Source organism: Glycine max, chromosome 11 (genome assembly GCF_000004515.6).
Source record: "Glycine max cultivar Williams 82 chromosome 11, Glycine_max_v4.0, whole genome shotgun sequence".
In the NCBI taxonomy this organism is placed as follows: domain Eukaryota; kingdom Viridiplantae; phylum Streptophyta; class Magnoliopsida; order Fabales; family Fabaceae; genus Glycine; species Glycine max.
Genome location: NC_038247.2, coordinates 33,545,583 through 33,610,705, shown reverse-complemented (window position 1 = coordinate 33,610,705; position 65,123 = coordinate 33,545,583). Strand labels below are relative to the sequence as shown.

The 65,123-nt window shown below is 33.7% G+C and overlaps 9 protein-coding genes across 16 annotated transcripts in view; 4 read left to right on the top strand and 5 right to left on the bottom strand.

Annotated features, from left to right (window-relative positions):
- The first annotated feature begins 5,071 nt into the window (after positions 1-5,071).
- On the top strand, positions 5,072-10,138 carry YSL1 (probable metal-nicotianamine transporter YSL7-like). Its single transcript, NM_001289202.2, has 6 exons — positions 5,072-5,497; positions 6,424-6,584; positions 7,252-7,349; positions 7,453-7,587; positions 8,190-8,379; positions 8,919-10,138. Exons 1-6 carry the CDS (start codon positions 5,134-5,136, stop codon positions 10,017-10,019), a joined length of 2,049 nt encoding a protein of 682 aa, NP_001276131.2. The 5' UTR covers positions 5,072-5,133; the 3' UTR covers positions 10,020-10,138.
- Positions 10,139-10,841: 703 nt separating this feature from the next.
- Positions 10,842-25,369, bottom strand: LOC100808936 (lysine-specific demethylase JMJ25). Of its 5 annotated transcripts, none has more exons than XM_003537334.4 (11): positions 24,709-25,369; positions 23,720-23,819; positions 23,492-23,633; positions 22,960-23,023; positions 22,129-22,861; positions 20,961-21,290; positions 12,708-13,721; positions 12,018-12,090; positions 11,848-11,933; positions 11,550-11,669; positions 10,842-10,986 (listed from the first exon to the last, which is right to left on the bottom strand). In XM_003537334.4, exons 1-11 carry the CDS (start codon positions 25,299-25,301, stop codon positions 10,921-10,923), a joined length of 3,321 nt encoding a protein of 1,106 aa, XP_003537382.1. In that variant the 5' UTR covers positions 25,302-25,369; the 3' UTR covers positions 10,842-10,920. The 5 variants fall into 5 exon arrangements, 4 of the variants coding, with proteins under 4 accessions (XP_003537382.1, XP_006591280.1, XP_014619662.1 ...); XM_006591217.3 differs by having other exon boundaries at positions 12,039-12,090; XM_014764176.2 differs by lacking the exon at positions 20,961-21,290.
- A 4,875-nt stretch (positions 25,370-30,244) lies between these two features.
- Positions 30,245-31,783, top strand: LOC102659448 (uncharacterized). Its single transcript, XM_006591216.4, has 2 exons — positions 30,245-30,709; positions 30,908-31,783. Exons 1-2 carry the CDS (start codon positions 30,529-30,531, stop codon positions 31,165-31,167), a joined length of 441 nt encoding a protein of 146 aa, XP_006591279.1. The 5' UTR covers positions 30,245-30,528; the 3' UTR covers positions 31,168-31,783.
- Positions 31,784-33,574: 1,791 nt separating this feature from the next.
- On the bottom strand, positions 33,575-35,313 carry LOC100808404 (protein ROOT PRIMORDIUM DEFECTIVE 1). The gene has a single exon (XM_003537333.5). It carries the CDS (start codon positions 35,090-35,092, stop codon positions 33,842-33,844), a length of 1,251 nt encoding a protein of 416 aa, XP_003537381.2. The 5' UTR covers positions 35,093-35,313; the 3' UTR covers positions 33,575-33,841.
- A 1,478-nt stretch (positions 35,314-36,791) lies between these two features.
- Positions 36,792-37,823, bottom strand: LOC100781699 (NDR1/HIN1-like protein 6). Its single transcript, XM_003538305.4, has one exon. The coding sequence runs from the start codon at positions 37,630-37,632 to the stop codon at positions 36,892-36,894; it is 741 nt and encodes a 246-aa protein (XP_003538353.1). The 5' UTR covers positions 37,633-37,823; the 3' UTR covers positions 36,792-36,891.
- A 3,291-nt stretch (positions 37,824-41,114) lies between these two features.
- LOC100807866 (WAT1-related protein At3g02690, chloroplastic) lies at positions 41,115-44,912 on the top strand. Its single transcript, XM_003537332.4, has 7 exons — positions 41,115-41,792; positions 41,898-41,945; positions 42,666-42,788; positions 43,049-43,198; positions 43,656-43,827; positions 44,092-44,152; positions 44,438-44,912. The coding sequence occupies exons 1-7, from the start codon at positions 41,211-41,213 to the stop codon at positions 44,538-44,540; spliced, it is 1,239 nt and encodes a 412-aa protein (XP_003537380.1). The 5' UTR covers positions 41,115-41,210; the 3' UTR covers positions 44,541-44,912.
- Positions 44,913-45,594: 682 nt separating this feature from the next.
- On the bottom strand, positions 45,595-48,273 carry LOC100807330 (uncharacterized protein At1g65710). 3 transcript variants are annotated; one of them, XM_026124469.2, is made up of 2 exons: positions 46,913-48,273; positions 45,595-46,685 (listed from the first exon to the last, which is right to left on the bottom strand). In XM_026124469.2, the coding sequence occupies exons 1-2, from the start codon at positions 48,158-48,160 to the stop codon at positions 45,717-45,719; spliced, it is 2,217 nt and encodes a 738-aa protein (XP_025980254.1). In that variant the 5' UTR covers positions 48,161-48,273; the 3' UTR covers positions 45,595-45,716. The 3 variants fall into 3 exon arrangements, with proteins under 3 accessions (XP_025980254.1, XP_006591278.1, XP_003537379.1); XM_006591215.4 differs by having other exon boundaries at positions 45,595-46,670; XM_003537331.5 differs by having other exon boundaries at positions 45,595-46,667; positions 46,913-48,272.
- A 1,733-nt stretch (positions 48,274-50,006) lies between these two features.
- On the bottom strand, positions 50,007-57,990 carry LOC100781154 (protein TIC 40, chloroplastic). 2 transcript variants are annotated; one of them, XM_014764175.3, is made up of 15 exons: positions 57,527-57,990; positions 56,548-56,659; positions 56,402-56,459; positions 56,290-56,307; positions 55,135-55,426; positions 54,659-54,762; positions 54,516-54,579; positions 53,710-53,782; positions 53,029-53,069; positions 52,618-52,663; positions 51,766-51,860; positions 50,922-51,025; positions 50,799-50,846; positions 50,621-50,656; positions 50,007-50,531 (listed from the first exon to the last, which is right to left on the bottom strand). In XM_014764175.3, the coding sequence occupies exons 1-14, from the start codon at positions 57,702-57,704 to the stop codon at positions 50,642-50,644; spliced, it is 1,248 nt and encodes a 415-aa protein (XP_014619661.1). In that variant the 5' UTR covers positions 57,705-57,990; the 3' UTR covers positions 50,007-50,531; positions 50,621-50,641. The 2 variants fall into 2 exon arrangements, with proteins under 2 accessions (XP_014619661.1, XP_003538352.1); XM_003538304.5 differs by lacking the exon at positions 50,621-50,656.
- A 5,057-nt stretch (positions 57,991-63,047) lies between these two features.
- Positions 63,048-65,123, top strand: part of LOC100806800 (probable 2-oxoglutarate-dependent dioxygenase ANS) — a 2,749-nt gene continuing 673 nt past the window's right edge. The window contains exon 1 of the mRNA XM_006591214.4: positions 63,048-63,969. Coding sequence (XP_006591277.1) covers positions 63,115-63,969 — 855 coding nt within the window. The 5' untranslated portion in view covers positions 63,048-63,114. The remainder of the gene's footprint in view (positions 63,970-65,123) is intronic.

Here is a 65,123-nt window from a genome sequence, read left to right as displayed (position 1 = left end):
TTTTTTCATCTTGACAGATTTTTAGGGCTACCTTTTGGACATAAGAAATTAATTGATCGTAACTTAGACTCTCATATGAAATGTCTCCATTAGCTGACTGGCTACGAATTTTATCTCTAACCTTATCTCCTAATGATCTTGGAAGATCGACTAGAAATTTTTCTTTCCAAAAAGGCTATTGACTATCTTCTTTAGTGTAAACTCTAGTTAAGAAGATAGTCCAATAAAATGTTGGGCTATTGTGAATATCAGTGTATTAACAACATCAGGAATTTCCTTATTGTCGTCATTAGTAATGACTTTTCCATTGAGATCCGTCTTAACTGCACTATAAATTTTTTATTTTTCCTCATTAGTTAGATAATTATCCCACCAACCTTTCAACTGCCCGGAAAATCTTGCTACTAGGATATCAATAATGGTTTCTTCCGGACATTCATGGGATGCTTGGTAGACTATGGCTACCATGGTCATATGTTGGAGTGTATTCATGATATTATACTCCGTTTGGGCATCTATATTCCACTCATAGATGTTATTTGCACTAAAACTTTTAAAATTACTTTCACCTATTTCTTCTAGTAGAAGGTCGGGGGCAGTTGGTCTTTGATAATATAATTTGGAGGGTGTTTTCCAGTGTTTGGAATTTATTGGATTTATGTATTTTTCGGATACTGAACCTATCTTAAATGTGTTTTCTAAGTTTTGATTACTATCTTCATTAAGAACATTAATTAATTTGGAGGTACTTCTTGTTACCCTTTTTTATGATGTTCCTTCGGAAGTTTGGGGAGTTTCAGGGATGACTCTAAGTAAACTATCAAGCTTGTTTAATAATTCACTATTGTTGTCACCTACTCCTTCCACAAGAGACTTGTTCTTTCTAAGTTCCCTAATTTTTTGTTTAGCTTTGTCGCTAATTTTAAAAGGTTTGAACAAAGGTTTTTCTATGGGAATTCCAGATGGAGCTTCCTCAGAAGTTTTATGTTTGATAACTATTTTAGTTTTAATGGATTCTCCTAAAACTTGTAAATATTTATTTGTGTAATTTGCATGTTCCATTAGGCTCTTGATGTGTTTGGAGGTTACTTCCTCATTGACATCTTTTGTCTTAAACGGACTGGCTATGACAGGTTTGTCATTGTTGTCTTTGACCTTTGGTAGTTGATATTGGGTTATGGGAGGTAATTCCGATTGGATTAACTCACCATCCTTAATTTGCCAATTTGTAATCACATTTTTTGTTGGATCACCTATGATGTCTTGCTTCCATGAGTAATCTATATCCTTTTTTATGGTATAAGCATGGAACCAATCAAAGAAAAGGACATTAATTTGGACTCTTTCGACAAATTCATAGAACTTGTTTTGGATTTGTTTTCTGTTTGAACCTTTAAAATGTTGAAAAAATCATCTCCTTTGAGGTTCATTTTCAAGAGAATAAAAGTCTTTCCTAAGGGTTTTCTTATCAATGCTAAAGTTGTCATATAACATCATAAGGTTCATGCATAGAGGAATATGTTGGAGATTGGATCGACTTTTGGTCGTCCTCTTGTTCTTGGTTGTATGTTGTTCTAGGTATACTAGAAGTTGTATCTAAACCTTGGAGATTTATAGTAGGGAACTGGTTATGTGACTCAGATCTAGGTAAATCTACTGGAATTGAACGGGTTCTTACCGAGAAAGACCTTCTTGCTGAATCATATTCAGACCTAAAAGCTTCTATCCTAAATGAAAAAGAATTTCTCCTATTGAAGGTTATTTCTACCTTGTCGGAGTTGTCTTGTCTAATTTGTTCTATGGTTGGAGCAGGTCGGGGGATAGACGGTGTGGCCTTATCCATGACCCATTTTTTGGGAAGAGTTATCTCATCCCATTTTATGGTTCTTGGGAGAGAAACATTGGCCTTTGTCATATCAGTGATAAACAAAGTTGTCTCTCCTCTTTGAGGTTTTAATAGGACTCTCGACGCACAAGTATTCATGACTTTGTACTGGATCCTATAGATTAAAGTTGCGGGGATTGATCCTTCTTTCATGTCAAGGCCATGAAAGTGGATGTTTAGGAACAGAGAGTCAAGAATGTTTCTGTCCATCAGACTCACTGTTTTGTTTGGATAACAATTGAAGTATACTGGACCTTGTCCTAGGCTTGTTTCTATGGTTTCTATTAAGGAGTCTTCAAATTTGTTATGCCTAATGTCTCTAAGGCACATTAAAACCATTGCATCTATCCCCATATCAATTAAGGGCTTGATGGCTACTTGTACACAACCTATGTGGAGATATTTGTATTTACGGTTGTGTTCATAAATTGAATTTATGGAAAGTAAATGAAATTCTTCCCCTATATCTTGTCCTAGAGAAATATTATTTTCAACTGTTTTGATTATGTAATCAAAATTATGTTTGTCTTTAATTGTCTCAGGAACATACAGAGTATCTTGAGGGATTTCTGAAATGTTCCAGTCATTCATGTTTTGGTTTATATCTTCGAATCGGACTTCCTCATCAAAGAGATTGTGTTTTGGGGCGACCTCGTGGGTCTGATTTTCTTATTCATTGAGTAAATTGATATTTCTTTGGGAATTATTTGAGGATGATGATGAAAACGAGTTAGATCTGAATGAAATACGAGAGATAGAACGTAAAAGACGAGACATATTTAAATTCATCCTCTAGTATCTTTGCCTTCATGTGGTTCCATAGAAATGTTTCTATAAGGTAATATGTTACTAAATTTTCTGGATCTGAAAAAAAAAATTAACTCTTTTTTTTAAAAAAAAGAAACAATATCGTTTGAACACTAATCCTATAGCAATCAGTATATTACGTCTTAATATTTTATTTGAACGGTACATCTTAGCCTTACTGTCCTTCACCACACGGGACTTACTGCTACAATGTTATTCAACTAAAATATCAGACTCTTGTGCTTCCAAGAATACTATTCAACTAAAATTTATTTTAAAAATTATAAAAATAATTATATATATATATATATAATTATTTTTATAAATTTTAAAATAAATTTTTTATTTTAATAGGTATATAAATAATATTATAATTACCATACTAATTAAATAACAAAGTTACAAATTATACATTGAAATAAAAATATGATTTAATTTTTAATTTTTTTTTACAGTATTGATTCTTTATTAAATTTTACAAAAATATTTTTGAATTAAAAATAACTAATAACATGTGATTTATTATATTATATAAAAAATAATTTTTTTTAAAAATGTGAGATGATTTTTTTGTGAGCTTTCCTGAACTTGATAAATGTGGACGGAGATGAGATTGGGTTTCATTCTTTTCCCCACCTTTAAACAAATAAACCCGACTCTCAGTCTTTTGCAAGGATGGAATGGAGACTCAAACTCACCATGACCCATCCTATTCTTATGCCTACCTATGACATTTGTTTTCAAAAGAAAGCTTAGAGCATTATTTGATGTTATTTTTTTTATTGAATATGAGTTCTTCCATTAAATAAATCATTTTTTCACATGAAGTGAATGTAATGGAGCCTTATATCCACTATGTCAATCTTATGAGTTTTAGTTAATACAATTTGTTCATTATATAATGAATTAAAAAAAATCATTTTTAGGTTCTAAGGCAATTATTCATTTCTTAAAATGGTTATTTATTAAACTTAGGCAACTATAATCAATTATAATCCGCTTCAAAACCTATTTGTTGCTAAGAATCTTATATAAACCTATTTTTAGGTACTAAAAACATATTTATAAAAATATATTTGACAGCTTCAAATAAAGAAATTATAATATATCAAAATTAACGTTTTATTCATTCAATAGACTAAATTCAGCTACTAGTAATAATTTCTATTCGTACTACTACTGAAACAAGAGTAGTATGGAGAAAATTAGAAAAATAATCTCAATATTAAAAAACCATGGTGATCGTTACGGAAACCACTATTGTATTGTACACATGTGTTGAGTATTTGTCCCATTGGGCTGGCTCTGGTCATTGCCTCTGTATGGGACCCGAACAAGACTTTGGACCTTTCATCAATATCACGACTCACATGCATGACCATATGGCACCCGAAAATAGTTGCTACTTGCTAGAGACTAAGGTTCTTACCACCTTTGCTTCGTTGGTTGCGTATACTTTTTATTTCTATCTTCTCTAGCGTGATGAAGTAGAGAAATTGTACTCTAACCTTATTTTATACAGAATATATTCAGATATATACAGAAATTATACGTATTTGGATATAATTGTATTAAAACATTTTTTTTAATAAGTTTGGAAGCAAGCAAGACCAACAAGGCAACACCTTTATTTGATTAGTTTTCGACCATATTTAAATATTTCTTTTATTTTTTTTCCAAACAGTTAAAACAATATTGACACTTTAATTAAAATAACATATCTTATGAGAGAAAATATAATTAGAAGATTAAATCTGGATGGTATTTCTATACATGAAGAATTCATATTTAATATAAAAAATCTCACATGATTTTTTGAAAAATTTATATAATTTTTTAAATGATCATATGACATTAAATTTTGATTATCTATGTTTGATTATACATTCAGATTTAATAATTTTACTCTCATGTAAAATACATTAATTTCTCTCATATGATATATCCTGCTTTAATTTAATTAATTACCTAAATTAAAATGCATGCCAAGAGGTAAAGGCGGGAAGAAGGATATATTATTGGTCACCATCGACTTAGTTAATGTAACATAATCCTTCACATACATTGGACCATATGGTAATTTATTTAAGTGAAAAAAACTTAAGAAATGGCCACTCAATGAAACTAGAAAACATAATTCCGTACTATTCCTTACTCAGTTACTCGACATTGGTATGGGAGTAAGTGTAGGAAGAAACGTGTCCCACGTTGTTTTGAAAGAAATTAAATTGCCCCTTGGAATGTGAATGAGCATGGTAGTTACTTAGTAAAAGTCAAGGGGTAAAATCTGTAATAGCGGAAACAGAGGCATTATGTGCGTGTGTCTGTATAAGTATATAAGAAAGAAAAAGTTAATTAATATTAGAATTAATTCGAAGGAAACAAAAGGTGGTGAAGGAGAGATAGTTAGTTAGTTAGTTAGTTGAGAGAATTAATCATCAATGGGTACTTCAGAAAGGATCGACTTGGAGCACGGCGGCGAGGAGGTGGCGGAAGCGGCGGCGTCGGTGGAGAAGGCGTTTGAGGGGAAGGAGGTGCCGCCATGGGAGAGGCAGGTGACGGTGAGGTCGATGGTGGTGAGTTTGGTGTTGGGGGTGATGTTTACGTTCATCGTCATGAAACTTAACCTAACGACGGGAATTATTCCGTCGCTAAACATATCGGCGGGGCTGCTAGGGTTTTTCTTCGTGAAGGCGTGGACGAAGCTGCTCGCCAAATCGGGGATGCTTATGCAACCGTATACTCGTCAGGAGAATACTGTTATTCAAACTTGCGTTGTTGCCTCTAGTGGCATTGCTTTCAGCGGTAATCTCTCTCTCTCTCTCTTCTTTTCACATCATCATCGAAATTAAATCTATCTTTGAAGGCTTTGCATCATGCAAATGGTTTGATTAATTTTATTTTGTTTGAATTTTAAACTGATGAATGATAAAGTGAATAGATTGCTCGTTTGTACACACTTTGTTTTCTTTGAATGAAATTCAAGCTGTGATCAGTACTCTCTAGTTAGGAAATCTTGAAAATGGGACCAATTAATAAATGAAAAATGGAACTCACATTCATATTCATGAAACCAACCTAGATTTCAAGAGAGATTGTATCGGAGCTTCTAAAATTGGAAAAACTTAGTACAAGTATTTTTGGCGTTGTGTTTTAATTAAAAATAGATTTATTTGACTAATTAATGCGAAACCTTGATGTTGGCCAGTATTTTGACGTGCGTGTTAAAATTTATTTATTTAAATTTGAATAAAGTTCACGTTTGGTTTATTATAGTAAGTTTTCTTTATGAAAACATTGGATGAAATTAACTATGATGGACTAGTCTTACTCATGTATATGAGGACTATTGTCTAATAAAACATGACCTGCTTTTACTCTAGTGCTCTTTCAATATTAATTTTGAAATGGCAATCACAAATGTGACCTCTCTTCATTGAGATGAATGGAATTTTTTATACTTTAATTCTGAATTGGAGAAATATTTTATGTATACATCATTATATTTATTGTCCATGTGAACATATCCAACATTTTAAAGTTTTATATATATGATGAAATTAGGGGTTTAGGTTTTCTTGCTAAATAACCAACCGAAGTAATGGTGTCAATAAAACGATATGTTTTGTAATTAACTTTAATATGGTCAATCCTCTAACAACTAATTATAATTCTAACGGAATGTATCTTCTTTGTTGTTAATGCTTGTTTGATTGGATTTGCTTGAGCAGGAGGTTTTGGTAGCTACTTGTTTGGAATGAGTTCAGATATTGCTAAACAATCTCCAGAAGCTACTGCACAGGATATTAAGGACCCAGGTTTAGGATGGATGATAGCATTTGCATTTGTTGTTAGCTTTCTTGGCCTCTTTTCATTGGTTCCACTACGAAAGGTACATTAATTAATCTAATGTCCTCAAATGAACAACGTATTCACGAAATATGCTCAAAGTAGTTAGCTTTGTCATCATTAATTAATTGTAGGGTTAATTGCATATTTTATTCTTAACTTTTTAATTTTTGGTAAATTTTATCACCAATAAATTAATTTTACGTATTTTATCTCATTTTTTAAAGAACTTGTAAATTTTAGCCTTATCATTTATCCATTAATAAACACAAAAGTTAAAAGGTAAAATTTAGAAATAAAATAAAATAAATAGGATAAAATTCAAAAAAAATAATAAAGTTGGATTCAAAATTTGTCAAAAAAAATAAAAAGTTGAAGATAAAAAATACAATTATATTAAAAGTAAATTGATAGAGAATAAAATTTATAAATTTCTTAAAAGTTGAATATAAAATGTGTAAAATTAATTTGTTAAGGGTAAAATTTGTCAAAAATTAAAAAATTAAAATAAAAAAATGTAATTAAGCCTTAATTATAACCCGCACCACTACAATATAGGGTAAGGTGCAAACTTTGGTTAATTTGAATATGATTTGAATGTCTAATTGTAAATTTGCTAGCATGAAATATATAACTTTTTATGCATGAATCTTCTTGTTGCTTAATGCATGTTGAATTGAGTATTTTTTTTCTTTAACGTTTGTTGTTAGATTATGATCGTAGACTTCAAATTGACATATCCCAGTGGTACTGCAACGGCCCATCTTATCAATAGTTTCCATACAACAGAGGGTGCCAAACTAGCTAAGTGAGGATTTAGGCCTTTAATATTGCAAAAGCTTTGTTATTCTTTATTATAAATACATCAACAAGATGCTCTTAATTTCCTTTTAACTCTTTTGCTTTTATAGGAAGCAAGTAAATTTGCTGGGAAAGTTCTTCTCTTTTAGCTTCTTTTGGGGCTTCTTCCAATGGTTTTACACTGCTAGTGATGGTTGTGGCTTTAGCAACTTCCCTACATTTGGTCTGGAAGCCTATAAAAACAAGTATGTGACTCACCCATATCTTATTAATGAAAATAAAATAGAAAAAAAAAAATTCTTAGTTGAATAAAAAATCTCTGTTATAGTGACTTGAACTCTTAAGATGTCACCTAAGCTCTAATGCATTGATTCTTTCGGTTATCTCAACTCTTTTGATATTCTCTTTAGTTGTCACTTACTCATTTTGCTTAAGTGTCACTTCTAGGTTCAATTTCTTATTTCTCAGTATTTTCCTTTTATATACATTATTGTGATTATATATGTGCGGATTACCAAATTATTTAAAAGATTCACTTGAATAAAAACATTTTATTATATATTTTAAATTTTTCTAAGAAATTAGGTACATGTACAACGTGCGAGTTTATATATAGTTATGTACAAAAATTGGCAGAAACCTATAATTTCTCAAATATATGCTGAGTGGATTATCCAATGATTTTATTTTAACCACCATATCCTTAGAAGGAGAAACAGAGGATTATGACATTTACTTCTTATTTTAATAATACACCAATCAAAAGTATTAAAAAATATTTATTGATTATATAGTTTTATATATGTATTTTGGTTACCTGTGTATCATTTATTTATCTACATAACAGGTTCTTCTTCGACTTTTCGACTACATATGTCGGGGTTGGGATGATATGCCCATATATAATCAATGTATCCCTTTTGGTTGGTGGAATTATCTCATGGGCTATCATGTGGCCTCTCATTGATAATAAAAAAGGAGACTGGTACTCTGCAAAGCTAGAGCAGAGCAGTTTGCATGGCCTTCAAGGTTACAAAGTAAGTTGTCTTCCCAGATTTAAACATAATTATTTCCAAACATGCTTATAGTTTGAATTAACAATGTTGTTGGAGTATAAATATAAAATGATGAAGTCTTACGTTTGATAGAAATAAAAAAGTTGAACAACATATAAATAAAGAAAAAACCCATAAACTAGAGTATTAAAATTTTAGATTTAAGTGTAATGTCAATTTCACTTGTATGGTTGCTCATAACCTATTGGTGTAAATCTCTCTAATGTTTAACTCTTAGTATCCACAATAAATCTGAAATTCATTTTGTTGAAGTTATGATTGATTATATCATATGGATTGAGAAGGTAACGAGACATTTGAAACACCCTAAAAAAATAATTTACCTAAAAAAATATCAATAATTTGGACATAATTGATAGATTTAGTATCAATATATGACACTGTACGCAACATGTGACACAATATTAATGTACTGTCGCATTGTTCTTTGAATGATATTGTAGCTAACTGAAGAATATATCCTAGTTGATCAGTTTTATTGATGTATTCTTTAATAACAGGTTTTCATAGCAATAGCAATGATTCTTGGTGACGGTCTATACAACTTCATCAAGGTTCTTGGCCGAACCCTTCTTGGTTTGTATAACCAATTCTACAGAAAAAGCTTGGGCACATCATCATCATCCAGTGATCCAAATTCACCTCCATTACTTTCATACGATGATGAACGCAGAATTGACATGTTCCTCAAGGACCAAATCCCCGTATGGTTTGCTGTCATTGGCTACGTTGTGATTGCAGTAGCCTCAATTGTGATTGTCCCCCACATTTTCCCACAGCTCAAGTGGTACTACATTGTTGTGATCTACATCATTGCACCAGCATTAGCATTTTGCAATGCATATGGGTGTGGACTCACAGATTGGTCCCTTGCATCAACCTATGGAAAATTGGCCATCTTCACTATTGGTGCATGGGCTGGTGCATCTCAGGGTGGTGTCATTGCTGGTTTGGCTGCATGTGGAGTCATGATGAACATTGTGTCCACAGCATCTGATCTAACGCAAGATTTCAAGACAGGTTACATGACATTAGCTTCACCAAGGTCCATGTTTTTGAGCCAAGTTTTAGGAACTGCCATGGGTTGTGTTATATCTCCTTGTGTTTTTTGGCTTTTTTACAAGGCTTTTGGCAACCTAGGGATTCCTGGCTCAGCATATCCTGCACCTTATGCTCTTGTTTATCGCAACATGGCGATACTTGGAGTAGATGGCTTCTCAGCTTTGCCACAATATTGTCTCACCCTTTGTTGTGTGTTCTTTGTGGCAGCAATAGGTATCAATCTTGTTAGAGATTTGGTTGGAGAAAAATGGGCCAAGTTTATTCCTGTTCCTATGGCTATGGCAATACCCTTTTATATTGGAAGTTACTTTGCTATTGATATGTGTGTTGGTAGTTTGATCTTGTTTATTTGGCAGAGGATTGATAAGGTTAATGCTGACACATTTGGATCAGCTGTGGCTTCTGGTTTGATTTGTGGGGATGGAATTTGGACACTTCCTAGCTCATTTTTGGCTCTAGCAGGAGTGAAACCACCTATCTGCATGAAATTTTTGTCCAGAGGGGTAAATACAAAGGTGGATGGATTCTTAGAATCTTGAGGTCACCAAATTGATTTTATAAATTCCTTCTTTTTTTAAATTCAAATGTACAATTTGTTTAAACATATACATTAATTTCGGTAACTTTTTACTAAATACTTTTACTTCATTCACCCCTCCATGAGTTTAGATTTCATTTAGAGTTATAAAACATACAAAATAGATAATTTCACAAAAACAACCAAGTAAGAAAATTTTCAAATTCACACTTCTAAGTTAGTTTCAAATTGACACGAAGGTATTATTAATTCATATGAATTGTCCTGCTCATCATCCCAATTAACTATTCCATATATATTAGTATTATTTCAGCCAAATAATTTGAGTTTAATTTTTTATATATAAATTATTAACTACTACTAAGTATGACTTTAGGGCATGATTAAAGAATTAATAAATTTAAATATTTGGAGAAAGAACTTCATTACTCATGATTATTTTAGTATCTTACTCAATTAAAGCATAACTATCTTGTGTAAGATACTATGATTTCTACTAAAATAATTAATAAATAAAAGGTCAAAATATGTTTTATGACCTGATAAATTAGTGAATTTTGTTTTAGGTTCTTAATAATCTTTTCTAAGAATTGAAGGACCTAATTGGAGTGTTCTAAAATTTGGGGACCAAAATGATGCATTTTAAATAATTTAGGAACCAACTTGCTAATTAAGTCTTTTTTTTTTCTTAAATTTGAGATCATCTAACCGGACGGTGTAAAAACCAGAAGGTGCAAAAGATACGCACGCAAGGAGAGAAAATAAACCATTTACTTAACATTCATTTCTTCGTGTTCGGAACCCCGACTTAACAAGTTCAAAGTTAAATAATCAAATTGCAAGTAGATATCGACCTGGTTATGTACATGTACTGCTGAATTACATGTTCATTGCTACTCTACTTATCCTTCAAGCTTCTCCAAATCGTCTGCAGCCTTGCGTAATGCATAGAGACACATTTTCTTCACCTATAGCATACAAAGAATTTAAAAGGAAGAGGCAATATAAGTTACCATTACTGTGACATGAGAGACCATACGCACAACAATGCAAATGAATCAAATTTCAACACCATTGAACGCCCAGATAATTAGGGTATGATTCATCAATGTGAGATAGATGCCCATGTCATTTTGTAATAATATGACAGGACCTATTGGTTGGTATTTTACTAACAGCTACAATCAAGAACTTAACTATATGACAAAAAAATAAATTACTACCCATGCCACATTAACTTGGTCCTAATGCAGTATGTACTATGTAGTAGAAACAGCTCCTAAACCATGTAGCTTTGTTATTTTACAGCATGTTCTATAAAATCTAGATATCCTTCTATCGAGGTGGACTCATGGTATCCACAAAGCCATACTTATTTGTACTACATTAAAATCATAGTTTAAGTAGCCAGATAGATGGCACAACATGAGGCAAAAAAAAAAGAAAAAGTTTAAAAAAAGAGAGTTCATACAAGAAAAATGTACCAAACAACACACAAGTCCAGAGTGATGCATGATAGAAGAATGCATACCCCAAGTTTGTCTTCCTTTGCTTTATGGTTTTTGGGAAGAGAACGAAATTCCTCAGTCAGACGAATACACTCTTGAATATTTTCAGGAGAGACAAAATCTAGAGCAACCTTAATGCACGACTGCCAAAAAACAACACAATATTAATGTCAATAATATAAAAACTAAAAAAATTAACATGAAAAAGGGGAGAAACGGTATAATTTGCTGTTGATAGGCATGATTTGAAAGACCCGCATTAATTGGCAGCAACACAAAATTGGATCACGACATAAATGCACATTATTTAGAATTAGATACCTTTAAGTTTCTAACTTGATGGGGACACCCGGCAGGTATAAAAACAGCCTCACCAAGGTTTTGTATAAAAGTCCAAGGTTCAACTCCTGTAAAAGGTTCCTCAAATGCATAAATACAAAGATGGTGAAATTCTATCAAGGCCACAAATTAAATATAGATAAAGTACTAACCAAATTCTTCCTTGAGCTTACTTTTATGATAAGAAGTCAGATAAAAAACTTGATCATGAATGGGGTGAAAAACCTATTCCATCAGATGAAGATATAACATAACCAAAATAGTTAAAAACTAGGATTAGATGAATTGCTAGAGTGACTAAAGCACTCAGCAGAGTTATATATATATATATATATATATATATATATATATATATATATATTACATTTAAAGAGAATTAAATATAAAATGCAATTTCCGAAGAAAACACCCAATATATGAATCTGAAATACATACATCCAAACATTTAATACATCTCTTCCCAATAGATGTGTTATGTGTAGTTTCCAACAAACACATTCATCATAGGTAATGAAAATATTCAAATAAAACTAATACTTCAATTGAATCTCAAAATTAAAACTCATATTTGATGACAATTCCCCCTCCCGAAGAAAATTGAATATATATTTTTTTTATTTAAACAAGGCATTAGTATATTGAGATATTGTCAATTATTAATAAAACAAATCAAGAGCAAAGTGGAATTGAAATTTATTTTCCTTTAGTTTATAGAAGAATATATTGATTCAAAAGGTATAACAAGAAAGAAGAAAAAGACTTATTTAATTGAAAAATAATCAAGAATAAAGTATTCAAAATCAAAACCTCACCAACATTATTTTCAAAACTTACGTAATTACCTTCTCCACTTGAGAACAATGGAGATGCCTGAATTCCCTACAATACTTCTTAAGGTATTCCTCAAGCCTGTGCACATCTTGCCTACGAAAAATATCCCAGACAGCACCTCCCTTGGCAAATTCTTGTCCACTATCCATATTTCCAGAGTCCACAGGTTGACTAATATATCCAGCATCCTGCTGTGGCGCCTCATTCATTGAAGTATGCACAACAGAGGAAACAGTGTTAGATTTTTTCACTTCCTCGACATTTTCCTCCTTCCAATCCTTTTTTCCAATTTGTAACTTGCTACTCAAGGCATTTAATTCTGACTTCAAATCTAAATCATGCGATGATTTGACAACAATTTCCCTCTCAATAATTGCATTCCTTTCTTCAGAGTTTATCATTTCACCATTTTCAATTTCAAATGAAATTCCTGATTTTGCTCCTATTTCATTAACAATGTCATCCTGCACTTCATCATTTCTTATTATACAAAGTGAAGAGATAAAATCTTCCTTACCATCTCCAACTTTAATATCCTTAGGGCTGCTCCATTTCTCCTTAGCTTCCACATCCACCATGTTAACATCACACTTACTAAGATCCATCTCATCTTCCTTCATAAGACTTTCCGCATGATTAGCAGTTAAAGCACTTGAAGAATTTAAGCTGATATTTTCATGCAACACTGGAGCATTAACACCTACTAGAACTTCAACTCCAGATGTAGAAGAATTTAATTCTCTATCAGAAGCCATAGCCTTGCCATTTTTCTCAAGAATGCTATCATTTGGTGGTTTAGCAGTAGCATGCTTTCTGCAGGGCCCAACATTTTCCATTTTTGACATTTGGATAAGGGAAGACCAATTAAGAACTGACAAATCATTAGCCTGCACTGAAATATTTTCTTCTAATGTTGATTTGCACTTCACTGCAGAATCAGCAACGTATTTTTGTTTCAACATCTCTATTTTGGTAAGATGTTGAGAACTGAAAGTCACCTCTTCAGTATGTGTCAAAATATTTACCTAGAAAATAATAAAATAAAAAAATCAGATATGTGCAAAAGCTGGAATTAATCTTCTAGTCACAAATGATAATTAAAATAAGTTATTTAAATAACTCACACTATAGATGTATATACTTCACAACAAAACCTACTATATGGCCTACTAAGTACTAACACCATGAATATTATTGGCAAAATGCAGCTAACATTCAGCAGTTCCTTGAACATTCTGCCCATCTTACAAGGTATTTTGGGTATCCTATAGTTGTTGTTGCTATTTGAAGCTTCCAAATGTTGTTTTACTTCATCTGGAGTGATTGGGACTTGTTATTGTATGGTTGCATCCCTGCTGATTTTTCCACATTCCATATTTCTGGTGCCAATTTTATATTATATTACTCTTTCCAGTGGCATCTTTCTGTTCCCATAAAGCATCTTTTTAGAAATGTCTTTCTTTGATGGCAACACAACATTTCAATTAACACATTGGGCTATACATCATTCCAAATTCCAATCACAAACTTGTTGTGTTATCCTTTTAGAAGTGCTCATGTTGCTATTTAGTATCTCCAGCAATGTTTTAGATGTACAGTTTGAAGAGTCCATTACAATTTTTTTTTTAGAGTTTTATAGAGTGAATCACCAATTTAGTACATTTTTCCCATTTCATTAAATTCATGAACCAATTTGACCAATCCCTTACAAAAATTAAGATATTTGAAAAATGATTTGACAAGGAATGCTGCAACATACTCTCTACTCTTTCCAACACACTCTTTACTATTGGATGAAAATCATGTGAAGCCTATTATATGATATGGATCCCGCCCCCTATTTAGTGGGTCCAACACAGATTCACCTGATAATGAAGTGAGTTGAAAAGAGTATATTGCAAGCATTTCTCTTTGGATAAAACTGAGGTGCAGTGGCTTATGCCTTAGGCACTGCAAAATAATTGTATTCATTCTCATCGCAAAAATAAAATGAATTGAAGTCCTATTTAGACTGAATATAACTGGATTTTCAGCCATGATCCTAGGACAAAATCCCATAAAATCAGTGATTTCTGCTTCTAATAAATCAGGAAAATCTGATCTTATTTATTAGGAAATAAACTAGATACAGAAATATCCTTAAATAGCATAATTATTTCTAAGTAATTGCAATAGGATTGGCTTCTTTTCTACAAGTATTTTTTTGTTCTCCAATTAGTATTGGAGTTTCACCTTGGTAATTTGTGACATAAATGTTTGCATTAAAGATCAACATAGGTTATCAAGGTGAAACTTCAATCATAACTGAAGAACAACACCAAAAGCACTGAAAGAACTGCATTTAAGTTTGTCCTTTCCCTTTTGCTCTGCCAAATAAATTAGGGAGCTAGCTAAATTGCCAATCAGACTTGGTGCTTCAAACAAAAAAATTAGGTGATAACTTGTGCCAGGCCTGCCTGATTTCAAGCTTAACTAAAATGGTAAGGATCTAATATAAAAACAGATTGAATTTTGCAATCCATTCCACACATTATGTTTTCTGGTTATTCAGACCTTGCCTCTTTTCATAACTGTACTAGGTAAAATTCAGCAAAAGGGGGGGGGGGGGGGGGGGGGGGGGGGGGGGGGCGGGGCGGGGGTGTTAGAATATTATAATTCCTATTGTTTCAACAATGTTATTACTTATTAGGCTGGGTTTAGCTATTTGTACACTAGTATATGACCTAGAATATTATTATAAATATATGAATTAGGTCAAAATTTAATGTTTATATCATGTATCTTGTCATCGTACTCATTATATCATTATGGAGGCATTTGGTAGGAGATAAGTTTTTAGTTTCCTGGGAATCTTAAATTGGGAATCTTGGTTTCCCATATTTGGTATCTATTTTAAAAAATAACATTCCTAGGAAAGAATGTCTCTCGGGAATGTTTTTTAACTATATTTCCCACAAAATTGTTCCCATGGGAGAGGTGGGAATCTAACTTTCCCAAGTTAAAAAAAAAAGTTTTATTGTGGTAAGAATATCATGTTACTCTTATTATATCATTTAATGTGGTAAATAATTAAAGTTTCTAGTAAAAATACCACGTTACTCTTTGATTGTCAGGAAACTTGTATAAATTTTTTTTTTTTATCAGCAAAGATAAATTATATATATATATATATATATTAAAGAAGTACCAGAGGTACTGATTACAGTGTTAGTCACCATAAATATGGTTCCTCAATCAGGCAGCATAAGTCTGATTGGGAACCAAAATATGGGAAGAAAAAATACAAATGATTTGGTCCCGATGCAACCCCTACTACTGCAAAAAATTATGTTTGAAATTACTGGACCATTGATTGAAATGTATAGTAAAATCCTTCTCCAAATTATGAAACCAAGTCCACATTAAGAAAGTGGCGTCTTCAACCAATTTGTTTCCATCGAAGGTCACTCCGGAGAACAAAATTCTGTTTCGAAGCTGCCAAGTGGACCAAGTGATAGCCAACCACCAATATTGCCACCTCCTATTCCTTCTACCTTCATCCTGCAAAAAGGAGTACTGCATGAACAAATGTTTTGTACTCAATGGCATAGCACCTTTGAAATTTATCCAGGACATTGATTCCCACCATAAAGGTTGGATCTCACTACAGTGGATAAAAAGGTGAGATGCATCCTCCTCCATCCTTCTACAAAAGGGACAATTCATATCCGAAATCTGCACTTGTCTAGCCCGCAAGTTTGATTTTGTGGGTAACCTGTCCCTAAGAAGCCTCCACGCAAAAACCGCTATCTTACTTGGAATCCTAATTTTCCATAACACCTGGAAACATTCCTCTATATTCTCCTCTGCAGCCCCTTCCCATAACACTTCATAAGCACTTTGAGTAGAATAAGTGCCCGACTGATCTGCTATCCATTCCCACCTATCAGCCCCATGATTGAGAATAACTTGACCATCAACTTCAGAGAGGAAAGTGATGGCCAAATCAACTTCACTATCAAACATCAGTCTTCTCCAAATAAAACGCCACTCCCATGTGGAGTTAATATGCTCCCCCACTTGTCCAATTAGCTGCTGCTGCTGGGAAGAAATCAGATATAGCCTAGGATACTTTTCAGCTAGAGATTGATCATGACAAATCCAACTATCCTCCCAAAATTTTACCTTGTCCCCAGCTTCTACCTTCCATTTGATTTGCTGTTGTAAACTTATACCATGGTGAGAGTGCTGAATGGCTCTTTTTAAGTCCCTCCACCAAATTGACTGCAGGTTGGCTCTTCCCTCTTCGAGTAAACCTCTCCAACCCCCATATTTAGCCTCCAAAACTGCAACCCATAGAGACCCTTGGTGTTGCATAAGGTTCCACATCCATTTACCGAGAAGGACCAAATTAAAAGTCTGAATATCTTTGATGCCTAGACCCCCTTTGTGTTTAGAAAGGCACACTTTCTCCCATGATATCCAAGCAATCTTCTTGCTGTCATGTCCCCCTCCCCAAAGAAATCTCCTTTGTAACTTGATTAATTTGTTGATAACTGTTTTTGGTACCCTGAAAAATGAAAAATAATAAATAGGAATAGAGGTAAGTACTGATTGGATAAGTGTCACTCTCCCCCCAAAAGAGATAAACCTCTGCTTCCACCTAGCTAGCCTTCTCTCACATTTTTGAATAATTGGTTCCCACACACGAGCTCGCCTCGGATTAGCCCCAATAGGTATGCCGAGATAGACAAAAGGAAGAACCAGCTGACTACAGTTCAGATAATTTGCTGCCCTTTGCTTCCATTGGTCATTCATTCCAAAAGCACCAAAGCTGCTCTTAGCAAAATTGATTTTTAAACCAGAAACCAATTCAAAAGTTCTTAGGATAGCTTTAATAGCTTTCAGATTATCCATAGAAGCCTCCCCAAAAAAGATAGTGTCATCCGTATATTGCAATAAGCTAATGGACACATCACTGCCTCCAATATTAAAACCTTTGTACAAATTATTCTCCACAGCTGTCCTCATCAAGCCATTCAATGCTTCAGCAACCACATTGAATAAAAATGGAGCTAGAGGGTCTCCTTGTCTAAGACCCCTTTGGGGTATGAATTCCGATGTGGGGCTGCCATTTATCAAGACCGATATTGAGGCAGATTTCAAACAGCCCTCCATCCAGCTTATCCATTTAGAGTTAAATCCTGATCTGTTCAACATATAAATCAAAAACTCCCATGATACCGAATCATAAGCCTTCTTGAAATCAACTTTAAAGATACAGCAAGGTTTGGTACTCCTTTTAGCTTCATCAATCACTTCATTAGCTATAAGAATATTTATGACCAACCAAAAAAGATTTTATTCATCCCTAGAAATCATAATTCCAGAGCATGGAAAAACTTTCCTTACACCAAACACACCTTATGAGTGTGTTGTGGCATGATAGATGGTCAATATTAGAATAATGGAACTCCTATTGTTTTATGAGTGTTCAGCTAGGCTTAAGCTAGTTGTACTACACTACTACATGACTGGTGATCCAAAATATAAATAGAATAAGTGTAGAAGATTGGAGTTATAAGGTTAGTCTAGTGGTGAAGGAAGAAGGGAGGGGTGAGAGGTCGCAGGTTTGACTCCCCCACTAACAAAAAAACTAACAATTAACAACTAACATTTGCCGATAAAAAGAAATTAAGTATAGAAGATTAATGAGTATATCATATATAACACATCATCACATTCATAATTCATAATATTAACAACATTCAGACTCTTGAGCCCTCCCCTCACATGTTCTATCTAAAATCCCATTGTTCTTTGTTATTTCTTTTGGTACATAAAAGTTTAAGGAGTCGGGAGGTTTCTCCATTCACATTTTCCATTTTCCATCCAATCCCTATAATTTCGATAAAAACATATTAAAACGGATGATGAAAGCCTTTTGATTCAAGACAACAAATTGTCCACCATCACGTAGCAATGCAGAATATATGATACTACTACCTTAAATTAATTTGACATCAAATTCTTTCAATATTACATGAGTAGCCTGCACCAGTACCACCTCTGCCTTCATATTTGCATAAGAAAGTAATTCATTTGCTTGCACACACAAGAAACACAGCAACAGATACATCAAAAGATGACCAAGATGCAATGATTGTTATTAGGCAGTGAAGTACAAAGAAGATTAATTCAAAGTACATGAATTGGAAATGGTTCTTGAATAGAGCAAGTAATTTGTTAAAGTACTCTTGATATTGTTATGCGAAAGATAAGTCTTCAACTTTTTCAAATCGGATCAGCTCGATTTGGCTTCGATTTTTTTTTTTTGCACACCCCTACTTGGGAAAATCACACCGCAAGCTAGCCATTGTAGTTGGAGAGCCCAAGGCCTAATAAACCCCACACTACAATCCCATACTTTCAATGTGGAACTCAAGTCTCATACCTTGCAAATTGCAATTGGATACCAAGTCCTAACATCCCACACTTCTCCACAGCCCCGCACCCACGTAGGCTGGTTGTGCACTGCACAACAGAAGTGTGGTGGAAAGCTTTGATATTAATTGATAAGAACCTTGGGAGAACCACACCATGAAAGCTAGGAGTAGTATTTGGAGAGCCTGAGACCTTATAAACTTCACACTAAAATCGCATGCTTCTAATGTGGGACTCAAGTCCCATACCATGCATTTGGATCCCAACAAATTTAAAGGCAACCTACTTTCTTTGTAAAAAGCTTTTTGGGACTTCTACAAGAAATGGGTGAGCCCCACTTTAGAGCAACTTGTGTTGGTTTGATTCAAGGTTTTGGCTAAAGCAAGGATGACAAAATTCTGGCAGTTGCAATATATGATATTCCTTGGTGCATTTAGATAGGGAATAATGCATGCATCTACAAGGGTGTCTCATTAGCCCTTGCATTTATATTTTCTTGGGGATTATTGGGAAAAAATCAAGTCCTACAAGAAATAAGGCCAAGATAGAGTATATAGGAGAGGGGGGGGGGGGGAGGCAACCCTCACCCCATAAGCTAGCTTTTGGAGTAGAGTTAGACTCAAAGTCACATTCTAAGATAGTACCAGAACCTATCCTAAATCCACTAACAAGCCACCCACCATATTATTCACGCACCAATTCCAAAAGTGTTGCACGTGAGGGGGTGTATTTGGAAAAACCCAAGTTCCACATTGGCAAGAGATAAGGCCAAGGTAGAGTATATAAGTGGGGGGCAACCCTCACTCTATGACTCAAACCCACACTCTAAGAGGGACCAGGCTATGTTCTGTTCTCTCTGGTGCTCAGCCCATGAGTTTTTAAAGGATGTTGTCATCTCCAATATGAAAAGGCAATGAACGGATGCAGTGTTCCCAGTCCTCCCCTACTTTCAAATTATCAGTAGTTCAAAATGGAGGTATAAAGTAGAAATGGATATAGATCACAAGAATTGTCAAACGACTTGCAACAAATTCGTGACTACATCAATAATTCTGATAACTAGCTCCCCCTTGGCACATTATATTATTGGCTTGGATGCAAAGCAGTTGTACCTCAACGTCTTCGAGTTTCAACAACACTAGCAGTTCTACTCTACCTAATATCCAGCAGCATGCCCAGAGTTCACAATGAAGCCTTTTGGTAGAAATACAACATAAAATCATTCAGTTCCTATTGCATGGTTACCATTAGGGATCAACTTATATATTTAAATAATTGATAGCCCTCAATACAAACAACTGTTGAGAGAAGGATTGTTATGTGTAGGCATCATGATTATCGCTATGGTTTTAAAAATAAAAATTGGCTTTAAAAGGACCAAATGACAAGTTAGACTCATTGCTACAATTGGAGCCTTGGAGGTGACAGGTGACCCTAAGAAAAAGACCTAACCACAAATTCCTACCATGCCATGCAATGAACTTAAGGCTACCAACCTATATACAAAAGCAACTATCTTTTCTAAAAAGAACAATAAAGTGAATAAACTTTATTAAAAGTGTGTATTCACAACTTCAGATTTTGGTTCATTTGTGGTTAATATAAAACTTCGTACCCCATTGCCCAGAGGCTCTTCGCTATGCGAAGGTATGGGGGAGGGATGTTGTACGCAGCCTTACCCTTGCATATGCAAAGAGGCTGTTTCCGGATTCGAACCCATGACCAACAAGTCACCAAGGCACAACTTTACCGCTGCACCAGGGCTCGCCCTCTCATTTGTGGTTAATATAAACCAAGAAAATATTTTCTAACCAGAGCTCTATTAAATGAATTTTACATACCGCATCTGACATGTCACAATGAAGCTTGGCCACAGAATCTCCATGTCCAAGCTCATCAGCAAAGCCATATGCTATATATGTCTTTGGTCCCAAGTCAGGTTTCAAAGACTTTTCAGGTAGCTTTGTGGCCATGTTAAGAAAACCAGTGCGAGGATGTGTATACTCTTTGTAGGGTAAGGCACTAATAAACTCAATACCATGACGTGGTAACTTCTGCTCAAATAGATTAGATGGAGGCCAATCTTTGAGCTTGAGCATCTCAGGCCAGGAATCACAATGAGCACGACCCTCTGAGTATCCCTTGAAAAATTGATGGATATTTATTTCAACCTGTATGTTCACAAGGCTTGATAAAAATATTGCACATTACCAGTCTAAATTATAATGATAAGCAAACACACATGATGCTTACTAAACCGTTACAGAGACTAGATCTGCTAGGAAACTAAAATTGAAGACTTTTTACTTTGATAATTTAACTGATTTTATTAGAAAAATTTGAAATTTCTAATTCTGGATTTTATATAATGGAAAGAATGACAACCAACCTAACTTCATACATAGTCCTCATTTGTTTCAATTTTTAAGTTAGAAAATCAATTCTTACACTTTCCAATGACAAACACAGTTCCAAAATGAATGCGGTTCAGATTAATTTCTAGGTACACATCTCAATTACATTCAACAGTTCAAAATCAATTCAACCAAATTTCTAAACTAAATGAACACAATCTATTTGTATAGTCATTACAGGGCTACAGCCGCCACAAGTCTTCTCATATTTCAAAGAACAGATCTTTACGATGAGACCTTTTAAATTTAGAAAGTAAGTAGTAAATTCCAAAATCTACAGTATCCTTTTTGTGGGATAAAAGAGTTTATAAGAGAAAAAGGAAAATAAAAAGATAAAAGGATGCAAATTTTTTCTTAAATCAGCAACAAAAATTAAGAATTATTTTCAAGCCAAACAAGAAGGCAGAAGCACTAAAGGGGGAGGGGGAATGTATATGCACAAAAGATCTTTCAAGTTCCCCTCCATATCAAACAACAAAACAAACCTTGAAAAGAATCTGCCTTGCTGTATATATGATGTAAAACATGAAAGTACCCATCCAAAAGACACTAGCTTATTTGGAACTAATTTAATAAAATATACAATATGACTGACCTCACACCAATCTAGGCAGTCAATTGCTTTCACATTCAAATGCTTGGAACCATGATAAGTCAATTCACGCATTGCACGCCACATTACCATTGGCTCCCAGCTCAAGCCAGAGGTTAACTCAAGAGCATTCCTAACAATAACTGGTTCTCCCTTAATCCAGTGGCCCTGAAAATGTTCAAGATCCCCATATTTAACATCACTAGCTGAAGGACAATACAAATAGTTGTCACTTGAACCTTCTCGAGTGGCAGCTTTTCGCAAATTCTCATTGATTGAGCCAATTTCATCATGAGATTTGAAGCAGGAACTACACCATGCAGAAACTGTGGGCTTATCTTCTAGCCCATGTACTTTGATTAATCTTTTCACTTTTTCCCTTAACTTTGAAATCCAATTTTGAGGAAATATGCACTTCAGCTCAAGATATTCATATCCACAACCACCATTATCCTTTGGTGAACAGGGGATCGCACCATTTTTCATAGCCTTCCACAAATGCTCTGGTCTCACAGAGCTCGATTCAAGATAAATGTCTGACGATTCTTTCTTGCATGAGTGCGGATCTAAAGGCTCTCCACCATGTGAATGAGCATTAGAAACAACAACACACTGCTCAACTATTTCCCCTGACAAGAAATTGCAACGAATTTCCCGGCAACAAGTAAGGCAAAGATCATATGAACAACTTGGGCAGCTCCTATGAAAATCAGTAATAGAGGTTTTGCAATTGTTGCTGCAAATGATAGCAATAGCATTGGGTAATTGAACAATGAGGTAAAAACACAGCAGTTCATGATAAGTAAAATAAAATGATTTTGGGAAGAAGCTAACCAATAAATACGTTCATCTTTGGAGCAAACAATTTTCTTAACTTCTACATCTGAAAGCAATAACCCTGCCATTAAAGCAACAAATTAACAGAGATAATGACACTGTATGTAACATAACAATCAGCTAAACTACTATAGATTAAATTAAAAAGCCACAAAATATGCTTGCACATGTACACATTCTATCTCCCCAGTCTCTAAGTTATATATTCTATAAGAGAGCTATTGACAATACAAGAAACTTGGAGTAACAAGACTAGTGTAAATTTGTGGTAGAGATACAATGAATAAATAAAAATACCACACTATCCAGACACCACCACCACCACCCAGGACAACAATCAGTAAAAGTGATCATAACATGACCAATCTTCAATTACTAATAGCAGCTGATGCCAGTCTTGCTGTTATAAAATCAAAAGATCAACATTTCAGGCATCATCAATTACAAAATACACTTCTTTCAATACATGCTTACATCAGCATGCTGTTTTTGTTGCAGTGAAGCTAGGGCCTATATAATTATTGCATACCTTTAGTTTTTGCTTCCATCTCCATTTCCGACTGCTGCTCATGATTAAATTGTTCCAGAAAAGGATACAATGCTCGCACCAAATGCTTCAAATGTCGAATCTTTTCATCTTTATTTTGAGGCACTCCTAAATCTCCAGAATCCTAAAGTACAATCACAGTATACTTGTTGCTCACATAAGAGAAAACACAAAATGAAGAGATGGCATATCCATTTTGCAAGTACTTACCACATATACATCTTTTCTACGTAAACATGATTTGCAATTACAATTGCCTTGACAATATGGACAAGATTTTTCTATTGCCTCCTTGGTCATTTGTGGATACCTATATTTATCAGAAGAGACAAATTTTATAGAGGAAGGAGAAAGAGAAATGCTCCTTTTTCAGTCAAAAAAATTCAATGAGAAATAAAAATCCAGATCACAAGACACATCACATCAAAAAATGGCACATACATTCTAGTTGTTTAAATTGACACATTAGTTGTAATAAAAGCCTCAGTGTCTCCATTGTGCTCAGTTTTCTTTTTCTTTTAGCTTCAACCATACATCATTGCCCAATATCATACTTACATATATTCAGCCTGGGTTTAGTTACACGTTGAAGGAGTGAATAACGAAAAAAAATCAGAAGCTATAAACATAAGCTTCTACATCAATCGTGGTTTCAACGCGATTTTGGTTCTACACAGATGTAGAACCAAACACACATACACGATGTGGCATAAAATACAAGACAAGCCATATAACTCAGAACTCAATGTAGAATACAGATACAAAAAATTACAAGACGATATAAACGCCTCACTCTGTGTTGCTATAATCAGTTCATATTTCACAGACACTGTTCAAAGTTTAATCCTTTAAAGCATATCACACATTTTAGACACACACATACTGCAAATCATAGAAGCGTGCATCCTAGTCCTTTTTTTTCTATCAGAAAATGTTAGTTTGTTAGTTTTGTTAGAAAGGTCAGTTGTTGAGGGATTTGAACCGCGACCTCTCCCCCATCGCTTCACCCTTCCCCAACCACTAGCCAACCTTATATCTCCTTGCATCCTAATCCTATTACCATATTTCAGAATTTCCACGGAAACGACACATACAATACACAGCGTAAACCGAAATCTGAATTCAATTGGAAGTTCTCTCAAGTAGCTTCTGGTGCAAGAAAGCGATGGTTTTAGAAGGCGAAGAGTTTGAAGCGATACCATCTCCGAATGCAAGGAACGCAAAACCGCTTGCGACATTTCCGACAGCGAGCGACGGTCCTATCACTCTTCTGGCACTGGTGACACATCCCAGACTCCGAAACAGAGATTTTTGGCTTCGCAGCGTTGGACTTGGACGAAGAAGAAAACGACTTCGTCTTCGTCGTTTTGAGCGGTTTTTCGTCGTCGATTTCGAGACATTCATCCAATCGCATAAGCGTTTGCTTGATCTTCTCTCTGCTCCTGGCTTTCCTGTCGAGTAGTAATAGCTCCACTTGCTCCTTCGGAGATTCGAGTTTCAGCTTCTTCTTGTGTTTGCCTTTCTCCGGAACAGTTGCTTCTTCTTCGTCTCGTTCTCGAAGCCTCTTCGCATTGTCTCTTTGCGCTGAAGCGGAAGCAGAAGAAGTAGAAGGAGGCTTAGGTTTTTTGTTGTTCTTATTGGCTCGTAAGGCAAGGAAATGGTCCTCGCAGTAGGGCTGGTCGTGAATCCGCCAGTGTTTGCACCGCCATGTGTGGCCGCCGGTACGGCGGCAACGGAGGTCGTCCGGCGGTTCTATTACGGGGGGTTTCTTCCTCTCACTAGTCTCTGCCATCACTCTCACCACTTTTCTCTGTTAATGTTTTATAATTACAGAAATGTGTTGCCTTTTTGAGTAATGGAATAAATAACCTATTTTGGTACTTAAGAACAATAAATACGGGTTGTGTAATAACTTTATTTTTATTTGTCTATGTATCGATAGCTTTTTTTATTGGCATTTAATTAATTCTCTCTCGTCATATTAGTTTATTTTGGAATAAAACCATGTTTAGTTGTGACTTTATGACTTATGTATACATTAAGATTAAATTCCAGATTTAGGAACCCATGTGCGAAATAATTTTTACTACTAAATAAAAGAGATTTAATAATAATGAAAGAGTTTGTTTTGTTTAATTTCTGTATAAGAAAAAAAGTGAAGAGACTTGGTTTAGTGAAAAGGATTAATTTCTCCTAAATTAACGATGAATCAATATTTGAATTTTTAGTTAGAAAAGTTATTATTTTTTATATATAGGAAAGTGATTTTTTTTTAATATTATAGGAAAGTGATTATATTTAGTGCTTAGTCATTTTCTAAACATAATGGTCTTTAAAACAAAATATCTATAAAAAACAACAAAAATATTCTGAAATTATAGGAAATATATTTTTAATTATTTTCTATAAAAATTAATAAATTTATCATATTATATAATAACAATTTATGAATAAATTACTATAATATAAAAAATATTGACATTGTTAATCCACAGACTATTTTATCTTTTTTATACATTTTTCATGTAAAATTACATTGTTAACCAACCAATATTAAATTTGACTTTTAATATAGATACTGTAAAATTCGGCAACTTCCAATAATGAGAGCTGTAATTATATGATATTGTAAAAAAATATATTTATACTATCTATATATACACTATATATTCATATTAAAATATTTTCCAATCAATTTATATTATCCTTAAAACAACAATAATGTATTTCTTTTATTAGTAGAATGGAATTTACAAACATGAAGATTTCTCAAAAAGGCTAAATTTGATAAAATTAGTTAAAAAATGAGTTATAAACTGAAAATTGATAATTAGAAGTTAGACAGCTAACATATTAAACTAAAAGTGTTCAGGAAAATTAACTCTCGAAATCATTAAAAAGTATAAAATGATTAAAAAAATAAAATCGTGATTTTTATAAATTTACATTTTTTAAAAGAAATTGCAAATTTTTTTTTTATAAATTTACTTGTTAATATAAAAAATGTATTGGAAAATACTATATGTTGTTAGTGTATATTTTGCTTTGCTGTAAATTTGATATTGTGCAAAATTATTAGTAACTTAGTAGTATTTTTAAGAGGAACATCCTCAATTTTAACAACTCTTACAGAGTAACTTATTCAATATGCTGTCATCTTCAATTACCACGTGTTATTCTTATTAATAAATTAATTAACAAATGTTATTACTTGGACCATTTGTTGGACCATTAAAAAATACTAGTTCGAGGAAAGGACATAAATTCAGATATTCTTTTTATTTTTTTATTACGATTGTTGAGAGAGTTTTAACTTTTAAGTAACTATTTTAACTTGAGTGTGTATAGAAAGGACGTGTTCAAAGCACGATAATAATACTATTTACTGTCGTTTTGTATGCTTCTAGTGGTTGGTGAAAGGTACACCTAAACATTGATTAGGGAGACAAAGAGTGATAGAAAGGGAAGAGTGAGAAACTGAAAAGAAGATGCCTAATTTTATTTTTTTTAAGGGAGAAAATGCATAATAATGTTGAGTAAACTGATTTTGGGAAATTCAAAATTGGCAAGAAATTAATTGACACATTTTATTTTTCTTTATCTTAATTTTCTCTTTTAATCATATCACATCACATAACTAATAATAGTTTTTTTTCTTCTCTCTTACTGTTCCTCTTTAAAAGTGTTTAAAAAACTTTTTTTTTCAACAATGTTTGCAGCTACCATTTTAGCCTGCCACTATGAATGGAAGCCAATAAAGCTTCTCTTTGATGCTTGTGTCTTTGAGCATATGCTTGCTTGTAAAGCAAGTCATCGGTGTATCTTGTGATTTTTCAATATTCTACTTGTAGAAAAAGGTGGTGAAATTGAATGCTACACTTTAGTTGAAATGAGATGGAGAAAAGAAAGAGTATTCAACATGCAAAATAGGATAGGAAAGTGTGAAACAGTGTTGCAATTCCTCTAAATGGCTAAAAGATCAATGTTAAAAGTCCACTTTCAAATATTTTAGATTTGATACTTCAAAAAAATATGAATCATTTGATCGAAAATTAACTAACAATAATGAGTAAAGATAAAGAGTTTCCATCAAATCCAACATTTAGTATGAGTTAATTAAGGACCCCAAAGAGCCTATGGGCCTAAGGCCCGGCATGATGAAATCCTATATTTCTCCTCACATGTTACAAAAGGTACCATTAACACCACCCCTCCTCACACATAACTAAGGCATTATTGGCATCAACTTATTAAAAATTTTACAAGCATTGAAAATTACTCCATGATTTGTCACATCATAGGTGGAAATATGAAGTTATTTAAGTATTGTTGTCAAGTGTTGAAAACTTCAAAGTTTATGTTTGAGATGTTGAAAATCGAAACCCATGACCGGTCGCAAAAAGAAAAGGTTAAAAAAATGTATAAGTGCAAAAAAGAAGAAAATGTACTGCCTTCAAGAAAGACATGAATTCGAGATAAAGATTCGAGTAAGAAAGAAGCTACAATGATTATTAAGAGTCACTTGAATCAATATAGATGTTAATATTTCAACAAGTTTTAGTCATTAACACATGTTTGCATCAGATTTTTTAACCATTAAGGAAAAAAGTTATAAATTAGACAACTGTATTGTTTTTTTTATAATATAAATTGGACAATTGTATTCCAATGATTATTTTGAAACACTTGTATATAAACACTCCATAACATCTAACATATAAATGACTTCTATTAGCACCACAAAAAATGTGAGATCCGTTAGAGGACACACTCGTTAAATAGGCATTACCGGTCATGTCATTCACGCTTTGTTTAATTCACCTGATTTTTTAGTTCATGCTAAGCTTTAAGAGACTCCAATGAATGTGTTTTCTGGTGTGAACATTTGTTGTGGATCGTTCAGTCAAGAATCAACCCAAGGTTGACCAAATGAGAAAGAGAGCTTCCATCAAGTTGTTCAAAAGAGTATTGCTAACATTTATTCTCTCTATCTTAAAATAATTGTTGTTATTCTAAGTTGTTTTACACAGATTAAAAAAATAATCAATAAATAAAGAGAATTATAATTTTACAAAATTTTGCACGCCAATTATAATAGGATGAAAAAGTTTTTTTTTTTTTTACAGAACATGCATTTACTATTCTCTATTTATTGTTGTTCTAAAACAACTCCAATGAGAGTTGTCTTGCTAACACACACAATAATAGAAATTTGGTGAAATTTCTCTTCCCATTAGAGAGCAACTTGGTAGGTCATATTTCAAAAGAGAGTTGTCACAACACCAATTTATCTTACTGCATAGTGGGTGCGTTTGCATTATATTTTATTAAATAAATAAAGAGGCATGACTCTAAAAAGAAAAACAACACCAATTTATCTTACTGCATAGTGGGTGCATTTGCATTATATTTTATTAAATAAATAAAGAAGCATGACTCTAAAAAGAAAAAAAAAAGATATATTGTGAGTCCATTTGAGAAATTTTAGTGATTTTTTATTGGAGTAAAAAATTTGATTGAATTGTTTAAAATAAAAAAAATGTGATAAAACATTGGATCAATTTGTTTAAACTTATTTGTTAAAAAATATTCATTTTAATAAAATAAATATTTTTTTATTTTTCCAATGTATTTGTCTAAAATATTTTTGCTTTAAAAAATAATTTTCTAAAATACATTTATATGAAAATACTACTGTTGAAGAGAAATTTTGATGGATTGTTTGGTTGGAGATGCTCTCACCAACTTCCCAATTGACGTAGTACGTCCATAAAAAATGATGATTTGTTTAGGCACTAGTATTTGGTAGTTATACTCTATTTTTCAAGACCGTGAAAGAAATGACATAGAACCTTAAAATACTACTAGTGTCTAGTAGTATTTGATCAAATTCACAATAAAATAAGACAAAAAGTAACAGAGATCCATTAGACAAATTGTTTCGAACATTCCCTTGTGAATGAATGGATCTTCTCTATCTTTGCACACACGCTGTCCAAGGTTAACTCAAGGGACACAATTCTTAGTGCCTATAATATGGCCAAGTCCAACAGCCAAGACTAGCAATAGCTTTTAATTGCTTTCCTTAAAAAAATAGCTTTTAATTGCATTGCACTTCTCCCATGGTTACTAATGTTTTAGTCCATTCTGGCACTGATATACTATTCAATTCCCACCAAATAGATCAATTTAATAAATAGTAGTACTAAGTAACTTAGTACCGAAAAAGTAACTTGGTTTCGAAAAAAAAATAAGTAACTTTGGAAACCCCAATAGAAGCCGACATAACTTCCCACCTTCCAAAACCCCAAAGCCACCCAACGGTGGTTTTGCCTGTTTTTCTGCCTTTTGTTGCCTTGCCAAATACTCATAAAATATGTAGTATTTTATTTTTATAATAAGCAAGAAAATGTCTGTGTCTAACAAGTCGTAGGTTTGAATCCTCACTCATTATTTTAATAAAATAAATGTAAGTATCTTTGTAAATATTTTTTAAAAGTAAAGGTCTTTTCTGCCTTAGACTAGAAGGGTTTTTCTTCTTCCTAAATATTAAAAATTTTATTGATCAATATTCTAAAAGTACTAATTAACAATTTTTCTTACATTAATACTATATTAATACAGTATTATGTACATAAATCAAGTATACTTAATTTTATCTTATATAGGAGTAATATGAATTATGAAATCTTGAGTTTAAGTAAATGATTTTATCAAATCTTAGACCAATAAAAACAAAAAAATAAATGATGTAATGGACATAACATTAATGATGATATCATTTTAGTCAAATAAAAACAAAGATAAAACGAAAACTTTACTTCCATCACCTCAGCCTTTTGAGTCATCAATATTTTATCATAGCTAGTAGGGAGTGGTAGACATAGTCAGAGAGAGAGAGAGAGAGAGAAAGAGAGAGGGAGTTTAGGATATGATGGAAGAATGGAATGCACCTGACAGGTACTAATAACAAGTAAAAAAAGCCATGAAATGATGTTTTTGAAGGGGAAAGAAGCATTATGGAAGAACACGCAAAGGAAGAGTTGAAGCTGCTTGAAGCTCAATATCCCAACCAACATGAACATCTAAAGAATGAGCTTAGGTCATTCATCTTTCAACTCCAGACCAATCACCAGGATTCTGAACAGCTTCCAGAAAACAATAACTTCAGCACTCACCTTGCTTTCTTTGATACAGAAGGTTTTTCTTTACTTTTTTCTTCTTTCTTTTATTTTGTCATGCAAAGAGTTTTTCTTTTTTTGAAAAATGTTAATAGTTAGTATGGTTAGTTTTTGTTTACAAGAGTTTTCTTTTTTCTTCATTCAACATTATGTCTCTTGTTTCTCATGTTAAGAGCTATATATGGTTTTGAGATGTTTTGTCATTCATTTGAAACAGAATCCACCAGCTTAGGGGAGCAACGGAAGAGGAGTGACTATGATTTGGAACTTGCTTTGGCAGACAGATTAGTGATAGAGAAGATTGGTGGAAGTTCTGAGCTTGAAACTCCTAAGAGTGTTGTGGTGAAGCATTTCTCAAGCAGGAAGAACAACAAGAGGAAAGATAGGGTCGATTTGGTTCTTGAGAGGGCACAAGTTTGTCTCAAAAAAATTAAACACTTGAAGACATTCTTATTGTCTCCACCTCCTGAAATTTGAACGTAAATGTCATGTGTGTTTAGAAAGTAAAAATTGACATTTTTTGTTACTATGCCATGGTGCTTTGTTTTGTTTGGATTGATTGAACCTGGAATAGGTTGATACTTGATAGCATAGCCGTTATCGGTTTTGTGAAGCAAGGGTATTAGATTAGCACAAAATGACTTACAAGATTCTCTTGTTAGCTGTTTTATGGTCTGTTCGATAGACTGAAAAGAAATATAAATGAGTTATGAGATAAAAATTTTGAATTAAAATATAAATTTTAATTCATTTTACTGTTTATTTCACTTATTTCAGGTTCTCTTAACAAAGCTGTCCAGAAACAAAACTGTCAATTTTGTGTGGTACACAACAAAGGTACAATCTTGAATAAGGGTACAACGGGTGCATATCCATGTAGCAGTACACTTTATAAAAAAGAAAGAAACATTTTTTACTCTTTTTGGCTAGACCATTTTGAATTGAAGAATCAGAAAGGCCAAAATTGTGACTCTGAATATGAATATTCAAATAATGACCCTGCATATTTTTCAATTTACTAAAAAGTGTTAACATGGTACATAGAAATTGATTGGGACATATGATCTCGGACTATGTAGTAACTTTTCTTGCACCTTGATAATAGTTGGATTATGGTAACGTTATTTGCATGTCAAAACATGTTGCATTATTTGTTACAGTAAACAATCTTTTATTTCCGATGTTAATAGAATCCAAAAGTTCTGTTACAGTTAGCTTTTCAGATATATGAATCTATTACGTGAGTTATCTTTTGGGTAGAAACTATTAAGAGTTATACTTGTGTATATGTTAAAGTCAGTTTCAAATTGGAGTTATGGCTAAAAGTGCCTGAAAAGTTGAGAGCTGTGACTTTAACTTACTAGAAGGATCAACTTTTCTTTATACTCTGATGTCAAAAGTTTCTTTGATTAAAAAGAAGTTAGTTACACCAAAATGCAAAACGGCATAAATTCAACTATGAATGAATTATATCAATAGAACATAAACGAATGAACTGCATTGGGCCAGATTAGCAGCGGTGTTGCTTGCTTTTTCTGAGATGCTTGTTTCTGCAAAAGTTCACCAAGGCACCGCGAAAAACATGATAAGTATATAGTAAAAGAAGATGGACACTCTCTCTTGACACCTTTTTGTGATTGATTGAAATTTGTTAAAAATTACAAATTTTAATGAATCTCATGTTTAAATTAGAAAATAGAATCATCTACAAATTTGTGACTTTCAATAAATTTCAGTCAATCACAATGAGAGCGTCAGAAAGAGAGTGTAGCAGACATTCCTCGTAAAAGAATGATTAATCACCTACATTTGAATAAGAAGTTTACAACGCACCTTAATATCAATGAGAAATATGAACTTTCAGGTTTCAGCCACGAAAATGAGCTCAAATAGCAATATGCCAATATCAATGCCCTCAACAGTTCATTCCAACCAGCTACCACTTTCAAGGACCTAACTTCTCTAGACATCATTAAAACCGAAGTTAATGAATTCACCATTGACCTGCTGTTCAACCTCAAAGTGGGAAGATGAACTAGTGTTTAGTAATCTCAACGTCTCGTAAGCAAGTTCCAATCCTTGTTTACAAATGCCTATCTTTCCTGGACTAATGCCAAATCATCATTCTCCTTCAATTAGAGCAAAACAAGAAAATGAAGTAAGACAGATGCTTCTTACAAGACAGAATTTCTTTTGAAAATAACCTAATTTCTCATTTTAAATAAGTGAATGAAATGGAATATAGTCGAAGAGGGATAGAAGACCTGACAACACATTAACAGAAATCTTGGGTTTTGATAGTCCAATGACTTAAATCACGATTCAACATAGCCAATACCTGCCAAATGGAATATGGTTTTGTTTTTGTTTCTTGTTGGCATGCTATAAGGCTCGTTTTATGCCACTCTGGGAAGAAGTCACTATAATTTAGGTGCCATAACGGGGAACTCTATTTCCAGAAAAATAAGTATTAAATTCAGTTTTCTTCTTTTTATATTATTTAGGTAACTTGAAGATCAGGTTATGAATTTATACCGATAAAATAAATCAATAAATAATAGTTAAAAAAAACTTAGATTTGCATTAGAATTATATATATGATGGAGAAAGAAAGATAGCTCTAGCATGATAATTATGTCAAGTATAGGAAGGATTGCACCACTATGGAGCATATTTGTTATGATATAATCACTGATCGAATAATATGTTTTGACAGAGTGTTCATTGGTTGAGCCATTCAAGAAAAGTGTTGTTAAAGGAATGCATAGAAAACAAGGAATTTGTATTCTTTATGGTTTCTGTAGCAAAGCTTTTGTGGTAAGCAGGGAACCATAGTTTAGCATCTTCCAATGTAATAAAAAATCAGCTACAGTTTCACAGAACGTTTTAAGAACAAGCAGAAACAAAGTAACATAATGGAGTTAATTCAGCCATTCTAGTACAGAGGAGAGCTTCTCACGAATAATTAGGAGGTCTTCCTATATATCAAACTGATTTGTGCAGAGCATTAAATCAAGTTAGAGTCAAAGCCATTACTATCCTTGCATTTGAAGTCACTTGTATGCCGAAAGCAGCACACAAGAAAATTAAGCAACCCTAGACATGGAAAAGCAAATAACAAGACACATTAACAAAGCTGTAATGCTTAAAGTCAAGATGGTAAAGAATCGTGGCTTTGCTGGTTTTCCTCTTGTCCAGTCTCATTGCAGCCGCTTGTATCCTGGAACTTTGAATTAACAGCTGGCAGACCCCGACGTCCTAAAACAACAAGATCAAGTAGCCTTCTTCTTGCATCATAGATGGGATTTGGTTCGATCAAACACCCTCGTTCATAAGCTTCCCTCAAAAAAACAGTATGCCTTTTACCCTTAGTAGACAAATAGAAGATCCCTGGGTGGTCCAGGAATAGATCCCTTATATTTAAATCAATCCCAAACCAATTTCTAAACTGGCTGATTTTCTCAACTTCCACCATCTTCTCCACCGTCAAACTCAGGAACTCGTGAACAATCGACACTGCTCGCTTCTCCAAAGCCATCATTCCAGCCTTAGACTTCTTCTTCTCACCCACCACTTCATAAGGCCCCACATACGGCAACCTTTGCCATTCCTTCACCTTGGCCTTGAAATTCTTGGTCAACCTCATCCCCGGAGGGTACCCTTGTTTGAAATTGAACTGCATTTCCATCCTATCAACACTGCAGTCCTCCTTGCAGCACTCAACAACCCTCCAATCCTCAACAGCTGCCCTAAAACCATTGTTGCAAGCACCATCAACCAGCTTCAACAAATGAGTATTTGGTTCATGCGCCTCAAACAGCTGAAAAACACCAGAATTAGCAGATATAACCGAGTCCTCGAAGTCATCAGGCAGCCCAAGCTCCTTCCAAACCTTAAAAACAGCTCTAAGAGGCACCATTCTGGATGCAGACATTGACAGTATCCGAACAAGTCTTCCAACAACATCAGGCAAAGAAGCATTGATGGCCACTGCTTCCTGCCGTGAAACATCAAGAGCAGCATCAGTTAACCTGCAAAAGGGCTTCAACTTGGAAGGGTCATAGTAAATGTGGAAGATGTGAGGAAACTTGCGGAGGAAGGCAGTGGCGCCACGGTTCAGGTGGAGCTTCTGGGAGAGCTTGGAGAGGAAATCAATGGAGACTGATGGATTCTTTGGGTTTGCAAGGATGAGGTCTTGAACGGCAATGACTTTGACAAGGTTCTTGTAGTTGTCCATGAGTTTCTCAAACGTGGGGTCTCGAAATCTTGTTGCTACATACTGCGCAGACGTAGTTTTGGATCGAAGACACATGGAAAAACGAGTTGGGTGCCCTTGTTTGCCCACAAACTTCGCACCCATTAGTGTCAACAACCCCTTTTTTATGCAAACTCGGTTTGACATTTCGTCGAACACCTTAGACTCAATTATTGATCAAACCCAACGCAACCTTCGGAGCATAGAAAATGATGTTCCCCTTTCTAATCAGTTACCCGATTCTCCATCCGATTACATGAAATCGGTGGCGAGGTACGGTGAGGATACGAAGGTTGTGGTGCAAAAGTTGCAGGCTTTGCTATCGGAGAGTTTTGGTGCAAAATGAGTTTGGTTTACTTTATTTAGTAGTAGGATTTTACCTCTAAAATACTATTAACATACTTTTTGACACATAACTTTTACATTAAAATTGATTGAAAATTATAAATTTTTGCTTCTTTTCTTCTTATTGTTGTATAATTTTTAAGGCTTAATATATTTTTAATCTTTAATAAATGTCTAAGTTTTGTTTTTTTTCCTACAAACTTTGTTAGTACTTGTAAATTTAAAGTCTTATTTTTATTCCTAAATATATTTAGGTAGTCCTTTAAATAGTAAAATAAAGTAATTTAGATAACATTTAAGGAAAAAAAATATAATTTTAAACTTATCAGGACCGACAATAACAAAAATTATTAAAAACTAAAATAAAATTTGATCATTTATCAATAATTAAAAATATATTTAAGTCTAATTTTAACTAATATTAAAGATTTTTCTTAATATCATCACTTTATAATTTTAATGTTATAAAGGATAATTTTTTTTATTTAGCTAGTGAGATTTGACTTTGGAAATAATATTGTAGTATTCAAGTGTTATTTTTAGTTTTTGGCAAAATATTTATTCTCCTTTATAACTTTATTGTAAAATAATAATATTTTTTATTCTTTTAGACAAATATTATATTTCCTTTTTTATTATTTTCATCATGGAGAAAAAATATTTGAGTATTATTTATTTTTATTTTAAATACTTTCTCTCGTATAATTTGTTTATTGCTATTTAATTTTAAATGATTACATTTGTAATCATATGACTTTATTATTCTTTGAAATTAAAAGTTACGATATATATAAAAAGATTTATAATAATTCACATAGCTGCTAACTAAATTGTCTTGGTAGATGTGAGAAATGTTATGATCAAATATTGATGTAATTAAGAATTCGAAATATATATAATTAAAAAATTATAAAGTTAATACATATATATTATTGAATGAATTTAAATTTTTTATATATAGTTGGTCCCTTATATATTTAGTTCAATACATTATTGTAAATTCTATGTGTAGTTTAGTCTCCCATAATCAAAACTGTCTTTGTTTTTGGCTAATTTTTTTAGTAAAAATTAATGTTAATTTATATGAGTTGAATCTTAAAAACTGTCAAGTTAGAGTTGGCGTCAAGACTCTAGGAGGTTAGAAAAATACTTATAACTCACCTACCAACAACAAGCTAATTTTCATATTAACAAAATTCGAATTCACGTCCCTCTATCCATTAAAGATCGTCATATGCTAGCTTTACTAGGTGCAGAAAAAACTAACAATATTTGTCATTATATTATTACAATTAAACATATAAAATAGATAGTAATAAATATGCTACTTTGTGAATAAGAAATAGAGGCTGAATAATAAATAGCTAGAATCAAATTACATGAACTGTAACTCAAAAGTGCCAATGGAGAGAGAAAAAACCCACATCTGATCCTCCATCCTTTATGAAAAATTTCAATCAAACAAACCACAAAAAGATGAAACGAAATAGTAATAGTAATATAATATAACAATGGCATATATATATATATGTATATATATATATATATATGTATATATATAATTCTAATCAACAATAATAATATATGTACTAGTGAATTCATCACAGCCTAAGCCTGAACTTACAACTACTTCTAGAAATTCTAATATCATTACTAGCCCCAAGAATATTATCCACCTCAAGCTTGCACCTAACCCTGAACTTGACTTTGAAGAGCTTCAACTTACCAAGCTTAACCCTCACAGGCTGATTCACCTTAAGATTGAGAGGAACATTGTTGGTCTGTTGCAGCTGCTCCTGAATTCTATTCACCAAGCCATTTGCATCATGTGCTTGACCAGTTAGAGGCAAATCAAGCACTGTGGTGTTCCTGTGACCCTGGTAGAATTTTGGCAAAGACCCTTCACACAATTGTGTTTCCATGTACCAAGCACTTATGTGGCTTCCACCCTCATAGTATATTCCAATCTTCTTGTTAGGGTTTCTTGCAGTGATTGCAACATTGAAGGTGGCATAGAGGGTGTTGTTGTCTGAAACATTGAACTGGCTTATCCTCAGTTGGTCCACTGAGTATTTGGGGAGCTTTGGCCTAAAAACAAGGTATAGGATCCCTATTGTGATGGCAATAGCAATTATCAAAATCAGTAATATGCTAAGTGTCCAACACATGAACCTGCAGCAACAGCTTCTTCTTCTCTTAGGTGGCTTTGAATGCATCACAGGAAAAGTGCGATGAGGAATACCCTTATCATCAGATTTTGCAATGTTTTGAGGCACCAATGGTCTGTGTTGTGCCTCCACATCATGAACAGGATGAATTCTTTGATGTTCTGCAGCCATCATGTTTAATTTTTTGGTGGTTTCAAAATATCAAGAAGAAATTAATTTATCATATACTATATATGTGATAATTGCATAAATATGGTAGACACTATAGACAAAAGCTCTTGATGATATGATATATTCCTTCTTTTCCTCTCTTTTGGTTTTTCTCTATGTATATCTAATATATAGCATATTATAGGTGGATGAAATAGGGTGGGAACATGAACACGTTTAGGAGCAGGTAATGGCATATTATGACAAGGGTTGAAGCTTCCGATTTAATGTTTGACTTGAATGGTTAAAACTTAAAAAGGGTCACCATCGTTGGTTTTATTTTGTATGCAGACTTTATCAAGCACATGTGGCGATTATTTAACATCGTTTCTTTATAATACTGATGCAATATGTAATGCCGTCGAAGTTGTCGAACTAACTCTCTTGATTTTTAGTATTTTTAGGTAGGAATCGGAATTCTTGTATATATAAAATGCATATATACTACTTACCTTGTTCTTTGCATATATATAATTATATTATTTAGTCTAGTTGCTGTATAAAACAACTATAGATTCCTGATCTTATGCAAAAAGTCATGAACCAATATCATTATAAAAGAAAATGCTGTGTGAGAAAGTAAAATATAATAAACTATAATATATATATATATATATATATATATATATATATATATATATTGTATAAATAATAACTTTTTATGTTCATTAATGACGAGATATCCTTTAATTTAACAGTGGCATTTATTATTTAATAGTATTTTTTATTCCATAATAAGATAACTAAAAATTTCATTGATCCTGTACTTATTATTTTATTGAGGAATTAAGATAACTGAAAATTGATAAATTGTTTTTTTATTCTCGTAGAAATTAATTATATTATTTTTGTGGTTATCATAAATATTATAAAATTAATTTTGTACAATTTAGGAATCAAATTAAAATTTACTCAAATATATTCCTTCATTTGGAATTGCTATAGTTTTCTATATCCTATTTACAACCCCCCCCCCCCCCCCCCCAAAAAAAAAAAAAGTTCCTGTGTTGTCTTTAGTGTTATATATTTTCCACGTATTTTTGAAATACTACTAATTTAATTTTTATCTGAATAGTATAGTATTACTTTTCTTTTCTTTTTGAACTCATACAGTATTACTTTTCTATGAAATAAAAAAGAGGGTGTTTAATTTTGGACAATTTGAAGAAAAAAGGATTATATTAACTGAAGGGAATTCCCGAGCTTTATAAACAATTGAAAAAGAGTAGCCGTGCACTCAAAAATGTTTCGGAGTTTCAAACTAAAAATCCAAATGTTTGACAATGTAATCCCTCATTTGAATCTGGATCAAGTCTAGCTAACACAATTTTAACTACGGCGTAGCTAATTCTTTTAAACTTTCATGGATTCATACTTCTTTTTTTCTTCTTTTTTTTATTCTCCACATTATCTTTGTTGACAGCCTTGAGCTTTATCCAATAGGGAGTACAAAATCACAGAAAAAAAATAATGAGGTGAGTGTAAATGTAAATATCTCAAAACATATATGAATGGTCCTATATACAAAGAAAAACAAAGAAGGGAATACCGAGCACTAAATGGTTTATTTTCAACGCATTGCATAGAATCTTTCTCACCAATAATCAATAACAGAGAACAAAGCTCTATTCTCCAAAGGGGCAACCCCTAAATCTAATACTATGTATAATTATTAAAATAAATGAGTTGGATCGTTCAAAAAGTTTCAAGTGCCACATTATTAAATATAACTTGAAAATATATACATCACATGACAATTTATTTTTGTTCTCACTTTGTATAATCAACTTGCATCACATATTGTTGCTTAAGTAAAACGCATCAACTTTTTTTTTTTTTTTGCTGAATCATCCACTTATTTTATGTAAACAACGGTTTTAGAAGGTTCAACGGGTCCTTTTTCAGCAGCATATAACGCGTTCCAATTTCCAAAGACAAAGTCATAGATAACTCTTGACGTTTAATTGTTAAGAGTTCGTAAAAAATAAAAGGAAACCACATAAATTAATTAACGTACATGTGTTAATAATTTAATTTGAAATATTTCGAGTTTCCACTTACCTAACCCTGTAGGTCCAGTAATCTCTTGGTCTTGGGCGCCATCATCTCTGTGTCTTTTCTTATGTAACGAAAATCTTATCACCATAAGGACAGAAAAAAGTTGGATTAAGTAGTCTTTGGAAATCGTCATAGCTCTTACTTTTTCTTTTGTTGTTTGGCTGAACAAATCTTCTTTTTATAAGAGCATCTTTAGTGGGGGTGTTTCCATAATTTCTTAGACTAAGGAACGATTTCTTGTGAGTTCTTGTGCATTGGAGCATAATGACGTGACAAAGTGGGTTCCTTGGTGGTTAAGGATAGTTTCTTATATAAGAAACTCTAATGTTTGAATTTATTGTAGTTTCTTATGATTTTTTGTATTAGAGTAAAATTTTACATGAGTTTCTTATGAATGACATGGCACTGTGGAGACCCAAATAAATTTCTTGTATTGGAGATGCTCTAAGTGTTATTTTAATTAAAATTTTGGCCAATGCACTGAAAATGAAGTTAAATGCACTACTTTTTTTTTGTTTTAGAGATAATAGTGCATGAAACTTATTGCGTAACCAAATCCAGTAAGGAAAAAAGGAAGTTAAACACTTTCCTTAACCAGGCATAATGGATCAGAATCAAGCCCAACTAACGTTTAGCCCGAAACTTATTCTTTTTTTCTTTTTGGTATATGGAAACTTATTCTTCATAGTTCATTCACTCTCAAGATGGGTATAACATTATAAGTGAGTAAAAGCAATAGATTTTTTAATATATGGTTGGTTGATTGAATAGAGTGGGTATTGTAAACTTTTTGTATCTCTTTAATAAGATAAAACCTATCATTTTTGTAACTCAGGTAATCATGAAATAACATTTTGTCTTAAATACAAAATATTTAAAAGGTACATATGTTCTTATTTCTATTTCTTTAATAACTGAAAGATAATAACTAACCAAGTTAATCATTTTAAAAAAGAAATACTATAAATTTTATTATAATTTTTTTCTCTTTTTATTTCTATAAACATATTAAATTTGATATAAATTATGTTAAGATAATTAATATTAGGTGGTGATTAGTAAAATTATCGTGTAACTTATATATTTGTCTTGTATTATTTTTCTTCTATATTTTGGAAATATAAAGTTAGATTATTGATTGGAGACAAAATTGAAGGGTAAAAAAAAAAAAAGAAAGAAAGAAGTCACCGGTTTAAATCCTTCCCATTGCTATTTATAAAAAAACTAATATTTCTTGATAAAAAAAAATTATATTATAAATTTTTGCCTAAACTATTTTGTGGTACATTGCATTTTTCAGATATTAACGAGATTATTTAAATTCTATTTCATTGCACTTAGCAAGCAGTTACAGTTATAACTTATAACCTGTGTCAAAAAAAAAGTTATAACTTATAATAATAACCACCACAAATTTTGTGTCACTGCTTCTGATAATTAACGCAACACATCACCGAACACTACCCACTCAACTCACTCCAACCATGGCGTCGTGGTGGTGCTCCTCTCCCTCCGCCACACTCACCGTCGCCGCCGCCGCTGCCACCACTGCCACCTGCCACTCCTCTCTCATTCCTCACACTTCCCAATTTCGCATCCAAACCCTCACATTCCCACTTTCTTCCTTTCCCCTTTCCACCACCGCTTCGTCTTCGCTCCGATTTAGGCTTCCATGCTCCAACAAAACCGCCTTCGAAACCGAGCTTCCGGAGGACGGCGTGGATTGCGTGGGAACAGGCCAAGACGTGGAGTGCCTCGTTAATACCGAAGAGAAACAATCCGAACCAACATCATCATCATCATCATCATCGATGCTGTGTCTAGCGGAAGCGTTATGGGAAGGAGCGGTGTTGGTGTCGCCGTTCTTCTTCTGGGGCACGGCCATGGTGGCGATGAAAGAAGTTCTTCCCAAATGCGGCCCTTTCTTCGTTTCCGCTTTTCGCCTCATTCCGGCGGGCTTTCTTCTCGTCGCATTCGCCGCTTCCAGAGGTAGATCTCTCCCCTCTGGCTTCATCGCTTGGCTTTCCATCACCCTATTTGCTCTCGTCGATGCCACTTGCTTTCAGGTTATTGTTTATTCCTCTTCTTCACATTTCACTCGCCGCATTTATTTTAACTTAATGCAATGCAATGCTCATAGGTTTGAACTTTTGATTGATTCATTGTGACAGGGTTTTCTTGCGGAAGGGTTGCAGAGGACTTCAGCTGGTTTGGGCAGCGTATGTTGGCGGTTATTTTCTTAATCAATTTTACTACTATTATTAGTACAGTTTAATTTTGACTTTGTGTAGAAAAATGTCAACCAGAAATCAATACAAATTTGACTTCTTTAGTAATTACTACAATCAAAGTTTTCAATTTCACCATACAAGACAATCTATGGTTAGATGATTTAAAATTCATACCAAAATGATTTTTTGATTAGTTAACAGAGTTATAAATTTTTACCTGCCTATTAAACTCTAATAATAATAGTACATCCTCCTGTCTTTATTATAAGCAACAAAAATCACTTGTTTTTCTGTCTCAAATATAAGCAAAAGTTAATTAACTTTGTCTTATTTGATGAGACTATTTTTAAAATATTCTTCATTTAATAGGGTCAAAGATTTTTTTATATTTGATATCAACTTCCAATGAAAGGTAGTTTAGGAAAAAAAAACTTATTTTTATTATGGAATTAACACAATTTAATGAAATTAACTAATTTTTTAGTAAGTGTGAAATCATTTTTTATGGCTTATAACAGAGATTGGAGGGATGATGATGATGATGGACGATGTAGTTTAATGTTGAAACTAGCGAAATTTCTCTCTGTAAAATGCTGGGAGGGAATTTGTTCTGAGTGAACTTTGTGTTGATTCAAATTCTACTTTCCAACTCTGACAGCAATTATTGTTGCTTGCTTTGATTGTTTACCGCGGGTGGATATATTGCAGATTATAATTGATTCGCAGCCTTTGACTGTGGCTGTACTTGCGGCTTTGTTATTTGGTGAGTCAATCGGAGTTGTTGGAGCAGCTGGGCTTGTACTTGGTGTCATAGGACTTGTACTACTCGAGGTAACCTTTAATTCTAACCAAAAATTAGTATATTAATTATCGTAACCTTTAAAGCACAACCCAAAATTAGCAGTTGAATTCTTATCTGTTAAATTTAGAAGGATACGATTTGCAATTGTTACCACCATCCAGAAGATTCAATTACCTAATTTACTTTTTTTTTTGGTAATTTTGAAATATACAATTTCTTTGAGCCTTTCAAATGACTTCTATGTATTATGTATTATTTAGTAAAGCAAGCACTGATGATTTTGTTGCAGTTACCAGCCCTATCATTTGATGAAAGCAACTTCTCACTATGGGGAAGTGGTGAGTGGTGGATGCTTCTTGCAGCTCAGAGTATGGCAGTTGGCACGGTCATGGTCCGGTGGGTCTCCAAGTACTCTGATCCTGTCATGGCGACTGGATGGGTGTGCTTCAAATCCCCTTTTGACTCTAGTGTTTGTTAATTTTATGCTGATTACCACTGTGTGTGTGTGTTTTAATGTGTCATATTGCCTCTTTGCATTATCAGTTTTAAACAAAACAACATGGCAATTTTGCTAAAAAATGAATTTGGATATGCTGGACTCTACTTTATGGTTCGTGATTATAGTTGCAGCAATTTCTGCATGTGTCTAGAATATCATATATTTTAACAGTTTTAAGTTTTAGCAATAAGTTAGTATCTGAAACTTTTGAAATGGATTGTATAGGTCTTATATTCGTATCTTACTGATTATTTCATCAAAAATATAAAAATATTGTTATCTAAGAAAAAAGAGAGGAAATGGCAGGAAAATGGAGGAAGCTATATGGCAGATGATGATATTATGGTTTAACTCTGTATAAGCTTATGGCTCAAAACTTTACACTTCTCCGTTGCAGCATATGGTTATTGGTGGTCTCCCACTTGTGCTATTCGCAGTTCTTAACAATGACCCTGCGTTGAGTTTGAGTCTTAAAGAGTACAGTTCAACTGATATATTGGCACTCCTCTACACATCCGTTTTTGGAAGCGCAGTCAGCTATGGTGTGTTCTTTTATAGTGCAACTAAAGGTCTGTATGTCTCTCCTTCCATAATCTTATCCTTTTTTTTTCTTCATCAATTATTTTCTTTTTATGCTCACATGAAATATACAAATCCCAGCTTCCATGTTAAATCTAAAATGGTTCATTTCTTCTTCCATATTGTAATCACTGTGTTATTGATGCATCTTTAGCTTTAATTTGTTTGCATACAGCTTTGAAGTTTCTTTTTGTTTTTTAAACTCCATATTGATGACATGTACCAATTGATATAGCATTTGTGTTGCACTGCAGGTAGCTTGACCAAGCTCAGTTCACTTACGTTTTTGACCCCAATGTTTGCTTCAATTTTTGGGTAAGGCTGCCTGACAATGGGATAGACTCAGGATTTTCAAGCAATTTCAAGTCCTTAAGGAGGAAAAGTGACCTTTTTACAACTAAATTTTTTTTGGAAGAGAATAACAACAATCCAGTGACATTCTTCATGATATTTCAAAGTTTTGAACCCTCTAGGTCGTAATTTTCTTTTTATACCTTTTGCCCCTGGTATTTCCTCTAGTAATTCACATTTTTTCAAATCCCATGTTTATGTATCTTCCTAAAGACCTTTGTATGACTCGCATTTTACTGTGGCATTCAGGTTTCTCTATCTTGGTGAGACCTTCTCTCCGGTACAACTAGTTGGGGCCTTAGTCACTGTGGCCGGAATATACATGGTTAACTTAAGAAGCACATCTGAATGAATTGTCATTTTTGCCTGGTTCTTTCAACCTAATGCAATGGAAAACAACTCGGGGAATTAGATGTTTTCCATGAACTCAAATTGGGAATGCCATAAGCAAGTTTGGACATGGGGAGGAAGAATTTGAGTGATATACAACTTGGGGCCCTTGTGCTCATGCTTTGTAGTGTAAATACAATTTTGTTGTTAGTAATTTAGGCCTCGAGCCTCTTCCTAGGTAATATATACCAAAAAACTTGGAAGTTACCTGGGCAGAACACAAGCCTTATATCGGAATAAATTGTTTCCGTAAAGGTTTTTTTGTTGTGTAAGATGGCTTAAGTGTTACATTATGACTGAACAAAATGTATATATTATGACTGGTTTATGGCAAGTTTCGTGTATAGTAATCTGTTATGAAAGAAATATACATCTCGGGCCAATGACTATAATGAGCACAAGAGCAAGAAGGAAGTGCTATATTTGTGGTATAGTGTGGACTATTGGTAGAATAAAATATGTTGATGTTAGTATCTGCAATCTGGATGCTGCGATGCGACTGTTATTTAATCAAATTGTAACCATAATTGTTAAGCTATTCAGTTTATGAGTACAAGTTAGAGTACTCGATCAATTCTAACGTGTATCCTTTTCGCATATTCTTAACTAATGATTAAGAACTTTTTCATTATGTAATTTATAAAATGAAAGCATCATAAATTTCAGCTGCACTAATCAAAATCAACAGCTATAACGAATATTGCATTGCAGCAACCCAGTACCACTTAAAATGCAGAAAAGCTGAATTAGCCAAAAGTCAATTGCAACATACTAGTTGGCGAGAGACCCCGAGATTTTAGATTGCTGAACACTGCTACAACCTTAATAGACTTTGTTCATTAAATTATGTGACATACCACCTGTTTTTATCTCCAATCTCCAATTTCCATTTGGAAATTGTAACTAGTTGATATAAATGGAGCCAAAACAATGACTGATCACCCTGTTTATACGATTCCAATTTGAAGGAAAAAAAGAGCATAAAGATAAAAGTGGAGAGGAGTGGCAAAAGTATTGTTAATATGGACCTTAATTAAATGAGAACTGGCTGCAAAGTGTGCAACTCCAAACAGAATGAATGTTAAACTCATGGAGTATTTAAGATACAAGAAGGTTAAGCCATTCAACAAAACAACATCTATGTGGATGCAGCTGCTGTGACAACAGGTATGTTGTGAAGAACTTTATTGGCACCAAGCCTACCACGCCCTATTCCACTGCCATGCTGATGATCACACTCTCTCCTTTGGCTGTTCAATTTCTTCTTGGCTCCACCCGCATCACGCCCCGCCACTTCAGATGCCACCGTTCCTTCCAAGCCTAATGGACTTCTCTGACATTCCTCTTTGGAGTAGTTCGACCTCGAAGTCCAGCAATCTTTCGATTCAACTGAACTTGGTTCCCATGAAGAAGAAGAAACACCCCAATGCTGTTGACCACTACTCACAGTGAAGCTGTTGCTTCCTGAAGACTCTTGGTCATCCATGTCCGCACCACCAAGTGAACCACCTCTATTCACTGTCACATACTTGTGCAAGTTCGGTTCCATCACATCATCATCATTGAATACTAACATCGATTCCACAACAGGGTCCTCGGCATCTGGCTCCCTCTTCCCATAATCATTAGTAGTCAATGGAACATTGTAGTCATTCCTGCTACATTGAAAAGCTAGTGGACTTCTCCTGTCTTCCCCACTGCAGAAATTTAAGCCGGCGTTAGAGTTGAGATCAGCAACGGCTTCTAGGATGGAGCAAGCTTTGGTGACACAAGCCGGGAGAGAAACTGGTGGTGTGTTCTTCTGATGGAAGTTCTGGATGTCTTCAAGCAGCAGTGAAGCATAGGACTGTGGTGGAGGATTCAATAGAGCTTCACAGTTGATGTCTAACTCCTGCGATCGCCTCGAAGATCTGCTTCTTGTTAATGTATAGGGTGGTTTTAGGTTGTCAACCCCTGGGGGTACCATTGTTTTCACAACAACATTATCAGTAATTGAAGACTGCACTTTCACATCTTCCTCTTGTTGAACCTTTGTCTTGCAATTTATAGTCACACCCTTGTCTGATGCAGTTCTGTTGCCATTTGTTTTCTGCTGTAAGGAAAAACACTATTACACAATTCACATTTGCATTAATCACATCAATAAGTCTAATCCATCACTAAACATGAAAGCTAGAGATATAAGGTTGGTTGGGTTTGATCCCTCCTGCTAACAAAAACTATCAAACAAACAATTAACATTTGCCGATAAAAAAAATACTAAACATGAAAGCTGAAAGGTAAAATCTTCAAAGCTGAGAAATTGTGAACCAAATATTAGAGAATAAACAATACCTGATTAGCTTCTGTTTCAAATTCCTTTTTGGGTCTGTTTTGCACCCTGCTGCTGCTATTGTTGGTTGTTGAATGTGGAAAAGCAAGGGAATTAGGTTCAATCTCACTCAATGGATTTCTCTTGTAAGGAGATTGTTCTGCTTTCCTTGAATTGCTGCGGCTAAGGGATGGCTGCTGCTGATTCTCACTGAATGCTTTATTACCATTTGCTCCATTCCCATTTGCTCTTGCAGGAGACTGCGAGCGCGGCGAGGCAGCGCCAACATTTCTCTTCACTGCTATCCTCTTGATGCCAGTGGTTGCTCCAGATTCTCCACTGCCATTGTTATTACTCTTATCCATCACCAGTGATGAAACAGTGGCAGGAACAGAAACCATCTTCCCAGGCCTAGAACTAGTGTTGTTGCTGCTATTGTTGTTTCTTGCATTGGAAGGTGTGGTGTTCTCTGATGATCTTCTTCCAGGAGATCTACTAACTCTCCTTTCTCTGCTGCTTGACCTTTGCTGCTGTTGCTCTCTTTCCCTGCTTGGTGTCCTTCTTCTCCTTTCCTGAGAAGAAGAAGAGGGCCTTCGGTTCGGACTTGGAGACTGGCGGTGGCGTGGCCGGTGCTGGTGCTGGTGCCTCTCCTCCTCACACAGATCACTGTTGCTCTCATTGGCATTGACCTTCTTTGAGTCATCATCATTGGAAACAGTGTCATTGTCACAGTGGTCAAAATCGTAGCTTCTCTTTGAGCCTGAGTACCTTCTCTTATGTTCAGCAGCAATGGCATTACCTGAAGAGCTTCTGCTAAGTCTCCCACACTGGATGAGAATTGCATCCACCTCTTCTTTGGTACAGCTTGAAGTCCTCACTCCTACACCACCACCACCACCACCCATGTTTGCTGTAGGTGCTGTTTTGTCACATATTGTTGATTCTTCAGTGAAAGGTGGGGACTTGGAATTGGAATTGTTTCTGACTCTATTATTATTATCATCATGGTTCTTCCGGTGCTTGATGATGAATATCTCCTTTTTCACATGCCCTTCAGGTTCTGGTGGCACTGTCTCATGCTTCTTCTCTTCTTTCCCTTTCTTTGAATTGTCCTTCTTCAGTTTCACTTCTTCCACATTGGGTTTGGAAACATTGACAACACCACTAACAGAAAAAGGAGAATTATTCTTCAGCTCAGGCACAGTGGAAGAAGCAGCTGATTTGGTTGTTGCTGTAGAAGACCCTTTCTTCTTACTCAAGCATGCACCCATGGAATTTTCAATTTTGAGAGAGAGATGATAGTTGAAGGTGAAAATGGAAAAAAAAGTGAATGGCTTGATGGTGTTAACAAAGAAAGAAGAGAAATTGTGGTAAGGAACGCAGCCCAAGAATCAATTTAAACAATAAAAAAAAAAGATTGTAACCTTTTTAATATTAGTGACAGTCAAAGAGAAAAAATTCAAATTTTGAAATACAGAGCGGGCTTGGAATTCTGCAACACTACAGAACAGAGATCCGTTAAAGGGTCAAGTTGTGTTGTCTGACCCAGGTGACCCCACAAAGTCACTAACTTTAATTTCATAATAATAACATAATGTCTTTTTTGACCATAGGTGGATGTACCCCATACGGCAAGGAAATTAGCAAAAAGAGTAACGCACGCCCGGAATTTATACAAATATGGTTAATTTTATTTTAGAGTTAAAAGTAAATTAACAAAATTGTATTTAATTATGAATGTGGTTAATAGTGAAATGATGTAGAAGAAATATTTAATGTGATGATTAATTTTGTCTCACAAGCAGTTAATATTGTTATGATATTGAGGGAGTTTGTTTATAACAAGTAATTTTAAAATAAGTTTTGAAAAAAAATTATTTACTAAGCGGATTTGTTTTTCAAAATAAGCAAAAAAAATATATTTTTTAAGCATAAATAATTTAGACAAACTTACTAAAAAAAATAAAAAGTTGCTTATTTTTATTAAATAAGCATTTTCTTAACAAATAAGATTAAACAATATAATTCATTATTGACTATTACATATACTCCTTCCATTCAGTTATAATTATTGTTTTAGTCTTTCTATGTAATATTAATTACGATTTTCTACTTATATCCCTTATATTAATGATAAACAACAAAGTCTATAAATTTATTAATTATGATATAAGATTAATGTTATAAAAATATTATTCTCTTCCATCTATTTATTACAAGACGATCATTATTTTAGGACCAAGGAGTGATAACTAAATATAACTAGCTTTACCTCATAAATGTTCATAATAAATAAAGATAATTATATACAATTATATTTATTTACTTTTACAACTTATTAACTAAAATAAAAAGCATTAAACATTTATATATAAATAATCATCTATTCGGGCAAATACTTTCAAATGTAAAATAATCAAGACAAATATTAACTAATACTCTTAGGGTTCATCTGGTAGGGTGGAAAGAAATGAAATGAAAGTGAATTGAGATAAAAAAAAAAAAAAAAATTAAAATAGGGCATAAAAGTGTGAATTTTACCTCATTTATTGTTCATTTTCCTTTTGTTTACTCTCTTTCCACTCAAATGGATGGACCTTAAGATATGGTTAAGAAACTAAGAAGAAAAATATTTTTACTGAAATGCATAAAATTATTTTTACTGAAATGCATAAAATTATACTGTCCATGACTTTTTTATGTTTTCCTATAATTCACAATAAATATTTCCTCATTTTATTTTCTTTACCAAGATCCTGAGGGTACTAGTTAGCAAACTTTTCTTTTACCATTTGGGAGTATTTTATTTTTCAAAATTTTAATGGAAACACTTTTTGAAATGATTCTCGTATAGCAATAAATCGTAAAAATAGTTTCAATTTTATAAATAGAAGTTATAAATCCTTATGATTTTTAACCAAAAAAAAAAATCCTAGTTAGCAAGACCCTGTACAACGGATATATATATATATATATATATATATATATATATATATATATATATATATATATATATATATATATATATAACTTTACCAACAAATCTAGTAATTGCATCTACCAACCAGTCAACTGCGACAGGTACAAGAACGCTTGAAAGTACAGTCAAACTTCAAATTACTAAAATCATCAAAAACACTGACATTAACTACTACAACGAATATCCCTTTGATTACACGGTTCACTATGACTATTTGACCGTTGCCACCTATTTGGTCGCTTACATGTTTAGTTTAATCTCATGCAGTATTACAATTATGTGAAGCATTCACATTTTTATGGCACCTGAATACTCAAAAACCAAACTGCAAATACAATGCCTCAAACAAAATATTTAATGAAAACATAAAACATCAATATACACAATCTCAACTATTTTTAGTGAAACAAAAAATCCAACTTTGGCATTATTTTAGCCCAGGGAAGACAGTTACTATCCGGAGCTGTAACTGCGAGCCTGCAGTATATGAGCACACAAGAGTTTTGCATTGTTCCGTGTGGTTAGGCCGGAGCTAATAATGTCTTAGGTCATCAGGAAAAGGATGCATAACTTGACCCAGAAAACAGCAACAACACACAAATGCATCAAGGTGAACCTACTCCAGGGAAGAGTTCTGATATTTTGTTGAAGACATCCATTACCTGAAATGTTTAAGAGGAAAAAGAGAGTAGTTATTATAGCTTTGTTCGTTAGAGACGTAGCGAAATATGCAAATTCAAACTGCCACCACCTGTCATCTCGTCAAAAATCATCAAAAGATTTTCACCTAACATAAACCTGAAACTAATTACAACTAGAGAACCTATGCATGCCAAAGAGCAAACAGGAAACAAAGGGAGAGAAAACCAAACTCGGTAAAGTACACTCCTCCCGGAAGGACAAAATTAAAGTCAGAAGTATCAGCATACCTCCTTATCGTTTTGGTATTTAGTAATATTCATTGGATTCTGCGAACACTGCAACCACAAGAGATGAAATCATACCAGAGTTTTCATATGAAAGACCAATGAAGTATTTCAATTGGAACATACATCCATGATAGCTGCTTGAACTCTAGGATTTTGAAATGCCATTGCAACTTCAGGATTGGCCATAATCTTTGAAATGACTTCTTCGGGAGAAAGCCCAATTTGATCTGGCGAAAGTAAAAATATATTCAGAAAAGACCCAAAGTGGAAAGAAAGATTCATACTTAGGCTCTTAAAAATATACATGATATTATCATTAGATAAAATTCAATAAACTAAATCTAGAGACATAAAGAAACTGATGAAGTGTATTACTAGCATAAAAAAGATAAACTAGTCAGCAAAGTCTAGCAAACCATGTCAATGAGTCAAAAAGAATGCTGAATCTCACCAAATACTATCCTTTAATAAGTTGGCATGAAATGTGATGTCTTTCTGAATGAGAACCTTTAAGCTTTCTCTCTATGGGACTTACCAAGGCACTTATTAGTTCACTGAAAATTCTTATTTTGATTTTTTAACAAATAGCAGTATATCACCCATAAAGAAGAATTAACAGCAATGATTTGATTAATAAAACATTAGAATATTAAGCAGTAAAGAGACAGATGGAATTGATTTAGGAAAACAAGCTATGAATAAAGAAACAGTTATTGCCCATATGTAATGAAACTTCAGGAGAAAAAAAAAATCACTGATCAATTAGTATTGATCTTCAAGAATCAAGATGATCAACTAAGTAGAACATATAATTTCCATAGGATGGAAGCGAGAAAAGAGTTAATTGTATTTAAGAATATTTTCAACTCAACAAGTAATAAGAGTAGCTAGCAAAAATTGAACTATGCTAAATTGATCAACTACATGGCACTTCTTGAGGCATAACAATAATATTAAAATAACTCACCAAATTGCTGCTTCACTTCAGGACTATTAAGGTCAAAATTCTTCAAGGTATCCATCATTCGATTGTCCCATTCAGTGCTTCCACCCATGTTGTTTCTGAAATCAAACATGTTGAAAAAAGAGGAAGGATTCAGCATATATGAATCTTTACACACCAGAGAAGATTTTATATCTTAACAAAATATGCATATATTTATTTAACTGTAGTACATAGGATGAAGGTTGAGAGGGAAATAACAAATAAGAAATACATTTTTCAACTACTTAAGATCTCAAGTCAATGCAATTATATGAAATGTGGTTGTTATAAGTCACATAAATCCTACAACAACAAAGCCTTATCACACTAGGTGAGGAAGTCATATAAATCCTAGCAACAACAACAACAACAAAAAAAAAATCAATCTAAATAAGAACAAGGGGAGAAGGACAAAGAGAAGAAATTTAAAACAACAAAGTCAGGAGGTAAGAACAGGCATTTCCGCCCTCATAGGTTAGAGGGAGGGCTGGGAGCCTGGAATACAAAAGTAGAAGTAAAACAGACATTTCATCCACCGCACCATTTTTTCCTAATCCCAAATTGGAGGTCTAACATATAAAAGATAAAGAAAGAGGATCAGATTTAATTGTCACTTCATCAAATTCACAAAATGAGAGGGCTAATAACTGAATAGTATATTATGGAGAACTTTTTCATTCACCCGGAAACTAGTTTTTGTTGTAATATGTAAAACAAGCTTAATGCAGGTAAGCATTTTCCCAGACGCTTATCTGTCCAAATGAATGCTCAATGTAGAATATTGGTGAAACAAAAAGGCTCTGAGCCGCTGAAGAAACAGTATGAAGAACTTACAGCATTTCTTCAAGTTGTTGACGGTACTGTGGATTCTGCAGCATCCCTATTAAAAGCAGCAACAGTTAAGCAACTGTTACCCATTGACCAATTATATTAAGATGTCATGTAGAAATTAATATCTACCAATTCAAAGAAAACATGACTTTTGAACTACAAAATATTTTTAAACTACATAAAGAAGTGCCTCCATTATATGATGCTGGTAACAAATGAAAAAGGATATTTATATAGAAGTGTTGTATATAGACTATATCGAACATGTAAACAAAAGTGATAACAAACAAATTCAGCATTGTGGTTACCCATGATTTATTTCCAGGAAGGTGTTAGCAATGAAAATTACACACTGCACAAATAATGAATCTTAAAACTATGATTAGCAGAAAACAGTTAAAAGTAGAGAATTACATTTGAAGGTAGTAGGGTTCCTCATCTCCTCAGGTAAATAGCTGCAAATAAAATCCAAAAATTAACTTCTTTTGGATAACAAGGTGGAAAAGTTCTTAAATAATCTAAACAAGCAAGTAAAACCTATTAGTAAATTTTCATCAGGTAATCATAAACAAATACACATTGGGAATCAGTTTATTGTATAGAACATAAGTTAGCTCCACTAAACGATCAACAATTAAAAGGGTACCAGCCAACCAATTAAACTTTCTTTTGGGGATATAGAAATTTTATTAGAAATGAAAGCATACAGAAGTAGAGGTTTCCCCTAAAACCATCTGAAGAAAAGTGCCAATAGGACACAGGGACAAAATAATTATGAGCTTCAGAAGAATTTTAGACACATCCAAATTCCAAATTTCAAACTAAATATTTCAATAGAAATATACAAAAGAATGGAACTACTTTAAACCCCAATTCTGAGTATCACAGGTACTAGTACTACTGTCCTCAGCAGCTCTAAGATTAGACTTCTACCACTTAAGGAACCTTCTTCAATATATTTAAAACTAGGATCTACTTAAAGTTTAATCATATCCATATTCATACTGAGTACTGACAAAGCCACAATAGAATATTTACTAGAAAATAGAAATGCAAAATCATAATCATTATTAAGATGAAGGGGACTAATATTACGGATAAACCATCTTCTGCACTGTTGGGTCCTCCATCATTTTCTCCAAAGCATCCACTGACAAGGCTGATTTTTCTATCCAAAAATAAATAATGGCATGTTAAGGATATTTGATTAACCCATAATGCAGCTCATTGAAGGAAACATTGAAAGAACAATAATTGTAAAACCTATATATATTTCATGACAATAAACAACATTTAAATTGATTTAAGCCAGTAGTATGAATACGATTAGAAAACAATGCTGTATGGAACTAGTCATTTGATTTAAAACATCATTTCAATCCAAGTACTGAAGTATTTAATCAGTAAAAAAAGTAAACAATAGTTGGCAAGAAAAACTTCATAGTTAAAAAGTAAAATTACAATGACATGAGAAGTGCAAAAGGTCCATGATAAACTCAGCAATGATAACAAGATTAAATCAATGTTTACTAGCATAATGACAACAAGTACAACTCATTTATTTGGCAGGACTGATCTAAAACCATGTCATGTCAATGCATTTCTTTTAGATTTATACATTATTCTCTTATTTATGATTAGATAGCAATTATTGATTTAGTCATTATTAGTTATTACTCATTATGAGATAGATACTATGTAATCAATACTGATCCTATTTGCTCATTATAAATAAAGGCTTAGTATGGTCATCCAAGAAACACAACATTACACAGTAAAACACTGTTATAATTTCCTAGAAGTTGAGACTTGAATAGATGTATCACATTGCATGGAGTTTTCCACCAATAAAGATGAATTGTAAATATTTTCAATTTCAACAGACTCTACTTAGTACTTACTTGTAGATTGAGAACCAGGAAAATCACCAAAACCTAGGTTAGAGGGAGCTCCATTTTGAGAAACCTTCAATAAATGCATATTACATATTCAGAACAACACAAGTCACTGAACTTCTTTATCAAAAAACATCTTAAAATCTCACTTCATCTGGAACCCAAGCTTCCTTGACGGAACTTGATTCATCATCTTTAAAACTTTCAAAAGGACTCTCCCGCACAGTTTCTTCTGGAGAAACATCTACAAAAGCTGTAATAGAAAATCTTAAGAATTTTAACAAGAAAAGACTCAATTTTTACTGATATAAAAGCTGACATCAGATATCATCTCTGCTACTTATAAATATAACTCCCTGAAAGTTTTCCATCTTCAATTTTGTTGCAATTTTTTAAAAAAAATTACCTTGATTGAAATTTTTTAAAAATTAATTAATAAAGGAAATGAATTAATAAATGTTATTAATTATTTAATTAATAATATTGATTTAATTAACCTGAAACCACATACATCTCCTAACGAACAGAACACATTACGTCATCATTAATAAATTTCACAAGTAGTAAGTCTCATCTAACAAGAAAGAAATAGGATTGCAAAGCAGAGATTCTAAGTTTAAGTTACCAATTTTTTTGGGTTCATTCTTTAGTTCGACTTCATCTTTAACATTAGTAGTTGGAGCAGCTTCTACTTTTGCTGCAGGTAAATCTACTGTGATAGTGGATTGAGATGCACTAGATGCTGAAGGTGCTCGAGATTGAGTAGTTGCAGAACTAGCAGGTGCAGTGGGCCCTGCTGCTGTAGGCATTGGAAAGGGAAAAGGTGATCCCGGAGAAAAGGCAGCATTGCCAAATTGGTTATTTTGAGAATTCATCTGACCCATCATGGTCTTGAAAGCTTGTTGCATTGCATATTTCTAAAAGAAATCAAAAGACAAATGTTTAAAATATGTAAATGTTCAGGGTTAGTTCTTGTAATTCTACAGCAAACCCAGTCAAAATCCATGAGAAATAAGGTTAGACAGAGCATCTAATACAACTGACAAAGTGATAGCACTGGAAGCATGGATCAAGAAGCTAAGATTAAGCCCAAAAGTAAAGTTTTACGAGTTCAGGCTGTTACTAGGCATACATGAATAAATTTGTAAGACTTTCTTTGTAGGCTTAATCTCAGCCTCTTGATCCATGCTCCCAGTCCTTTCACAAACAATAGAAGATGCCATCATAAACAATACCCAAATTCTCAAAGATAAATCAAAATCTCAAATTCAATAAAACTCTCAGAATGCTATATGATTCGAGTAGTCTCATTCAAACAACATACTATCCAAACAAAAATTAACAGATAAAAGAGGTGTGAGTTGGGCTGTTACTTAAGTTTCTAAAAATAGATACAGCCAATCTGCATAATTTGTGTATTTCAATTTGTAGAAGCGTGGACAACAATATGTTTGTGGATACATGCCTTCAACTTCCAAATAATTTCATAAGAAATCCATCATAAAGATTAAAAACTATTCTAGAAAAGAATGCACAGACTCTTATAAAACAATTGCTGGAGTGATGTTTGGTACTTAAGATACTCAGAATGCACAAGCTTATATCCATGACTTGCAAAATTTCCTACATCTTATTACCCCATATTTACAGTAGAACTCAAAGAATGCACCAGCTTATTGCCTAACACCCATGACTAGCAAATTTCTTACACCCATAATTACAGTGGAACTCAAAGAATGAAACAGCTTATATCAACGCCTTGCGACAAAGTGGCACTCACCTTCAGTCTTGAAGCTACCTGCAAAAAAACACAATTTATTAAACATACATCAAACACAAACTCATTATCAGTGTATGAAAAGCAGAGCTGTGATATGTTTCTCAGTTCTCACCACTGAAAACAGTGCAGAAAGCCCAACACCAACACCAATCCAGAAGAGAGGTGACCCTCTGGAAATATAGTAAATAGACCAATAATAATGTGAACTAATGAGCAAAGGATACCAACAAATTTAAATAAAAAAGAGTAAATTATTACATAGTTGAAGATGGAGATGGTGATAATTGTGGCTTAACTCCAATTGATGTTGTTTCTTGAGTATTTGAAGAAGAAATACTAGCAAAATGCTTTACTATCAGCTTCTCCTGCACTGTATTCCCAGCATGCATTACTTGTGCGTCTTAAGAGATGAGTGAAAAATATTGACAGATATTCAACTTGTACAACAAGCACTCATTAACCACAAAAGAAGAGAAGTCAATACACATGATAAATATGCATTGCCGAAATGGTTTCAAATACACAGATATGGAATAAATTTGTAACCATGGATTCAAAATGCTATCAACCACAATCGACCTTGAGCATAACCTTGCTCCAAAATTCACAATCCACTCCTTTTACACAAACACTATACACTAATTGCAAAAATGCTTTGGTGATTTATCAAAACTTAGGGCCCGTTTGTTAGTACTTTCTAAAGAAAAAAGTGTTTCACCATAGAAACACTTCTTAACACGTTTAGAAGCCAAAATCACAAAGGATAAAAAAAAAAGTTTAAAACTTTTCTAAAAAAAGTCAGAAAAAGTAGCTTACAAAAAGGGTTATGTAATAAAAAGTGCGTTTTTTCACCAACCGCTTATCCAAACACTCCCTTAAACCCTTGGAAATTGTCAACCAAGTGTATCCATGGCTCTAGTCCAATAACAAAAGAATTAAAGAACCAACATGTTCAACTCAGTTTCTTTTTTTGTTTGTTTGTTTTGGAGCACTGAAGAAGGAACAAAAAAATAAAAATAAAAACAAAACAAAAACAGCAACAGCATCATTTGACCTATCAATTTACCTTCAACTTCAAAAACACACATTTCATTTGATTGACTCCATCAGAATCCAGTGATTCAATGAATCTTTTTTCCTACCAAGCATAAATTATAACAAAAAACTCTAATCCCCCCACCAAAAAACACACATACATAGAAACAGAACAATAAAAAGAAGTTCAAAAACTGAATACCAGATTTGGGGTTATGATGGGAGGAAGAGAGTGCAGAAACACGGAATCTGCAGCGGTGAGGAGCAATTAAGACCCTCCCAAAAGAGAAGTGTTTTCTTCTGAAAACGTCTCTTGCAGGAACATGTCCCAACATCAAAGGCTTTGGGGAAGAAACGAGTGCCAAGTTAAGCTTCTCCATCTTCTTCTGCCTTCCAAGCTATGGAACAACGGTTGAAATCAGTGGTGATAGGAGGACTGGTAGTGGATTTTGGAAGCAAAAGGGGGTCGAAAATTTTGGGAAATTTGTGAACTTTAAGAGAGTTGGGTAAGTGGGGTTTCGAGTTTTGAGTGTGGAACGTGAAGGAGCGAGAAAGCACGGGGCTTGCAATGGCGTGTGGAGTGGCGAGCGAAGGTGAAGGTTTGGGTTTTGGCTTGTGTTGTGGTAGGGATAAGAAAAAAAAAAAAAAAAAGCTCTTGAACTTTACATGTATTAGAACGATGTCGTACATAGAGTATTTGTTGACTTTTTTTTTTTTCTTTTTGCCTATTGTTTTCAGTCCAATTAGGCTTAGGAAAGGGACCTTTGATTTTGATTGATTTATAAAATAAAAAAAAATAGTCTTGTATTATTTTTTAAAAGATCCTGATATAATTTTAATATAAAATAAATTAATTGAAACATATTTCAATGTTTATTTTTTTTATCTCTTGTTTGATAGGAGTGAAAAATAATTCGTAATGGATGAAATAAACCGTAAAATAAAATAGAATTTACATTTTTATATTCCACTTTGATTTAAAGTTTTCATTTCAATTCATTTTTCATTCCATTTTATTTCTCTTTACCAAACACCATATTAATCATGTTCAAGGAGGATAAAAACAAAAAACTCTTCATATTAATACTTTCACTCTAATCAAGCAACAAAGACAAATACATCAAAGAGAAACTAAATCTTACTATATACTCACTAAAAGTTATGTAAATAAAGATACAACACCTCAACTCTAAAATCAAACCAAAATTCATACTCAATCACCCTACAAACTTAAAATTTGCTAAGCACTTGGATCAACTTGCCAAAGTTGATAGGTGATAGAAAAATCTCCTTAAAAAGCCTTTAACCATGACCATACAAAGAACGTGATTTTGTGTCAAACTTTCTCCCAGTCAAATTCTTTTCCTTCAAACACCATTTCATTTCGTTGACTCCATAGAATCTAGAGGATAGCACACCATTCCACAACCCACCAATCATTTTCTTTTATCCCAACCAAACCATGTGCATGTTGCAAAACACGATCCAATACTAACTGAGGCAGTGCAGAATTTAAACCCATAATGTTGTATCAACATTTCTAAATATTGTGTGAAATAGGACATTTAAATAATAGATGGGGCAAATCCTCTACCTCCTCTTTACAAAACATGCACAATAATTTTTTATCTTGAATTTGGATTTGTCTATGTTGTAGATTCACTTTTGTTGGGATCCTATTCAAGAATATTCTCCACAACAAAAATGACACCTTTGGAGGAATTTTAATTTTCCACATAGCCTTAAAAAAACCACCTCGGATGAGTCAAACCTTGAACCATACAAAGCTTTGTATGTCGAATTCACCGTGTATGAATTTGAAGTATCTACTAACCAAATCCAATGATCTTCCCCTCCGTTGCCAACATTTGCACCCTCCAACACCCTAAAAAAATCCTTCACTACCCTCTTTTCACATTCAAACCACTCACTTCTCCAAACAAAACCACATTCCTACTTACCATTCCTTCACTCTCCCATATTCCCAATCACCTCTTCTTTTTGTTCCAAATTTGTGAAAATTCTTGCGAACAAATTTTGAAGAGGCATATCACCCACCCATTTATTCTCCCAAAATTTAATATTTTTACCATCACCAACCCACCCATCTATAACTCATTTAAACTCAACCAAGTAGTGGTGAGTTATCCCTCTCACACAATTTTAGTTTGAATGTCTATTTTGCCTTTTTTGTTGCTTCTTAAATCTTTTCATTGTGATTTTTGCTTCCTTATTTTGAAATAAGCAAACACAGTTTAAATTTGAAAATGTAACAACTGATGTGAGTGGATTTCCAGTGAGTCATTCATCGACAACTTACGAAATTTGTCAAGAATGTTGCTTTTGATGATTGATTACTATAAAGTTCTACTAGTAGATGTTATTGTCTTATTGGTTACTTCAATGCTTATGCAATAGTCCTTTCATCTTTTTAGTTGATTTGATTAAAAAAATATTATTTGGTTTTGATTGGTTTGATTTCGCAAAGACTAATCGAAAATCAATTTTCATTTATTTTTTTATCGATTTGCGATGTTTTTAGTCTGATCAAATATGAACATCCATACTTAGGACTTTACTTCCTTCTAGTTTGTTATCATCAAAACTTCATCTCCATAACGGACTTTGCCTCAACGATTATCACTTTCATTAAGTCACATGTCTTGTCCTAATATCATATATTGAACATTTAACTTTTTATTTCTTCCATGCATACTTCTTAATTTAAAATTCAAATTTAATTTGATCCAACAATTAACTCAAAAAATAATTTCTCAAACACTATACTTTTATCTTTAGTTGTATATTTTATTTTTTAACTACCATGTTGGTAGCAAGTATGTAGAGACTTGCTTACAAGCTCTCAGATACTACTCACACACCAAACAACTTTAGATGACATTAATCTCCCTCATATTTCTTTTTTTTAGAGTTTAAGATCCAATGGACATGGACGGATCCAAAAGTCTATTAAAGAGAGATCAATTTTTTAATACAATTATTTAGATACCTAACTTCCAATAAATAATAAGTTTAAAAATATTTATTATTAATTTTATAAGTAAAATAAGATATATGATCAACTAGAAAAAAACACTATTTTTTATATTTTATTCTTCTTATTTTTTTCTCATATATACATATAGGATCCTATGGGAGGGAGGGCACCAAGGCCCTACTTGCCCCCTAGATTCATCCCTGACAATGGATTACTTCTAACTTACAAGTTGTACCTCTAGCCACTATTTTTGGAGTCACCATTAACCATATTTGGAGAATTAAGAACAATCATGTGTTTGTAAACAAGTCTATTCATTCATCCATTGTTAGTCATGAAATCTTGGTTCAAGTGCACAACACATCTTAATTAATGCTAAGTCCTTCAATTTTTATGTAGACTTTCAAGATTAGACATTGAACCTTAATATCAAATGTAGACTCTTCCTAAGGATTGTATTAAGATAATTTCGGATGACTCCTTTAATAGCGTGTCTTGGCAAGTTGCTTATGATTTATGACAGTGTAATTCAAGATTTTGATGCTTATTTTATGATTGTTTATGCATCTAATTGGGATCTTGTTCAATCCCTCATGCTAAACTTTGGGTGTGTGTGGAGGTTATTTCTTGGTCTAAGGATTGCTCTTATTAGGAGATTCTAAAAAAATGTTATTAAGACTTATTCTTCGTGCACTATTAAGCTAATTAAACAAGGTTACAACCCACTTCAGCCAACACTTTAACTCCATTTCATCTTATTTTGGGGGAAAAGTTTTAGGCCATGAGACCCACAAAATTATTTTCAAAACTTTCACCTACAATTAACCTACCAAACAACCCAATCCATAATATCCACCCCAATTCAGCCCAAATCAATTGCAACTCTAAATTCACCCATTGGAACTAAACACACCCTTAATCCATATCATTCAAATGCTTAATTTAAGAACTCTATTCAATGACAACATGTCTTTAGGGAAGCAAATAATCTCACGAATAGATTAGTCAACTTCAATTGTACATTACATATTATTGATGATCAAATATTTAACATAAATTCAAATTTTCTTTTGTTTTTCTATCATTGATGCCTAAAAAAAAAGGCTTTTTTCATAGGAGAGTTTAATATTTGAACTTTTGACCCTCCTTAAAAAAAACTTAATGTTACTTTTGGTCCATTAAGTTTCATATTTATTTCGTTTTGATACATTAAGTTTAAAACATTCAATTTTGGTCCTTTATATTTTTAAAAGTGTAATTTTGGTACTTTTTCTCATTTCCATTAAGAACTTTAAACTCCGCTAGAGTTTTTAATTTGAGAACAATTGATTTAAAATAGTGATGACTAAAAATCATTATTATCTTTATTTTATGTTATAAACCACTAATAATATCATCTCCTCCCACCTATATCTTAGCAAAATCTCGATGTTAATAACTTACCCAAAGTTGTGATTGTTGTGTTTCTCCTTTTCCTTTGTTTGTCTTACATTACCAAAAAAAATAAAGATATCAACAATGGTTTGTGATGGCGGAGGCGAGGGATGCATGACTGTCATAGCAGTCGAGGAAGACAAGGTAGAAGGGGTCTCTTCGCACCTAAATCATCATTGCAAAGGGCTCTGGATTTTGTTTTGTGAGTGAGGAACACAAAAATGGTTGCTAAGGAGAGCAAGGAAGTTAGGGATTTGAAGACCAACAAAGAAATCAACGACAGTGATGGTAGATGCAAATCTAGCAAAACACTTGGCATCGAAGCTCCATATCTTGATCTAAAGAAGGCTGGCCCAAGGTCACCGTGCAACTCAGACGTGATCTACCTGCTTCCTGATCTCAAAGCACTCAGAGTTTGAACAAGTCAGTCTCGTCCACCACCGAGCAAACTTGCTCCGCCACCATAATTGGGTACCACAACTCATCCTCCACTCGCTTCTCCTTTGACGATGCCATTTCCACCGCATTGAAAAATAATAATAATCGAAGATTTCTTTCTTTGATATGGTGTATAAGTGTGATATTGCGAGAGAAAAACAAGTTAACCAAGTCCATGCTAAGTCCAGTAGAATCTGAGTCGGGAAACAGAACAAGCGCGTTTATGTTGTTGTTCATTTGACACTTGTTGTTCTGCCACACATGTTTTTATGATTTTGTTTGTCCTAATTCCAAACATTAGCAACACACAAGAAATTTGCTCTTTGGTGGTGTTTAATGAAGATGATGGTGGCTTTGATTTTTGAGGGTGATGGAGATAGTGGTGGTTAGTGTTTAGGGAAGGAAAAAGTAATAAGAAATGTTAGGTATTATGGTGATTTGTTTTTTTAAAATAAAAATATTGGTGATTTTTAATTGTCAATTATTTTAAATTAATTATTTTTAAATTTAAAACACCAAGGAAGTTCAATGTTCTTAATGGAAAATGTAAAAAAAACAAAATGAAACTTTTTGAAACACCAAATATTAAAATTCAACGTTTTAAACATAATGTATAAAAATAAAATAATTATATAATTTAATTGATAAAAAATAACATGAAACCTAAAAAAAACCTGCCACATCTTTTGTTGAGGAATGTCACATCATGTTGATAGACATAAATTCTTAGATCTTGTTTGTACTATTTTTAAATAGAATTAAAATTAAAGAAAATAATAATAATATATTAAATTTTTATTATAGTCTCTTGAGATAATGCTAAATAAATTAAGTGTACATTACAACAATACCAAACCATAGACACTAATACGTTCCTTTCCGGTTTTCAGTTTCATTCCATCATTGATCGTTCTTTTCCAATGCAAGTAGTAAGCGACGAAGCCATCATGACGACGAGGGTGCAATCCCTCGCCCAATCGGGTCTCTCCCGGGTCCCACCCCAATACATCCAACCCCCTCAAACCCGACCCATCCGTCACGCCCCACCCGAATCCGACTCCGAATCCATTCCGGTCATCGACCTCTGCTCCTTCGACCCCACCCAACGCGCCTCCACCCGCGACTCCATCGCACGCGCCTGCCGCCACTGGGGCGCCTTCCACGTCACCAACCACGGCGTCCCCCCTTCCCTCCTCGCCTCCCTCCGCCGCGCCGGCCTGTCCTTCTTCTCCGACACCCCCATGCCGGACAAGCTCCGCTACTCCTGCTCCGCCGCCGCCGCCTCCGAGGGCTACGGCAGCAAAATGCTCGCAACAACAACAACAACAACAACCTCCGATCAAAACGGCGCCGTTCAGGTCCTCGATTGGAGGGATTACTTCGACCACCACACGCTCCCCCTCTCTCGCCGGAACCCTACCCGGTGGCCGGAGTCTCCCTCCGATTACCGTGAGCTGGTGGCGAGGTACAGCGACGAGATGAATGTTCTGGCGCAAAAGTTGCTGGCTTTGATTTCGGAGAGTCTTGGGTTGCGAGCTTCGTGCATTGAAGATGCTGTTGGGGAGTTTTATCAGAACATTACGATTAGTTATTACCCTCCGTGCCCCGAACCGGATCTTACTCTCGGGTTGCAATCGCATTCTGATATGGGAGCAATCACGCTTCTGATTCAGGATGATGTGGGGGGTCTTCAGGTTCTCAAGGGTAGTGACAAGTGGGTCACTGTTCAGCCTTTGTCAGATGCTGTTCTTGTTCTATTGGCTGACCAAACTGAGGTAAATAGGAACACCCCTTTTGGTTTGTTACAAATTTACAATGCAATATGGATATTCAGTTGAGTTGAACATTTGGTTTTGTGTTGCAATAAAAAAAAAATGGTTCCTTGAATGTTTTTGTTGCTGTTTTCTAATCAGAATTGAAGTTTTATCTTGGTAATTTGTATTAGCGTTTTAATTCAAACCTTTGCTGCGTTGATCACTGAGATGAAACTCTAATTCTGGTTGCAAAACAATACCATAGTACCTAAAAAAGAAGAATGCTAGTAACAAACTCTCAAACATTTGTGGATGGAAAAAACGCTGTTAGGAGGGGAGATCCTATTAAAGGTTGTCAGCCAGATTCTCCGGCGAAGATTAGTCGTCGGCAAAGTTGATGAATACTTTGAACTAACGTCATGGTGAAAAAAAAAACACTTTGTTTCTAACATGTGCATTATTGATGGATGAAATTCTCCTGTGTTTCACTGGGTCACAGTTTTCATTTGGTGGGTTTTATTCCTAAACTAGTGAGAGCAGCATGAATTTCAACTAATAGATGAAAGAGTGTTAGAAGAGAGTGTGTTGTTTGCATTCTTCTAATATGAAATAAGTGATTTAGAGTTTTTCTGTTGTATTGCCATTTATTTAGAGTGCTTTAAGAGTTTAAAAACCAGCTGCTTGAAGCTTTTATGGGAAGGCATATTTTCAAAATTTTAAAATTATTGAGCATGGTCAAATGGGTATAGGGAGCAAATGTGTGGCACGAGTATGGTATAGTATAAGTTCTCTGCAATTGTTTTAAATGACTGGTTTCTGGCCAGTTTTAACTGAATTAATAACAACTGCAGTGTTTTTTTTGGGTCTTCAAGGGCATTCAAGGGGGTGTAAAATATTAGTTTTTAGGTGTATTGAACTTTGATTTGGACAATAAATTCAATGGGCAAATTATGATTTACCGAATATTATATGCAATATTGCAAGCTGTTTCACTTCAATGGTGAATTGGGTAATGGGTAAGGAGCAAAAATATGCGTGGAAAAGAGATATTGTGTTTTCTTTACATAACGATAGTGATCATTTGGAACTGGTTAAAATGGCGGTATCTCCTTTTTATTCATTGAGTTGCAACTTTCAGCTAAATTGGCACCATTACTACCCCTGTGCCATGGAGA

Coding starts and splice junctions, on each gene's coding strand:
- LOC100781699 (XM_003538305.4), bottom strand. CDS start 37,632: ATGATGGCTGCAGAACATCAAAGAATTCATCCTGTTCATGATGTGGAG.
- LOC102659448 (XM_006591216.4), top strand. CDS start 30,529: ATGGAAGAACACGCAAAGGAAGAGTTGAAGCTGCTTGAAGCTCAATAT. Junction 30,710..30,907: donor TGCTTTCTTTGATACAGAAG/GTTTTTCTTTAC, acceptor CATTTGAAACAG/AATCCACCAGCTTAGGGGAG.
- LOC100807330 (XM_026124469.2), bottom strand. CDS start 48,160: ATGGGTGCATGCTTGAGTAAGAAGAAAGGGTCTTCTACAGCAACAACC. Junction 46,686..46,912: donor TTGAAACAGAAGCTAATCAG/GTATTGTTTATT, acceptor ATTGTGTAATAG/TGTTTTTCCTTACAGCAGAA.
- LOC100781154 (XM_003538304.5), bottom strand. CDS start 57,704: ATGGAGAAGCTTAACTTGGCACTCGTTTCTTCCCCAAAGCCTTTGATG. Junction 52,664..53,028: donor GAACCCTACTACCTTCAAAT/GTAATTCTCTAC, acceptor TGCTTTTAATAG/GGATGCTGCAGAATCCACAG. Junction 51,861..52,617: donor CAACAACTTGAAGAAATGCT/GTAAGTTCTTCA, acceptor GTTTGATTTCAG/AAACAACATGGGTGGAAGCA.
- LOC100808404 (XM_003537333.5), bottom strand. CDS start 35,092: ATGTCAAACCGAGTTTGCATAAAAAAGGGGTTGTTGACACTAATGGGT.
- LOC100808936 (XM_003537334.4), bottom strand. CDS start 25,301: ATGGCAGAGACTAGTGAGAGGAAGAAACCCCCCGTAATAGAACCGCCG. Junction 23,820..24,708: donor GTTCCTTGCATTCGGAGATG/GTATCGCTTCAA, acceptor TGATAAATATAG/GTATCCACAAATGACCAAGG. Junction 11,934..12,017: donor TAAGCTCAAGGAAGAATTTG/GTTAGTACTTTA, acceptor AACCTTTTACAG/GAGTTGAACCTTGGACTTTT.
- LOC100807866 (XM_003537332.4), top strand. CDS start 41,211: ATGGCGTCGTGGTGGTGCTCCTCTCCCTCCGCCACACTCACCGTCGCC. Junction 41,793..41,897: donor TCGATGCCACTTGCTTTCAG/GTTATTGTTTAT, acceptor TCATTGTGACAG/GGTTTTCTTGCGGAAGGGTT. Junction 44,153..44,437: donor ATGTTTGCTTCAATTTTTGG/GTAAGGCTGCCT, acceptor TGTGGCATTCAG/GTTTCTCTATCTTGGTGAGA.
- YSL1 (NM_001289202.2), top strand. CDS start 5,134: ATGGGTACTTCAGAAAGGATCGACTTGGAGCACGGCGGCGAGGAGGTG. Junction 7,588..8,189: donor CTGGAAGCCTATAAAAACAA/GTATGTGACTCA, acceptor TCTACATAACAG/GTTCTTCTTCGACTTTTCGA. Junction 8,380..8,918: donor ATGGCCTTCAAGGTTACAAA/GTAAGTTGTCTT, acceptor CTTTAATAACAG/GTTTTCATAGCAATAGCAAT.